The following is a 71,873-nucleotide window of genomic DNA, read 5'->3' on the forward strand; positions in this document are numbered from 1 at the left end:
TTATTTTTTAAATTACATCTGATTCGTTGATCTGGGCACGTGAATGGCTGGCATGCATTCACATTTCTCTCCTAGGTGCCTATTCGCACAGGAGTGCGATCATATATATATATATATATATATATATATATATATATATATATATATATATATATATATTATTAATTATTTAATTGACTTTTAGAAAATTTTTAATTAAAATATAATTACTGATTGAAATTTACAATATAACAGCAGTTATTAAATTATTTATCAAGGCATATTAAAATTTACTTGTTAATTTATCACATATTGGTTCAACAAATGCATGCATGTGCAAGTGCAGTGCAACGAGTATACATAAGAAAAAGAGATTATATTGTAAAACTTAATTACAAAAGTGGCGGAGCCATCTTGGACGTTTTTGCTACCAGTAATAATGGTAGCATCAATCCCATCTCCAATGAATATGATGTTCTTCATCGATTTCTTCATCTCCACATTTTCCTTATAAACACCCCTTTTCACGTATATCACAAATCTCTTGACGCCTCTACTTAGCTTCACCGCCGCAGACATAGCTTGATGAATGGTCTTAATTATATTGGCCCGACCCATCTTTAGCCACCTCGATGTTTGCTTTCGTGATGGTTGCAGCCGCCTTGGATTCAAGGAGCTTCCTATCGGACGCCGGAACCCATGCTGGAAATACCCCATCGCCGCCGCCGTCAGCCAGTAATCGCCGGCCTCCCTACTGCTCAGAATTAGCTGCCTTGTTTATGGCAAGCGAGTTCTTGAGGTGCTTGGAGAAGTGACTTAGAGTGTAATTGGAAATAATGCGTGCGAGTATTGTGATAACTGGAAATCATATCGGTGAACCTATTTTGGCAGGACTCATGGTTAGCAATGGCAGCGCTCAGCCGTGTTTGAACGTCGTTTGTGTGGGTGGCGGTCAATAACACGGCGTGGGCAATTCGAGCTTGAGCTAAAGTTGCTCTAAGGGCCGGGCATTTTTGCGAAAAATGATGAAATTAAATATCCAAAAAATAGGAATTTTTTCCATGAGAGTTTGTGTATGTATACTTACTAGGTTGCTGGGATGGATTGAATGGTGAATTGGAAGAGTCGGGCATAGGGGAAGGGATCGGATTCCATAGGGAGGGGTTTACGATTAATTAATTGGTTTGACTTTTAGTCTAGGCACACAATTTTGTGTATATAGTGGATTTTATGAGTATGAGATAGATATTTGTCGTGGAGCAAATTATTATGCGGATTCGGGTCCATCTTGCAAGTTAGACTCAGGTCACAAAGTACATAATTTAAATAGTGAATATTAACAATTGACCTATTAATAGGGCATTTGGTTGGAACGGAAAATTACATGATAAATGAATTGCAATTTCATGGGAAATGAATTACTGGAAATAAAGTTGAATTTAAATTCCAGTGTTTGGTATACCGGAATAGAATTACTAGGAATTTCAACTCAAATGTTTGGTATACATGAAAATTGAAAGGGAATAAGTAGTATAAAGTCCAAAATATCCATTGTTGTTGTGGTATTAATTTTATGTTTAAAAAATGGTAATTTTGTCTCATCACTAGCTTTTTTTCATCCCAAAATCCCGGGAATTAAAATCCCAGGTGGGTAAATGGGATTTTAATTCAATGAAAATTAGGAAATTGCAATTTCTTCCTGTTGGTTTTAGGGTTTTTGGGCCCAGGGGGGTCCAACACAACCTTAGTTGGTGGATTCACCTTTCAAAAATAGAAGGGAATAATGGTTCTCTTGAATATGTGTATTTATTCTTTTTGGCATGGACTGGCCCCCCTTTTTTATAGTTTCTGAGGAGCCCTTTTATAGTGGGTCTCTTTGGAATCCACCAAAGCATACATTTAAGGCCATAAATTGGCACATTAACTCTCTTTTAACTCTTAAGTCCGTTGGGCGGCCGTTACTGGGCCTCCGAACGGCTTTTTGCCTGTGCCTTCAAAGCTGCCTCTTAAATGCTTCAACGGTATCTTAACAATCATTATTGTGTGGACCATATTTTGTCTTTTGTAAAATAATGTACATTCAGTACAAATATAATGTACATTCAATACAAAAATAATGTATATTGTATTCAGGAGGTGTACATTATTTTTGTTTTGAGTGTACATTATATTGTATAATGTACATTCAGTAAAAAAATAATGTATATTTAGTATATTAAAAATGTACTTTTTATTATGGTTCACATAACGTTGTGTGAACCATGGTCCATACAATAATTTGCCGTATCTTAACACTCGCGCTGATCGAGTACTCGCACCGACCTCAGGGTCGAGGCGACTTCTTAGTTCGATCCATGTTCTTCTTGGGTATTCCCTCTTCTGGGTTTGGCCCCTTCTTCTCTTCGGGTCGCTCTTACTTTAGGGCTTCTCCTCTTCTTCCCAGGTTTGGGGCCCCGGGGTCCGTACCCCATCAACTAGTCCCTCACTTTTCAATATTGAGTCCTTTCTCCTACTCGAATGTTGAAAAGTAACCGCCTCATTACTGCAAATCACTGGGATCTCTCCCTAATATTCTCCCTTCAATGGCTGGATCACAACCGGATCTTGCGTGATTTCCCTAATTCGCCGGATCCGTTTTGACTCTTTCCTCTACCCCTTGGACTTATAAATAGCGCTTTTGCCTTTGGCATTTCTTCATCCTTCTTGCCAACATGGGTCGTTCTCCTATAAAAGGAATGAAGATAGATTTTGGGTCACCGTCTCGCCCTCCTCCTTCCAAGCGACCGAGGTTGGAAAAGGGAAAGAAAAAAGCTCATAGACCTTCCTCTCGAAGGCATAACTCAGGCTCCACCTCTTCTGACTCGCGGATGGTGACAGAGGCCCCGCCGCCGGTCGTGGATTCCTCTTCCCTGATTGATCCTTTGCCCCAAACCAAAGTCCGTGTCACGGCCAAGGACGGGACTTTCGTCGAAGTGGCAGTCCCAGAACAACTGGCCTTCAAAATGATCTTTACCATCCCCCTGGATGACCTCGACATGCCAGCCACTGATCTAATGTCGGATGCTGACTTTGCCCGCTATCTCGAGCTATATCCGGACGACGAAGCACCTGTGGTTCCGCCCCTAATGCCGGCCTTCTGGGACTCGGTCTGCCCATCTCCTGCTGGTTCATCGGATGAGATGACTTTCCTGGACGAGCCCTCCTCACCGGACAAGTGAGTCGCACTGCCAGAGGCTTCCTGGCGACTGGACATGATGTCGAGTGAGATTTAATTGATTATGTAGAATATTATTGTGATGTATTTCTATTCCTTTTTTAGTTTACGCTCCTTTTTTAATTTACCTTTAGTATTTACTATTGTTTGGGCGAAAAATCAAGTAAATATGATTTTGTTTTTAATTATAGTATAGATATAGATATAGATTATTTATTTATTTATTATTATTATTATAATTATTATTAAGTTAATTCCGTTTCCTTTTTCATTTTTCTTTGTTTTTTATTGTTTGGGAAGCAGTGTTTGGGCAAGAATGAAAGAAAGAATTTGTTTTAATAATAAGTATAAATATATTATTAGCTTAGTTATCATAATAATTATTAGTCAATTATATTAAAGGTGTGTTTGGAAACTCAAAAATTGTTTCCAGGAATCATTTTCTAGCTGTTCAGTGTTTGGTTTGAGAGGGGAATTTTATAGAAAATGACTTTCCTTTTTTTTTTTTGGAGGAAGTCATTTTCCGTTTGCAGCAGTGGAGAAGCCAATCACCCACCGCCGCCCACCACCACCCACCATACAGCCAAAATTTATGTTGCATGGAATTTAAAATAAAAATTGTTATATTATAAACAAAACAATAATTTTTTTTTTGTTTGGATATATAACAATTGAAATGTTTAAGTATACAATTTTACTCATTTTCTGTTTATTTTCTGAAAAATGAACCAAATACACAAAGACATTTTCTGAAAAATGACTCAATTCAAATACACACAAAGACAATTTTCCAAATATATAAATACATTTTTTGAAATATGAATCAAATACACAAAGACAATTTTCTGATGTGCAGCAAAACATTGAAAAGAAAAATGTTTTCTGAAAAATAAGTCATTTTTCAGAAATCATTTTCCTACTTTCCAAACGAACTTTAATATCTGTACAATTAATTTGTTAATTGCCATAATAATTATTGAAAAATTACCTTGTTTGATTATTGACAAATTTCCCAAAATTTTAACAAATTCGCCATTTTAACATTTTTCTTTAATCAAAACACCACAAATACTATTTGATAACTCATCAATTTGCTCTGAACTGCTAAAAACTAAAACAACACATATACATTTTGAGAAAAAATTAAGATTAATTCCCAAAGCCCCCTAATAAATAAAAAATACTATAATAATATGCAAATACTATAGTTTTGTTTTGACCAATATTATATATATATATATGGATGCACTCGGCTGCGAATAAGTGTCCAGGAAAGAATATGCGAACGAATCAGCGCGCGACACGTGTCCAGATCTAATAGCTTTTAAAAAATGCGGTGGCATTTTTATAAATAATTGAACATCGAAGTGCAAGTAAAGTCACTTACAAGTGCACCTACTTCACCTACAAGTACATGTAATTTTGTCTTGTTAGCATTCACTTCCCGCAAACATTCATGCACCCGGGTGTGCTTATAACTATATGTGCAACTATTTTTAACTATAGGTGCAACTATTTATAACTATAGGTGCACCTACTTTCACCTATAAGTGCATGTAATTTTGCCTTGTTAACATACATTGATCTGAGTTCAGCGGGTAGTAATACCCCTGAAAACCACCGCGAACATTCATGCACCTAGGTGAATGTTGGTGCAACTACTTATAATTATGTGTGCAACTACTTAGAAATATAGGTGCGACTACTTATAACTATAGGTGCACTTAGTATTGATGCTCAGTGTAAATTTTTACTTGCACCTATAATACATTTTACATGCACTTGTAATACATTTTACTTGCACTTCGATGTTCAATTATTTACGAAAATGCCACGGCACTTTTTTTAAAAAATAAGTGTTTCTCATCCATTAGATCTGGACACGTGGATGGACAAAATCCATTCTTATTTCGCTCCTGGACGAAGCATTCGCACCTAAGTGCGATTATATATATATATATATATATATATATATATATATATATATATATATATATATATATATTGATTTGTGATGATTATGAAGTCCCTAAACCATTGATATTTCATAACTCTCAAATGTACCAAATGGAGGGAAAAAATGTTCACCTTAATTCTGCTATATTATAATAGTTAAATAAATCAATATATATTATAATTGCAACGTGTAAAAAATAGTATTAATAACTGAATATTAGTATTACTCTTGCTCAAGTACCTTATTGCATGAAAACAGTTTGTGATTTCATGTTGCGTGTCATAAATGTATAATTGAGCAAACTTCGGCCGCCATCCTTATTTTGGTAGTAGACTTCCCAATAGGTGAAAATTTTGTTCGTGTAACCGAAAAACTGGTGGGGCACTACCATTGTTAATAGTCCTATCAATTTCTCCACCCATTAAAGTGAAGCAAAACATATTGTTGTAGGTCCTAATATTTTGCAAAAAAAATGCATACTTTTGTCATCGTTCTTAAAAAATAAATCAAATATAGCAACCGGAAGAGTGACTTTAGGAGGCAACTTTATTTTTCCATAAGTACAGCAAAGTGAATACTTTGATTTTGAAGTACCTAATCCAAATTTTCCTCTGTTTTGTTAGACTCAAGTTGTGAGGATAGGTCCTTATGTCCAGCAATTCAAATCAATAGGCATCCACCATGCAGGCCATTTATGATTTTTATAACAGTAAAGAAATGCCTTGCAAATATCATGTAAGGTATGTATGTCAAGATACTACCAAAGAGAATATAATAAAACCAATTCACTCTCTTTCACTTTCTTTGTCATTCCAAGAGTTGCTATTGAACTATCTGGCCATTCCAGATCTATGTATACTGCTTTTTAAGATCCTTAAATGTTGTTAAAAGTATGCATTAGTTAACTGTTAACCCGAATTTCAGTAAACTGCATCTCAAATACCTTAGTTAGATAACGGTTTTTTTATATATTTTTTTGTCTGACTTGAAGATAGACATAGATTTTGTATATTGATAATCTGGAATTCAACTTGTATGTTAGCTTAATGACTTAACCGGCAGATAAATTCTTTCTATATGTGCTACAATTTAAAACTGTTATCTGTGAGATTTTATACATTATATAAGAGGTGCAGTAGAAATTAGAGCACGGGATTACCTTTGTGTGATCCATATGTGAGCCAATTGTATACTCATAATTTTTCAACTGAAATGCAACAAATTGTACACTTCAGACTTCAATTGGCGATGGGCACAGAGTATACAATTGGGCTAATTGGACTCAAAGGAGTATAAAATTCCAGGTATGTATATTACTGGCAATGTACAATTTATTTAGCATATTATTGATTGATCATAGTTGGTGTCGATGTGTCACATATTTACAGAAAAAAGTGAAAAAAAAAAACACTACACAGATAAGAGAACAATAATGAAATTGACTTAAATGATTGAAATTAACACCACACAGATAAGAGAACACTAACATAAACACACATGTATTAGTTGAATTAAAGTATTCAAATTAGTTATGCATTTGGATTTTACCTCTATTTGGAGCAATGTGTTTCCTCTTGCAAATTGTGACCAAGCTTCTTTGTTAATTGTAGCATCCTCCCTTCCTTGACCAAATTATTTCTAGAATCCACCTTGACATCAGAGAATATTTCAAATTCTTTCTGAATAAACTCAAGTGCGCTTTGTAATTTTAAAATCTCTGAATTCATGGACTTCTGGAAAATCTTTATTGATATGAATTTGTGTCAAATTGTAGCTGCTGCACAACTTAATATCAAAAGTTGATAGGCAAACTATCTAATTTTCAACACCATGAAGCAATTCAGATGAGAACATTCAATTTTATTCTTAATCTGTGTATTTAGATTTGTTTTTTTTTAGCTACAAATTTCAGATTCATGGATTTCATGCAATTTATAAACAAAGGCGCATTACCATTCAAATTCAAATCCAATATCCCAGTTTAACTCAGTACCTAAGAATTACATCACCCCTTAGTTCTACATGAAGCATAATACCATTCTGTCTCACTTTCTATGAACACAATTCTAGTAGCAACCCAAAAATCTTCAAACTGCCATAACAAAAGACCAAATTTATCTTAGAAATTACAGTATTTTGCATTTTAATACAGTTTTGATGGTTGAATGGCTTTGCAGGTACTAAACTTCCCTAAGAAAAATGCAGAATCACTGAGATGGAAGTATACCATAGTATTTGTCTGCTTCCTACAGAGGTAAGTTATTATAAATGTTAAGATAATAGATAGTTCCTTTGTGTTTTAGACTAATAAAGTAATACCCTAGTTGCAAATCCAATATTAAATACGCTTTTTATCAGTTCATTTTCCAGGTTCTATACTTTTTGTAATGTATAAAACATTTATTTATCTAAGTTAGACAGAGGTTATACCTGTTGATTTTCTTGTGTTTCCAGTTGATAATCTCTTTTCCTTTTTGGTACCTCAATATTCTCAAGTAGCAGCCTTGAACAAATTAGATGAAGGGCACAGTATTGGGGATGCAAACAACATCTGTGTAACTGAGATACTTAACAATATTTCAAAATGGAAGGTACATGCTTATTAAATACATGGTATTTGCGGTTGAGTTCAAACAAAAGTTTTGATAGTGTATAATGAGAAACAGAATACTTACAAATTGTACTCCTTCTTCCAATGGTATGATTTTCAAATCTCTAGAATTATTTTCTTTATGCAAAAAAAGTTGAAATAGGATTCAGAGGTTACCAAATGTACAGATGTTTTGCAGCCGGCTCTTTTGGATATGAAAGTTTCGGCGGCCACTCATCATACAGACGTTTTCCCCGCTGTTTCCTTTCCGGCGAGTCTGGTATCACTGCTGCCCTGCTCTTTACTTTCCGTCGAGACTGGTATCACTGCTGCCCTGCTCTTTACTTTCCGTCGACTGGTATCACTGCTGCCCTGCATGACCTAGTGTTTGTATTGAAGACTGAAACTTTGATAGTCTTTGTATTGGAGAGAAAGTGTGTATATATATAGATATTTAGATAGAATTGCTTCCCTATTGTTAGTTAACGAAAGGGCAAAATCGATTGGTCTTCAATTAATGGCTTTGGAAAAGTAAATCCGGCTCTTCACCATAAATATTATATGGGAAAATGAAGAGTACCACCGGCTTAAACTTATAAATTAAATCTGATTGGCTTATAAAAAAATCTTGGGTCTAAAATAAATAGAAACAAAATATTTACTTTAAATTTTTTTGGTAACCGATGAGTTACACGTCCTTTTAAGCAAAGTGACATAAATATTTGATACTCCTCAAAACGACGTAGTATTGTTTAGGCGGGAATTTTTTGCTCCTATTATTTTATTTTAATATATATAGAGATATCAGGGTGAGCTGTACTACTTCAAACAAACTAGCAGCTAAATGAGCTAATCAATTAATATCAATGTTGAGTTGTGGAGTAGCCGATTTGCTGTTGAGCTGCACACCATGGTGCTCAGGACTATCAACCTCCAACATATATGAAGCAAATAAACTTACTAATATCATCATAAAACATCTTTGATAGATTGAATTTCATACTACAGTGAGCCGTACCACTACTAATTACTTTTCTCTATTGAGTCAATTAATTTTACATATTGAGATTGATCTCTTGTAAGACCGTCTCACAAATTTTAATTCGTTAGTCGAGTCGGATCTAATAAAAATATGTCATAATAAAATTTAAAATATAATCAATACTATAAACTTTATACATAATACTTTAATTTATATCATAAATGTAGTGTTTTATAGCAAAAATATAATAGACAATTTGTAAGATATAAATTAATAAAATAACCGAATTGCACATGTCGTTAATACTTTTAACGTTGTATATAATACTTTATAGCATAAATGTAATACTTTATAGCAAAACTATAATACACAATTTGTAGAAAATAAAGCAATAATATAACAAAATTGTATATATAATCAATATTTTAAGACATATATATATATATATATATATATATATATATATATATATATATATAATAGTTTATAGCATATATAAATGTAGTATTTATAGCAAAATTATAATAGATAATTTGTAAAAAATAAAGTAATAACATAATAGAAATACATATATGTGATATTGTTTTGTTTAAGTGGGATGTGGAAAGTGTAACACCATGTATTACGCCCTTTAAATTCGGATTAATTATTTAATTAGTTCCGTTAAAAAATTAGTTAAAAAGAATTTAATTCAGTCGTAATTTCCTAATTAATTGATATGGTCCACGGAGGATCGTGGACCCTTACCCTTAATGAAACCCCAGGCTCTAATGGAATTTTGTTCTTTGAGTACGTGGATTTAGGGATTAAGCAATTAAGTGAATCTGATGTCCGAAGTCACGCATACAAGGGAGAAATACGAAGAATTATACATTAGGCAGATGAAATGACTACTTTACCCTTTCATTTAAAGTCTAATTTACTGTAATTTGACGAAATGACCTCAATTGGAAAGAAATTGAAAGTCAAGAGACGTAAAGTGTCCAAATTAAAAGTCGAAGACTAATTTTGGAAAATCAATATAGTCGGAAGACCATTGCTAGAATTAACTCTAAACAAAAATTAGCTAATAAAATGTGTATACCAAATACCCTCATAAGAATAGAATGTATTGTTGAAAAGATTAGCTTAAAATGATATTTAAAGTGACAATTTTGTGGTATAATTTTTAATGTAGTTCACTTTTAATTTGGACCGAGTTAAAGTGAATTCGGGTTCTCCTAAGTGAGATGACCAATTTAATATATTATACGCAAAAAATTGATAGTGAATGAATGAAAAATTAATTTTCAAAGTGCACCCATTTGAATTGGGAAAAATGAAGTTGAGAAGATTTTGAAGTATCCTTTATCCCGGCCCACATTAGAAAATGGATGTGAGTTTACACTAGTATATATAGTATATACAATTCCTTTTTTTTTTTTTTTTTTTTTTTTTTGAAAGAACTTGAATTGTAGTTTAAGTGAATTTTAAAGATTTTTTATTAATGAATAACCATTGTAACTATCAATGTGTATAATTATAACACTAATCACAATATTTAATAGTGTAAAAAATAATATAAATATAATATATTTATATTTAAATTGATAGAAAGAGGCATTGGTATGTAATACTTTTGTTATTATATAGATATAGTTAAATATTATATTATATTTTTCTTTGCATGCAAAAATAATCTTATTTTAAAATTTTGTATTGATATCTGAGTTTTATTTATAATTTAATTTGGTGATATTATAAAGTTCTATTTGTTATCATAAATAGAAAATATATGTTCAGAAAACTCTTAGTTTTGTTTTGAAATGTTTTTCAAAATGTATAACTTTAGGTCAACATTTAAATACTAGGTCCATTTTGGTAAGTTCATAGCAAGTTTTTTTTTTTTTTTAGATAAGCATTGCAAGCTTTGTGCTTCAATAAGTTTTTAACTAATTTGTTAAAATTTTATTTCTTTTAGTTCTATTATTTATTCTTTGTTTTAAATTGATAGATCCAGAGATGATGTATCCTATTTAAATGTAGGTTAAAAATAATTTATAATTGTTGGCGTCAGTCAGATTGGTTGAGTTCAACCCCTGCTCAATTCGAAACGTGGCACTATAGCTTACCATAGAGCGAAATGGTTAAATGGTTATCACCAATTGATTTTACGTAAGATATGACAACCAGATAGCCAAAGAACTCGGTGATTAAAAATTCTTGACTTTCAGCAATTCCAGAATGGGCGTTGAGATCCATCAATAATCACATTCTATTTGAATGTGAGTCACCCAATAAAATTTTATTTGTTTAATCTCCAAAAATGTAAGTTTTTTTTTTTTTTTTTTTTGAAAAAACAAATGTAAGTTTTTTTTTTTTTAATGTTACTGGCTCTATTACATTGTAGTATCTGTTCATATACTTTCTCAACCTACAGAAACACAAAGAACAATAACGCCTCCTTCATATACTTTCTCAACCTACACAAAGAACAATAACGCCTCCTTCATATACTTTTTCAACCTACAGAAACACAAAGAACAATAACGCCTCCACTAAGACTCGAACTCACAACCTTCCAAATGGAAGTCCAACCCAGGTACCATTAAAACAAATGTAAGTTAATTCAATCATTTTTTAAATATTTTTTATGTTAATTTTTATTCAATTATGTTTTTATCGTAAATTAATTTGTTTTGAGATAATAATATTTATCGTATTTATAAATTTGTTTATACCATTTTTAATACAAATTATTTTAAATGAATGCAATAATATTTAAGTTTTTCATTAGAAGAATGCTAAAATCATAATAATTATATATTTTACTTTTCATATTTTCAAACTTTGAACATAAAAGGATAAATTTCTATATGATATTAATAATGTCAAAATTATTTTCAAAAGTTAGATGGTATAAAAAAAAATTACATACACCACTAATTCAATAGGTAAGTATCATATTTAGGGTTAAGGTTCAGCCTTTTGAAAGAAGTATCATATTCTTTACCAAACATGAAATTTAAATTATTAGTTAAAATAAATAAATAATTATATGTTAAAGTGAATTAGAAAATGTTGATGTTCTTAAACCGAACTGAAATCAGATTTGAACCAAATCCAAACCTAAATCGAACTCTTTTAAATCCAACTGAACTAAAATTTTTAAACTGACATCACTGCTGGAAATTTGCCATTTTCCGACCACCAAAAAGTGGTCGGAAATGGCCTTCATTAGGTCGGAAACACCTATTCCGACCTCTTTTCCGACCAATTTAGGTGTCCGGAAAAATCCCTCTCACTATTTCCGACAACCAGAGAGATTTGTCTGAAATAGCGACCACTTTTCTAAGTCTGTCGAAAAAAATGGCCAACTGATTGGGGTCCAGATTTTCCGACCACCGGTGGTCAGAAATTCGGCCACTGCAGTGGTCGGAAAACTGGACACAGTCAATAAAAAAAATTAAATTCATTTCACTACAGAGGATCCCTCTGTAATGAAATGAATATATATATATATATATATATATATATATATATATATATATATATATTGTTGCAAGCTGGTAAGATATTTGCTAAAAAAACATATACACTTCAAAAGAATCCATTCATGAATATACAGTTAAAAAAATTTAACACAAGTCAATCTAATCTAGAAAGAAAAGACAAAAATTATGATACTAATGCAAATTAAGGAATATATTCTGGATTATTATTAAGCTAAAATATTTAAAAACCCAACCAAGAAAAAGAAGTCCAAGACCAAGAGCGAAGAAACGGGCAAGAGGTTCTCCCAGCTCTGACTCACTTCGATCCATCAATGCAAAAATAATTGCATGGGCAATATCTTTATTGCATGAACCCACGAACACCAATCCCAATGAGACTGCAGTAAATGCAATGACATCAATAGATGAACAACAACAATACATGCACAGAATCACACCTCCTCATTCTGAGAACCTGCATATGCAAGTCGAAGACCCATTATTACACCAATTCTAATCGAAGCATCATCTCTGTCTATATACTCTATGAGGAGTGCTAATGCCTGTGATGCAAAACAATATGAGATCATAGTATATATTTATAAGAACAAAACAAGTCCAGTAATACGAAAATACATAAAGGACTTACAGGATCACACTCATTCTTGACAGAACATTTTACTACCCCAACTGCCAATAGAGCGACCGCAATTACATTATTGTCAGTACTGTGGAAGTACTTGTCAATTTGTGCAAGTCCATTATCGACATCCCATTGTAGGATCATACCCTAAAATGCAGGGAGAAGGCTTTGCCATGTTCTTTATTTTTAAAAAGCCAACTTGTTGAGGAGTCACCACTTGAGGCCTCTGATGGAACTGTCATCAGCTTATCCTGCAAGCCTAAAAATGGTAACCATTGTATCCATATATGCAAATAAAGGTGAGCATATACAGCTTAACTCATATTACCTGACCAAATTCATTTCACCACAGAGAATCCCTCTGTAGTGAAACGACCACCTCTAGTAGCTTTTTCTCCTCCAAAAGCACCACCTATCTCAGCTCCATTTGTTGGTATGTTCACATTAACAATACCACAATCACTTCCTAAAGGACTGCCATCAAAACAAAAATTGTCAACAGATGCAGGATCATAATTGAAAAAAGAAATCTAAAATAAGATCTAATATTGAAAAATATATGCAAAAAAAAAGGCATGCAATCTATTATTTTTGCCAAATATGTAAAAGATATATTTAATTTATAATCCCAATAATCAAATTAAATCATCTGTATCTAACACCACAACATATAATCTTTGAATTTCATTAAATGAGAAAATAAACTGTTGAAATACTAACCCAATCCACTTGAATATATATTCAGGTTTCTTGGTGAAGATTGAACTACTCAAACCCTGAGGCACAGAGTTGTTTATTTCAACAGCATCCTTAAATGTCTGCAAGAAGAGTGGGTACTCACAAGTGAGACATTAATTGAACAATGTTTGTCCATGTTACACAACACAACAATTTCTAATCAATGAAAACCATAAATTTGCATAAAAAAGTAGCTACCTTAAATTTCATAACATATAGAACTGGGCCAAAGAACTCTTCATTCACGACATTAGCACTTGGAGATATTTCTACTATTGTTGGCTGCACAAAGTTCCCTTCAGATGGTATAACTGAACCTCCTGTCAGGATCTTGCCTCCCTGAAAATTAAATCTATTAGTAAAATTTTATAGAAAAAACAAGAGTCAAAGAAACAGAGCATATAAGAAACCAATTGCTGCTATATGCCTGGTTGTCTTAAGATGTGATCTAGTTATTCCAAGACAATATCATTCATTCTTCAGAAAGACAAAAATAATGGTGGATAACCTTGAAGATAGGGGTGTGTGTGTAAACCACCCTTTAAGTTTTCAACATAAGATTATATTTGATGCTATTATAAAGCTCTGCTTAATGCTTATGAAAGAATAACAATCAGAAAGTTCAAAACCATCCGGCTCAATGCAAAGTTGGTAATTTAATACTATGTAATGAAAAATGTGAAAATTACATTACATACCTCCGATATAATTTTTTGAATTCCCTTCTCAAAGTTCTCCCTTGAAGCACGTGTATGCAGTAGTAAATAGAATGTAAGGTAATGATGTAAAATAGTAAAAATTGAAATAATCACAGTGCAGTGATGCTATGTCAAATTGGTTTCAGTAAACAAGCAGAACTTGTGGAAGTTGATTTTCTCATCAAACATATAAGAATGAGATGCAAAGTGATTACTCAAGGTAGTTAATTAATTTAAATGTTATGTGTGGAAAACCAGTAACATTTGAGTGTTTATATATCCATGGAAAACCTTTAACCATCTTTGCTTGTTTACTAAAAAAGAGAAGCAGAAAAGGTATTCCATGTCAAGCAAACTCTCATATTTTCTTTCTCTTTCAGTCTTCGTAGACACCAAAGGACTAATCAAGTGCAAACCATTCCTTAAGTATAAACTACAAACACAACTTAACTGGTAAAATAAATTTCACTCCAGAAAAGTAAATACAAAAAAGTAAATGTAACTATCAATACAAGTAGAAAGTCATACATACTGTATACTGTTTTCTGGATACACTATAGTAGATAACCTGCTTACCTGCCTGATGCCTGATAGATCTAAAAGAAGTCATTTTCCCCAATTCAAATTGAAGGCCAAGCTCGAATCAATTCAGGAGATTTGCTCTTGATAGTAATAACAATAAATTAGAAATAAAGAACCCTAAGTCCCTGAACTCTAACAATAGATGAGAAACTAACGAAGGCATAATAGCGTTTACCTTAGAAACGATCAATGCAGCAAGTTTTCTTTCATTGCATTCCTCTCCTCATACAAATTTTCTCTGCAGAACAATATGCCAACGAGTGTTTGAGACGGCGGAGATGAGCGGGGAAAAGGTTTATATCACAGCTACGTCGTTGATCAAGGAGAAGGTTCGCAGCTGCGTAGTCGATTGAGGAGAAGAGGTAGGGAGGATAAGGCGATCGAGGGCTTCAAATTCGTAGACGATCTAGGGCTTCAGCGGCGCAAAGGTGTCGAACTGTCGGGATGAATTGGGTTAAGAAAATATTAAATATATGCTCTGTATATATAATGGATATTTATATATTAGGTTGGATAATAACTAAAAAGAATAAGAGTCAAATAGGACATCGAACTGCACACAATACAATAATTAGGCCATTGAACCTAAAAAACCAACAATTAGGTTCCTAAACTAATCAATTTCAAACAATTCTTTTCATTTGAAGGTTTCCAACAGGTCATCTCCCAAATTAATTGTTTTTTTAAAAAATAAATTTTAAAAATTAATTATTAAAAAAAATAAAAAATAAAAATAAAAAACTGGAATCCAGCCGGAGACGACCGTCTCCGGCCGGAACTAGTTTTTTTTTTTTTTTTTTTTTTAAATTTAAATAATTAATTTTTAAAATTTAAAATTTAAAAAATAATTAATTTGAAAGGATGACCTGTTGACCTGTTGGAAACCTTCAAATTGGAAGAATTGTTTGAATTTGATTAGTTTAGGGACCTAATTGTTGGTTTTTAAAGTTCAGTGGCCTAATTGTTTTATTGTGTGCAGTTCGATGACCTATTTGACCCTTATTCCTAACTAAAATAGGTATAGGTATGTATTACTTATCTGTATATATAATGGATATTTATATATTAGGATTAGGATAATAGGATACGATGGATAATAACTAAAATAGGTATTGTATGGGGGTAATACCGATCACCAAGGTGGTCGGAAATATTTAGTTCAAAAAATTTAAATTGTCCAAAGAATTTTCCGACCATTTTTACTTAGTGGTCAGAAATTTCGATCACTTTCCGACCACTTTAACCTCCGTCGAAAAAATTAAAAAAAATCACCGTTTGCGACCAAATTTTTGGGTGGTCGGAAATGAGGTCGGAAAATGCTAATTTCCAGCAGTGCATATTAAAAAATAAAAAATAAAAAAATACCCGAAAAAAACCAAACCAAACCAAAATGCCACCCCTACTCTGTATCACTCTTAACGGCTGCCATTGCATTTCTTATCCCAGGTATCTATCTCTATACACATCTCTCTCTCATAGCTTTCAATTGTAATTTTACGCTAGTTTTAGTTCCTGAATGTTGATTGGATTCTCAATTAAAAATTATGGCCATTTCTGAAATAGGGTTTGGGTATAAAGGTTTTAGGACTGTTCTCAGATGTTGAAACATTATACTTTGAAGCAAGCCCGGAAAATTATACATATTTTTAACCCTGCTATGGTGCTGTAAAATCTGAACTATCTCGGTTATCTATTTCCAAGTGTGGTCACCTTCTTTTAACGAGGATGCAGTCAGATGAACTCATTGATGCAAATTGAAGTCTCAGTACTCATTGTTATTATTTTAACTACAAAACTAGACATCCGCTAAACAGGATTTCATTCAGTACGTTTGTTTCATAATTGTCTCTTGATTCACGGATAAGCATTTTTCATTAAGTGGTTTTAGTTTGCAATTTTGCATTGCGTTTAGATGGCAAAGATTAATATTAAGTATTTTAAGTTCGTTGTTATCGTTTTCAAAAAAAAAAAAAAAGTTCATTGTTATCCTTAGATGTCTTAGATGCACCACACCCATTGTCTTTGAAAGGAGAAAGACTAGTTATTTAAAGATAACGAAAGATATAGTTAAACAAGTGATGGAAATGTTCATGGATACTTTATAGGATAACTCAGCCATCTAGGACTTGGTAGAAATGTAGGAGATAGTTACTGATGAAGTAAGTTACGTGCTTTTTCCATGTTTTTATATCATGTTGAAAACTTATATATCAAGTAATTCTCTAGCGCATGTGATTTTGTGCTAGGAACCATAACTAGTAAGTGTAACTTGCATGTTATATGACAGAAAATAACTTCCATTATCTAATACAGCCCAATCTGTTGCTTTGTACATTTAGGTAGTTTTCTGTCAACCTTTATATTATTAGTTAACTTGTCTTAGCCTAATTTCTTGTTTTGTCTATTGAGGTGGTTTTACGTATATTAATGTTATTCTATATTAACAAAAATAAAATGTAATATGTAATGTTCTAAAGCATTCTGACAGTTTTTTACATCAACAGTATGTTGCATTTAGCTCTGGTAGTATCCATCTTATAAACTACAAACATCATGTAGTTTGATGATTGTGAGTCTTTGCCTAGGAAATTAAATTCTTGTTGGTTAATGTTTTTACAATTATAATCAAAGTTTCTATGTGTTTGAAAACATTTTATGTTTATTAATTGAGATTTTTTAACACTATTTTGTAATGTGCATGATGATTTGCAGGCGCAATTCTCATTGTTCTTGATTTTGAAGTTAGAATGAAGGATCTATAACATGTCTGTAACACTCTTTAGGGGGATACAATTCTATCCTCTTAGGCAATACAAATTCCCATATTTTTCTAGAAAACATGCCACTTTGTATTGTACTTTGGAAAGAACAGAAACCAATACTACAACACAAGAAAAGCAACAGACCAAGTTGAAAGGGTTGCCAAAAAATCAATCAAAACCACTTGATAACATTTTGAAAGATTATGAATCAATCATTGGTATAGAAACCCATGTGCAGCTTTCAACTCTTACAAAGGCTTTTTGTGGCTGCCCGTATACGTACGGGGCTCCCCCAAATACATACATTTGCCCCATTTGCATGGGTTTGCCTGGGGCATTGCCAGTTTTAAACTCAAAGGTTATAGAATCTGCCATTAAAGTTGGTCTTGCACTCAACTGTAAGCTTTCTCTGAGCTCAAAGTTTGATAGGAAGCAGTACTTTTATCCGGATCTTCCAAAGGGATACCAAATATCACAGTTTGATATACCTATTGCAAGTGGGGGTTATCTTGATCTAGATCTGCCGGTTGAGTTTGGTGGGGGACATAGGAGATTTGGCATTACAAGGGTTCACATGGAAGAAGATGCCGGCAAGCTGCTTCATACTGATGGTGGGAGTTATTCTCAGGAAAGTATTACATCTCTTCTCTACATCTACAAATCTTGTATTTCATAATATTTTTTTTCCTATTTGAGATTATGACTAAAGCATTTGACTAGATTTGTTGAGTTTTCTGTTTGTTGAAGTTTAAACTAATTGTGAAAATCACTTTCTTTTGCAACTCGATCATATTATGAGCATTTCAGTGTGTAACGTTTACTTTCATGTCACTAAGTACACTAGTAACTTTTTGCCGATATCTCACCTAGCAACCAACTAGTATTGTTCATTTATTTTATTGCGAATTCTATAGGAGCAGGATCTAATCTTTTTTTCTTTTTTAAGTTTTATAACAGGTTGACTTGAATAGAGCAGGGGTACCATTAATTGAAATTGTCTCTGAACCTGATATGAGAACTGGAATTGAAGCTGCAGAGTATGCTGCAGAGTTGCAACGATTGGTAAGATATTTGGGAGTGAGTAATGGAAATATGCAAGAAGGGTCACTTCGTTGTGATGTCAATATCTCTGTTCGTCCAATTGGACAATTAGAATTTGGTACAAAGGTAAACTATTTCTTTTGTTTAGTAATATATTTTTCCACAGTTCTAGTATTTCTGTAATTTACTTTAAATCCTTATTTAATATTATTCATTTCTCATGTTTCATGATTTATTGATTTAACTTATAAATATATTTACTTGATGTTTAAATTGATAGAATGCTACTTTGTTTAAATTGGAATTCCTTGGACAGGTGGAAATTAAGAATTTGAACTCATTCTCATCGGTAAGTAGGGCTATTGATTTTGAGATTTCAAGACAGGTGCTTCTTCATAGCCAAGGCCAGAATGATCAAATTGTACAAGAAACTCGTCTCTGGGAAGAAGGTTCTCAGGTTATACAGTGGTTAACTTTTGTCCTGCCACAACATGAAATTAATATGTTACGGTTTGCTTATTTGGTAATGCTTTTCGTACTTTCAGAAGACAATTACCATGAGAAAAAAGGAAGGGCTTGCTGACTACCGTTATTTCCCAGAGCCTGATCTTCCAGGAGTTACTATCACTCAAGATTATGTTGACAGTGTTTGCAATTCATTGCCTGAACTTCCAGAGATGAAACGGCGGAGGTACGAAAAAATGGGATTAAGCATGCAAGATGTTCTTTTTCTGACTAACGACTCCAATGTAAGTACTGTTCATGACTGCTTAGATTCTTGGTCTTTATATTGGCATAATGCTACGCATTAACTTGACCTTTTATGCTAGTTTGCATGCTAACTACTAACTAGAAGTTCTATAGAAGAGTGGCATAAAATTATCTGAATTTTGTTGTGTTTACTGTTAATGATACTCCCATTGGAATAGGAATAGTTATTTATGTGAAGTATTGTATTATTAGAATTAGATGAACATTATAATAGGAGTTATTATATTATTGGATTTAGAGAAACATTAAAATATGAATTATTATATTATTAGAGTTAGTGGAACATTGGAAATAGTTAGACTTTAAGAATACAATGTTATAAATAATAGGCCCCCATGTATTGTGGAAGCCGTGAACCAGAAGAACAATATAATCTTTTTATACTTTTCCTTACATTCTATCACTATATTCTCCTCCCCAATTCTTTATTAGCGCTAACACTTGCTCGAAGTAGTGCTTGTTTGGTACGGGATGTCGGGATCATATTAGTTAAATAAACATTTAATGCTTTATAGATTGGCATGCCTCTCTCCAACCCAGTCTTTCCACTCACCAACAAGCATGAAACAAAGAAATAAACTCCTTTAGATTTTTCTAGTACTCTTAAAAACAATTAATGTGATGTTTCGATACTCTGTAGTAGCATTATCTTTCAATAAACAAATGTTTCAGATTGCAGAGTTTTTCGATGCGACAATTGGTAGAGGTGCAGATGTAAAACTTGCTACTAATTGGATGATGGGTGACATAGCTGCATATTTGAAAAATGAAAAGTTATCCATCAATGAGATTAAACTTACTCCTCAAGAACTCAGTGAGCTCATTTCTGCAATCAAAGGGGAGACTATCAGTGGCAAGATTGGGAAAGAGGTACATATATAGTTGGCATGTGCTCTAACATTAAGAAAAATAGGTAGGTTATTTATTTATTTATTTATATCTATACTGGTGTGCAATTTCACCTTTAATTTTTTTTTTTAAATGATATAAAAGTACTATTTACAAATTTTAGCATACCATGATAACAGACATTTGCATTTTATACTATTTGACCTTTTAAATTTTTTAATGATAGAGAAGTTGCTTTCACAATTTTCGAATATCCTCATATCCATAATACCATACTAATTCCACTGCGAAGAAATATAAACCAGAGTTTCCAAGCTTGGTTAAAGTTTTGTTTGTTCATTGATTCCAACGTAACATCTGCAGATATTGTTTGAGATAATGGCCAAGGGTGGAATTGTCAAGGGGATGATAAAAGAAAAGGATTTGGTTCAGGCAAGTTATCTCATATCTAATGTTCTGAAGCTTGTGACCATTTGTCTTTGCTATCTGGTCATTAAATTTTTTTTTTTTTTTAAATTTAATGACTTTAGATGGGTTGAGTAATCAATCATGAAATGGTTCATAAGGGTCGCTAGATCTTATGGATTTGCATGTCCTCCAATGATATTAGCTCATGTCTAATTTTTTCTAGTTAGTCTCTTTCTAGCACCAGATATGTCGAGATGTGTTTGGAACAGTTTGAATGAAAGACGATTTTAGTGAATTCTAAAAACCAAGCATATCCCAACAACTATGAGACAAAAAAGAATGATGCATAATTCTCTTTTATTTTCAAAACATCAGATTGTAGATCCTCAAGAGATCGAGAAAATGGTAGATAAAGTGATTGCTGACAATCCAAAGCAACTAGAGCAATACCGTGGGGGTAAAACTAAACTTCAAGGCTATTTTGCTGGTCAGGTATGGTTATTTTGCAGTTGCTTTAATTTTTCATCTCTCAATCCTGCAAGGCTGTAATAAAGTTAATGCTTTTCTAAATTTCTATGAAAATGAAAAGGTGATGAAGGAATCGAAAGGCAAGGCAAATCCAAAGATGTTGAACAAGATCCTATTAGAAAAGTTAAATGCCAAAAGATGATGCTTTGTCCAGTAGCAGCCTTGAATAATTCCCATTGTATTGTTGTGAAGCAGCAAAACGGTGTTGGTTAGTTGCTTTATAGATTAGCTACTCTCTTCAGTTTTGAGATGGAAGGATTGTACAACTTACACTTTGCCTTTAGTTAAGGAGATAGCAAAGAGAGTCTAGGTTGATTATGCTTTTCTTTATTATCCGGGTACTCAAATGTGACCCACAACCCAAAGTAGCACAAAGAAATCCCTAAAACTATCAATCTCAAAGCAAGTCTAACACCTTAAGCAGAAGGGTCAAATACACCCACATCTATTCACGACTGTTCAATTAACACTTTGATCTAAAATATGATTTAATCTGAGAAATTAACTCTTTAAATTTCTTCACTTAGCATTTTTCCCAAGTTTTTTCCTTGTAGCAATTCCGCATAGTTAACATGGAATTTAATTAAAAATGAATTTGTTGATATGAAATTTATTAATGTTGACCTTTAAAACCAAGCAAACCTTATAAAGCGCATATAATTTCTTTCTTCATCTTCGTCTTCTCAAAACATCCTTTTGTATACTCTCCTTGTCGATGTCTATATTCATCTTCTTGGTGTGAAATGTCTTTTGTCTTCAACTTAATCAAAAGTGCGAAACAACTTGGAGTATGAGTTGTTGGGAGCATTTAAAGGGAAAGGCTTCTTTTAGCCTATCCATGTTGTCCCACATTGGAAGTTTAGCCTCTTATTTCCTTGCTTATATACTTCAAGGCTTTTAAACTAGTTTGAAGTGTTATGAGAAGGGAAAGGAGGTAAACCATGCGCGTGCCGCCGCCGCCACCCGTCCGGGCACGACGCGAGGTGGGGTCAACGTTTTGCTTCCAAAACCATTTTTCACCCTATTTTTGTGGATCATGTAATGACCTTGTCCGCACAACTCCATGAAGGAGTGTGCAGAGTTGGTCTACTGCTATTTTGTAGCTACAATTGGGTAGTGAGAGGTGGGATGATGCTACAATTTTGCTGCAGTGTAGTATAAATACCAGCTATCAGAATGGGGAAAAACGCAAGAAACAGTACTGAGATTACTGCTACTGCTTTCGAAATTCTGTCAACCTGCGTATTATATATTACCTGCGATTTCTTTCCAGTTCATTCTGTTGTGCCTGTCGAAAGCATGCGACTCAATCTCTGGTCGTAAATGTTTTTAAGGTAGTGTGTTACACACGATACCGAACCTTTGGTTTGCCCTTTTTCGTTCCAAACCTTACATCCACAGTGCAGAAAAAACCCAACAGTTAAAAACATTTAGATACCAAATCGAGTCACAAATGTCAGGAATACCAAACACTGTGTCTGCCATTACTCCTATTCAACCACTCACTGGTGGTTTAAACTACAAGAGGTGGGCTGCAAAATTAATCATGCTTCTGGAATCAAAGGATGTGGACTATGTCCTTTTTGCAGACCCTGCGAAATTTAATGTGCCTGCTACACAGCTTGCACTGCAAACCACGACTTCATCTGCTGAGATAGACCCGAAGTCTACAGATGCTTCAAAGGATCTAAAGTCACCATCAGCACAGGATACATCAGCAGCCGAGGCAGCTCGCATCAAATACGAGAAAGATAACAAGACTGCCCGGACAACCATTCTCCAACGTGTAAGTGACCCGTTGTTTGATATGTTTTCTGAATACAAATCTGCAAAGGCAATTTGGGATTTAATGATTGAGAAATATGGGGCTGATGATGTGGGGAGACGCAAATACGATGTGGGTCGTTGGTTACACTTTAAAATGGTGGACACCAAACCTGTAATCGAACAGGTACACGAGTTTGAAAATTTAGTTGGTGACATGAAAGCTGAAGGTGGCATAGTTAATGAAGTAGTCCTATGTGACTCTCTGATTGACAAACTGCCCGACTCCTGGGTGGGCTTCAAGAATAAAATAAAACATGATCGAAGGAGCTACACACTGCAACAACTAATTAATAGCGTGAATATCGAGGAAGAAAACCGCTTGGTTCAAAGGTCTGTAACTCTTACTGACAATGTTAAAGCTAATATTGTTGAAACTAACTCTGGCTTTGAGAAATCAAAACCTGGTGACAATTCTAGAAACCAAAAGAAGAATTTTAAGAATAACAATTCCACTCGCGGCAAAGGGGGAAAAATTCTGGAAAAAAAAAGGAACAATAATGGTGAATGCTATGTATGTGGAAAACGAGGCCACCGTGCTGCCCAATGCTATCATCGCAAAGGGTCTACGAGTCAGAATGGACAGAAACCAAACAACGAGAGGCCGAAGAACCAGGCTAATCTGACGGAGAACACAGAAGATGCTGATTTAGTAGTTGCTGTAGTAACTGAAGCCAACATGGTGGAAAATCCAGACGAATGGGTTGTGGACACTGGAGCTTCACGGCATTTTTGCAACAACAAAGCTTCATTCAAAACCTTTGAGCCTATCACTGGTGGAGAACAAGTCTTCATGGGAAACTCCAGCGTTTCCGAGGTAAGTGGTAGAGGAAAAGTAGAATTACTGCTTTGTTCTGGAAAACATTTACTGTTGCAAAATGTGTTTTATGTCCCTTCCTTTCGAAGAAACCTGATTTCCGGAGGCCTTCTAAATAAGGCTGGAATTAAGATGGTTTTTGAGTTTGACCGTCTGGTTATGACTCGTTGTGAGAAGTTCATTGGGAAGGGATATCTACGTGGAGGTCTTTTTGTACTAGATGTCTCTATAGTTAACAATCACTCTGATGTATCTGGATCTTCTGTGACTGCTCATGATAATAAGAATGCCTCTTTTGTTTATACTGTTATATCAGTTAATGTTTGGCATGCTAGATTAGGACATGTTGGTGCAAAATGTTTAAATAGACTGAAAAACGTGAATATGCGACCAAACCTGTCTAATGATACATGTGAACAATGTGAAACATGCGCTGAGGCAAAATTTGCTAGAACATCTTTTTTAACTGTAAAGCATCGTACTTCATCATTGCTAGAATTGGTTCACATTGATTTAGCAAACTTTAAAACCACTGAAAGTCGAGGTGGTAAGCGTTACTATATAACATTTATTGATGACTTTTCTCGTTATACAAAATTATACTTGTTGAGAACAAAAAGTGAAGCCGAACAAAAGTTTGTTGTTTTTAAAAATGAAGTAGAAAATCAGTTGGAAAAAAGGATTAAAAGGCTTAGATCCGATAGAGGAGGAGGAGGAGAGTATGAATCAACCTTTTTGAAAGATCTGTGTGAATCTTCTGGCATTATACACGAAGTGACTGCACCCTACACACCCCAACAAAACGGCATAGCAGAAAGGAAAAATAGAACTCTCAAAGAGATGATTAACGCCATGCTAATCAGTTCATGTGCTTCTGATTCGTTGTGGGGGGAAGCTGTTCTAACAGCTAACCACATTCTAAACCGAGTCTTACACAAAGGGTTTGAAAATGGTTGATGATGAGTCTGAGTATTAACATTATTTATTTGCAGGTTGCTCTGTTCGCCAATACTGAATTTAATACAATTACCTTATACAATTATTAAACAATAGTTTTTAAAATTTAAAATTTAAACAAATATTATTTGACAAACCATAAGTATGTAATAATATTTAACTGTTACAAAATCTAAACAATTTTAAAATAAATTGTACATCATATTTAAAATTTTCTGAAAATAAGAAAAAAAATACTTTTAAGAAGGAAAAAATTTTAGTACCATTACTCACTGTGTTAGATAGGGTACCCATTGAACTACCCACATGTCGAATTAAATGCCTCTTATTTAGTATTGTTGTATTTTTACATGTCAAAATAGACATAGAAGTGCCAAACGACTATAAATTTTCATTTCCTGAAAAAATATTGAAAAACAACTATTAGCCCACAACCTTAATTTTATTCTTTGGTATTTAATCAAAATAGAATAGTAATGTCGTGTTTTAACAAAAAAAAATGACTAACTAAATAATATTTTTTACCAGTCATTACAATGTGTGAAGGAATCTCAAATTATACAGCTTGTGTTGACATGTCATTAGATTGAAGATCAATGTGATTCTCTTTATCCAAAGAGTTATGCAAATTGATTGACTGACATTGAATACATTGATTTTCAATCTAAAATAATAAAATATTAAAACGATTAAATGTAAATAGAATTCTAACAATATTGGTACCTATACCTAAATCTATAAATTTTAATAAAAAAAAACATTTAATCAACAAAAATAATATATATATATATATATATATATATATATATATATATATATATATATATATATATATATATATATATATATATATATATATAAGGATAAAACAAATCAAGCTGAAATGTCTAGAACGCCGCTGTCTTCGCATCGCTGTCTTCTTCTTCTTCTTCGTTCATTTCCGATATCTGGATTTTATTTCTCTGCCGATCTCTTCTCATCGCTGTCTACTCCTTCGTTGATGTTTCGACTGCGACTCTAACCATCGATACTATGTTTCGATTGAGAGGAATTGTTATTCCGTTCTTGAATCTGGCAACGTAGATTATTTGAAACCCTAATCTACGAAGCCAGATATCCAACTCTTGTGGTTTGAAAATCTATTCTCCATATATCTTCCTTCGAATTCTTTTCGATCTATATTACTCTTACCATTTTTGTTTTAGAGTAAATCAAGCCTAATGTTGAAACCCTAACCTACGACAGTAGATCAGCTAATCTACGACTCCAGATGTACAGATCTTCGACTAAAGGTATGTTTTTTGTTCATTGTTCATCTAAGTCTCTGTTCGGTTAAAAATTTTTCTAGGTTAGAACATTATAGCTATATTTGATGGTTTGTGTACTAATTTTGCCAGGAAATTAACTAAAAATTTTGTTAATCTAAAACCTAGTTTTAGTTGTAATTGTTCCGGTGTTGGTAGTTGTAATTGTTCACCTAATATGTATTTTGTTCTAGATTTTGTTTGTTTAGTTTCGTACTAAAATAGAGACTTTTGCACACAATAACACTTTAATTGTTAATTCAAATTTTAATCTGTACGAAATTTGGGTTTTACAACTTTTTTTTTTATATATAAAATTGTTGTGTTTTTGTGCAGGCCAAGGTTTTAGATAGTTTAGCACAATAGTAGAAGCCTTAAAAAGCAAGCCAGGTTTACAAAATTACCATAAAGAACAAAAACATACAACCTGACCCCATTAGGAAGCATATCATAGAAAGACTTAGTAGCATTACATTTTGTCCAACTTAACAACTAAAGTCTCAAAGTCTTTTATAAATAAAAGACTGTCTGGCCTAAGAATTACATCACCAAAAGGATCCTGTAAATAAAACAAATAAATTGAATTCTTATTCAATTTATAAATAAGAAAACAGGATATGTGTGCAAGTATATAAACCTCATGCTCATGATCTGTGATGTTGATTTCAGAGTCATTGTTCCCACAATGCTTAATTTACAACAGCAGCACCTTCACATATATAGAAATTCAAAATTCAAAATTCAAAATCTGTTAGTGAGAAAAAAAAAACATTTAGAATTGTTACCTAATCCAAATTTTCCTCTGTTTTGTTAGACTCAAGTTGTGAGGATAGGTCCTTATGTCCAGCAATTCAAATCAATAGGCATCCACCATGCAGGCCATTTATGATTTTTATAACAGTAAAGAAATGCCTTGCAAATATCATGTAAGGTATGTATGTCAAGATACTACCAAAGAGAATATAATAAAACCAATTCACTCTCTTTCACTTTCTTTGCCATTCCAAGAGTTACTATTGAACTGTCTGGCCATTCCAGATCTATGTATACTGCTTTTTAAGATCCTTAAATGTTGTTAAAAGTATGCATTAGTTAACTGTTAACCCGAATTTCAGTAAACTGCATCTCAAATACCTTAGTTAGATAACAGTTTTTTTATATATTTTTTTGTCTGACTTGAAGATAGACATAGATTTTGTATATTGATAATCTGGAATTCAACTTGTATGTTAGCTTAATGACTTAACTGGTAGATAAATTCTTTCTATATGTGCTACAATTTAAAACTGTTATCTGTGAGATTTTATACATTATATAAGAGGTGCAGTAGAAATTAGAGCACGGGATTACCTTTGTGTGATCCATATGTGAGCCAATTGTATACTCATAATTTTTCAACTGAAATGCAACAAATTGTACACTTCAGACTTCAATTGGCGATGGGCACAGAGTATACAATTGGGCTAATTGGACTCAAAGGAGTATAAAATTCCAGGTATGTATATTACTGGCAATGTACAATTTATTTAGCATATTATTGATTGATCATAGTTGGTGTCGATGTGTCACATATTTACAGAAAAAAGTGAAAAAAAAAACACTACACAGATAAGAGAACAATAATGAAATTGACTTAAATGATTGAAATTAACACCACACAGATAAGAGAACACTAACATAAACACACATGTATTAGTTGAATTAAAGTATTCAAATTAGTTATGCATTTGGATTTTACCTCTATTTGGAGCAATGTGTTTCCTCTTGCAAATTGTGACCAAGCTTCTTTGTTAATTGTAGCATCCTCCCTTCCTTGACCAAATTATTTCTAGAATCCACCTTGACATCAGAGAATATTTCAAATTCTTTCTGAATAAACTCAAGTGCGCTTTGTAATTTTAAAATCTCTGAATTCATGGACTTCTGGAAAATCTTTATTGATATGAATTTGTGTCAAATTGTAGCTGCTGCACAACTTAATATCAAAAGTTGATAGGCAAACTATCTAATTTTCAACACCATGAAGCAATTCAGATGAGAACATTCAATTTTATTCTTAATCTGTGTATTTAGATTTGTTTTTTTTTAGCTACAAATTTCAGATTCATGGATTTCATGCAATTTATAAACAAAGGCGCATTACCATTCAAATTCAAATCCAATATCCCAGTTTAACTCAGTACCTAAGAATTACATCACCCCTTAGTTCTACATGAAGCATAATACCATTCTGTCTCACTTTCTATGAACACAATTCTAGTAGCAACCCAAAAATCTTCAAACTGCCATAACAAAAGACCAAATTTATCTTAGAAATTACAGTATTTTGCATTTTAATACAGTTTTGATGGTTGAATGGCTTTGCAGGTACTAAACTTCCCTAAGAAAAATGCAGAATCACTGAGATGGAAGTATACCATAGTATTTGTCTGCTTCCTACAGAGGTAAGTTATTATAAATGTTTAAGATAATAGATAGTTCCTTTGTGTTTTAGACTAATAAAGTAATACCCTAGTTGCAAATCCAATATTAAATACGCTTTTTATCAGTTCATTTTCCAGGTTCTATACTTTTTGTAATGTATAAAACATTTATTTATCTAAGTTAGACAGAGGTTATACCTGTTGATTTTCTTGTGTTTCCAGTTGATAATCTCTTTTCCTTTTTGGTACCTCAATATTCTCAAGTAGCAGCCTTGAACAAATTAGATGAAGGGCACAGTATTGGGGATGCAAACAACATCTGTGTAACTGAGATACTTAACAATATTTCAAAATGGAAGGTACATGCTTATTAAATACATGGTATTTGCGGTTGAGTTCAAACAAAAGTTTTGATAGTGTATAATGAGAAACAGAATACTTACAAATTGTACTCCTTCTTCCAATGGTATGATTTTCAAATCTCTAGAATTATTTTCTTTATGCAAAAAAAGTTGAAATAGGATTCAGAGGTTACCAAATGTACAGATGTTTTGCAGCCGGCTCTTTTGGATATGAAAGTTTCGGCGGCCACTCATCATACAGACGTTTTCCCCGCTGTTTCCTTTCCGGCGAGTCTGGTATCACTGCTGCCCTGCTCTTTACTTTCCGTCGAGACTGGTATCACTGCTGCCCTGCTCTTTACTTTCCGTCGACTGGTATCACTGCTGCCCTGCATGACCTAGTGTTTGTATTGAAGACTGAAACTTTGATAGTCTTTGTATTGGAGAGAAAGTGTGTATATATATAGATATTTAGATAGAATTGCTTCCCTATTGTTAGTTAACGAAAGGGCAAAATGGATTGGTCTTCAATTAATGGCTTTGGAAAAGTAAATCCGGCTCTTCACCATAAATATTATATGGGAAAATGAAGAGTACCACCGGCTTAAACTTATAAATTAAATCTGATTGGCTTATAAAAAAATCTTGGATCTAAAATAAATAGAAACAAAATATTTACTTTAAATTTTTTTGGTAACCGATGAGTTACACGTAGGGCTGTGCATCGGACGGGTTCGGGCGGATCGGTTTAGAAAACCGTTCATCCGCTCGGATTTCGGATTGGGAAAAACTACCCCAATCCGTTCGAATTAAGAGGGAAATCCTATGATTTCCCATGTTCGGATACGGTCGGGTGGGGTCGGATTTCGGTTTGAACTCGGATTAATATAAAACATACCAAAAAAAAAAACTGTAACAATGTTCAAACTTAATAACCATAATCTAAATTACCAAAGCTATCAGCTATGTAGGCATTTAGATTTTAGATACATAATTACATATTGCAGTTTCCAACTTGTGTTCAAAATTCAAAAAGCAAAAATGAAGTCCACAAAATGAGTTTTGTCTACAATACTCAAACAACACTAAACTACTAACTACTAACTACTAACTACTAAAGTACTCAACAAGTCAGCAGTCAGCAACTCAGCAAGTCAGCAAGTCAGCAGTCACCAATCAGCCTTCAGCAATCAGCATTCATCCATTCCTCATCTTCCTGCTCAATTACAAAACCAGTAAAGACTTTAAACTTTAAAGCCAATAAAGACAAAGAGAAGTAGGGAACTAATAATACTTAATAAGAAAGGCTCAGATTGCTTTTTTTCATATCATTTTAGAGTTGGGGGCAAATTGCTTCATGAGTTTTGTCTCAGAACAACATACCAAACACCCAAACTCTTTTTAATTCAGACAAATGGTGGAAGCATCATCATAGCCATAAGTCCATAACTAAATAGAAATGAGAATATGAGAGGAAGGGAAGTGATATACCAGAATTCCAGAATACCAGAGATGTAACTGAGTAAGGGCAGCAACATTTATAAAAAAGTTACCAAGCCACTTAGCAATTAGCAGTTCTGGAATCTTACCTGATTTGCCTCAAAGAGTCCACACATTTATCAATCAAACTAAACAGAAAGTCAGAAAGCAATGTTATATAAAAGTATTACAGCAATTGTTGGGAGTGTTCCAACAGTACTTGGTAAAGAACCAGCAGCTCCAGTGGACAATTCTGCACAAAAAGGAAAAACAAAAAAGAGTTTAGAAAAGGTAAGTAACAATTAACAATTTATAAAGTAGAAACCTACAAAAGATATAAAATAAAAACAGTACCCTTCTCTAATCTTTCAACATCATCCAAGTTTTCCTCCACAGAGATTGGATGATTGGGTGCCCTCAACCAATCTTGTGCACATACTAGGGATTCAACAATTTTAGGAGTTAATGAACTCCTAAAGGGATCTAATACCCTACCACTAGTACTGAATGCACTCTCAGAGGCAACAGTTGAAATGGGAACAGCCAGCACATCCCTTGCCATTCTAGAGAGTATAGGAAATCTATCACTGTTAACCTTCCACCATCTTCGAACATCAAAGTCCACATTTTCTTCATCTTCCACTATTTTTTCACTTAGATAAATCTGGAGTTCAGTTTCTTTACTGCTTCCACCAGCCTCCATTCTCTGTTTTTTAAGCTGGCTTTTCATTCTACCCTGAGGTTTTCCAACTGAAGTTTGAGAATGGACTGGTTCAGATTGGGTAGATTGCACAGTAGGGGATGCAGACTGCACACTGTAGGTGGCTGTATAATCATTAAATAGGACAACCATAGAAGATTGAACCTGCCAAGCACCTTGTGCTCAGATGGCATGTAGTGACCTCTCCCATGTGGGAAGTCATGAGATTGAGCCTCAGTGGAGGCGTTGTTGACTCTTTGTGCTTATTAGGTTGAGAAAGTATATTTGAACAGATACTACAATGTAATAGAGTCAGTAGCATTCAAAAAAATAGAAGATTGAACCTTTTCAAAGCATGATTTTCCTTTTTCATCACCATACAACTGAGCAAATTGGACAGGCATGTACTCAATCTTATCCCTAGGATCCAGAATATTGGCATAGAATATCAAGAAGTTCATTTTTTCAGGATCTCCCCAATATTTTTCAAATTTTTGTTTCATATGGGACCCCATATCCTATAAAACAGACATAACACAGAAAAAATTAAGAGATGCATACAAACACATTCAGATAAATGATACCAGTTTACAGTTTACCTTTTCAGAGGTTGAAACAGAGTTAACCATGTCATCCAGCATGCAACCTAAGTCAGAAATCTCAGAAAAGAAAGTATTTGAAGTGACATATAGAGAACCAGATATTCTCACAGTCATCTCATAGAAGCCTTTCAGGAAATGGACTAAGCTTTGCACAGAAAGCCAATCCATAAAGTTTGGAATAGAATCAGGTAAGTCAGCATTCAATGAGGCATCATTCTCATAAGCTTCAAAGGCCCTCTGGTATTGAAGGGCAGTGTTAAGCATCATGTATGTGCTGTTCCATCTTGTTGGAACATCAAGTTGTAATGCACATTTGGCTTCCACCCCATTAAGCACAGCAATCTCTCTAAACTTCTTATGTCTGGCAGGAGAACTCCTCACCCATCTCACAACATCTCTAACTTTCTTAACAGAAGGACCTGCATATCTCAACCCATCCTGGACCACTAAGTTCAACACATGGGCTATGCACCTCATGTGCATATATTGAACCCTAACAGAAGACCCACCCCAAGACAGAAGTTTGTTCTTGAAAAACCCCAAAGCTGTGTCATTTGAAGAGGCATTATCAACAGTAACAGTGAACACATTTCTAATCCCCCAATCAAGAAGACAAACTCTCAAGGGCTTTGGCTACATACTCTCCCTTATGAGAAGAAATTGGGACAAAGGAAATGATCTTTTTGTTTAGCTTCCACTGATCATCAATGAAATGTGCAGTAATGCACATGTAATTGATCCTTTGGACAGAGGTCCATGTATCAGTGGTCAAGCTGACCCTTTGGGTGCTCACCTTAAACAACTTTTTTAGGGTTATTCTCTCATCTAGGTAAATCTGATAAATGTCTCTAGAAATGGTCCACCTAGAAGGGATTTGAAACCTAGGACAAGCAACTAAAATGAATTTCCTAAAGCTATTTCCCTCAACAATCCTAAAGGGAAGTTCATCAACAATGATCATCTCACACAATGCCCTCCTAATAGCCTCTTGGTTGAAAACCCAAGTCCCCAAAACCCCCTCAGAAGCTTCTGTTCCAGAGGCATTAAAGGTGAGAAGAGACTGCCTTGTGTCCTTACAATGAGGATTTTTTAGGCAGGCCTTCATATGGTTTCTCAAAGAGGAAGTGCCATGCTTTTTACTTTCACATTTATAGATTTTGGCACAATAAAGGCATTTTCCCTCAACTACTGGTCCCTCAATTTCACCTTCAGCAGGTGGAGCACGGATCTTTTCAAAATGATCCCATACTATAGATCTAGACTCCACCTCTTTCCTCTTCTTTGTAGGAACAACAGGAGGAGAAGGCATAGGATTTGTCTGAGGATTTCTCTCAGTACCTTGAGCTTCTACTCCATGCTCCTCATCAGTTGAGGTTGGAGGGTGTCCAGTTGCACTGATGCTTTCCATCTATAAAGATGGGCATCAGTATCCAAATAAAGCAGACAACCAATCATACTAAAGCTTCCACCATACAGTACTCATACATAGAAGTATTACATATTTACATATTACTTATTTACTTTCAGTTAATTTCACATGTCATCATGTATGCAGAATTGCACATAAACAATTTAAGGGTCCCATATCCATAAACTTAATACAATTTACAATTTACAATTTACAAAGAAATCCATATTCAGGCATTCAAGCTAAGTGGATGTATGCCACTTCATAATGCTCATCATATATATGGATTTCACACAAAGGGGCTAGGGCTTCCACCAGATTAGGGACAATTACCCCTTTAAGCCTTTAACTCAGTTAGTGAGTTACACACATACAGATTAAGCTTCCACCAACAATCTTAAATTAGAGACAAGTGAGTAAGTAATCTGGAACTTCTCAACAGATCACAGTCCTCACAGTCCATACAAATCACAGAATCACAATCAGAATAACCCTAATCAAACAATCAAAGTAGCAATCTTAAATTAGAGACAAGTGAGTAAGTAATCTGGAACTTCTCAACAGATCACAGTCCTCAAAGTCCATACAAATCACAGAATCACAATCAGAATAACCCTAATCAAACAATCAAAGTATCAATCTTAAATTAGAGACAAGTGAGTAAGTAATCTGGAACTTCTCAACAGATCACAGTCCTCACAGTCCATACAAATCACAGAATCACAATCAGAATAACCCTAATCAAACAATCAAAGTATCAATCTTAAATTAGAGACAAGTGAGTAAGTAATCTGGAACTTCTCAACAGATCACAGTCCTCACAGTCCATACAAATCACAGAATCACAATCAGAATAACCCTAATCAAACAATAAAAGTATCAATCTTAAATTAGAGACAAGTGAGTAAGTAATCTGGAACTTCTCAACAGATCACAGTCCTCACAGTCCATACAAATCAAAAAATCACAATCAGAATAACCCTAATCAAACAATCAAACTAACAATCTTAAAAACTAGGGTTTAGAGAATAGAGATTACTTCGTTTCTCTAAAATAAACCCCCGAGAACAAAGGGCTTCGATTCCTAGCCAGCGAACTGCAATCCACCGGAGTATCGCTCCCACCGGAGACTCGCTTGGGGCTTGAGGGCTACCGGAAACGAATGGGGCTTGACTCTTGAGAGCTTCCACCGGAGAATAATAGCTTCCACACTACAGACACTCACACTCTCAGGCTCTCAGCGTCTCAGAGACTCAAAGAGACTGTCTGAGAGAAGAGACTTTGAGAGAACTAGGGTAGAGACTAGAGAGAAGAGAGAACTGAGAGAGTTCTCTGGAAGAAGGGAATGAAGAGCTGCGCAAATGAGACTAGGGTTTGCGATTTCTCCGCTTCGTCTTCTATTTATACTTAGGCTACACGACGTCGTATTACATAGGGTTATACGTAGGCTTAGAAATGTTCGGGTTATCGGACGGGTTCGGGTGGAAAATATAACCCCCTCCCCGCCCCAACTAATGCGGCGTCGTTTTCGGCCTCGGATCGGTTTTGGCTATTCGGGTTCGGTTCCCGATCCATTCCAGTATGACGGGTTCGGGTCGGTCGGGTTGGGCAGGTTGGACGGGTTATGCACAGCCCTAGTTACACGTCCTTTTAAGCAAAATGACATAAATATTTGATACTCCTCAAAACGACGTAGTATTGTTTAGGCGGGAATTTTTTGCTCCTATTATTTTGCTTTAATATATATAGAGATATCAGGGTGAGCTGTACTACTTCAAACAAACTAGCAGCTAAATGAGCTAATCAATTAATATCAATGTTGAGTTGTGGAGTAGCCGATTTGCTGTTGAGCTGCACACCATGGTACTCAGGACTATCAACCTCCAACATATATGAAGCAAATAAACTTACTAATATCATCATAAAACATCTTTGATAGATTGAATTTCATACTACAGTGAGCTGTACCACTACTAATTACTTTTCTCTATTGAGTCAATTAATTTTACATATTGAGATTGATCTCTTGTAAGACCGTCTCACAAATTTTAATTCGTTAGTCGAGTCGGATCTAATAAAAATATGTCATAATAAAATTTAAAATATAATCAATACTATAAACTTTATACATAATACTTTAATTTATATCATAAATGTAGTGTTTTATAGCAAAAATATAATAGACAATTTGTAAGATATAAATTAATAAAATAACCGAATTGCACATGTCGTTAATACTTTTAACGTTGTATATAATACTTTATAGCAAAACTATAATACACAATTTGTAGAAAATAAAGCAATAATATAACAAAATTGTATATATAATCAATATTTTAAGACACACACACACACACACACACACACACACACACACACACACACACACACACACATATATATATATATATATATATATATATATATATATATAATATATAATAGTTTATAGCATATATAAATGTAGTATTTATAGCAAAATTATAATAGATAATTTGCAAAAAATAAAGTAATAACATAATAGAAATACATATATGTGATATTGTTTTGTTTAAGTGCGATGTGGAAAGTGTAACACCATGTATTACGCCCTTTAAATTCGGATTAATTATTTAATTAGTTCCGTTAAAAAATTAGTTAAAAAGAATTTAATTCAGTCGTAATTTCCTAATTAATTGATATGGTCCACGGAGGATCGTGGACCCTTACCCTTAATGAAACCCCAAGCTCTAATTGAATTTTGTTCTTTGAGTACGTGGATTTAGGGATTAAGCAATTAAGTGAATCTGATGTCCGAAGTCACGCATACAAGGGAGAAATACGAAGAATTATACATTAGGCAGATGAAATGACTACTTTACCCTTTCATTTAAAGTCTAATTTACTGTAATTTGACGAAATGACCTCAATTGGAAAGAAATTGAAAGTCAAGAGACGTAAAGTGTCCAAATTAAAAGTCGAAGACTAATTTTGGAAAAGAGAAAATTTCAATTTTGGTCATATGACTATAGAGGCTTTGTTAATTTTAGCACCTGACTTTCAAAAGTGTCAATTTAGTACCTTGAGTATGTAATTTTTGTCAATTTTGGTCACTCCGACCAAATTACCGGTCAAATTTCGCCGAAAAAAAAAACGATTTTACCAAAATTCAAAAGACAATTTTGCCCCTCAAATTATAGACTAAATGAAGGATTAAGTTTTTTCGGCAAAATTTGATCGGCAATTTAACCTGAGTGACCAAAATTGATAAAAATTGCATAGTCAAGGTACTAAATTGACACTTTTGAAAGTCAGGTGCTGAAATAAACAAAGCCCCTATAGTCATATGACCAAAATTGAAATTTCTTCTTTTGGAAAATCAATATAGTCGGAAGACCATTGCTAGAATTAACTCTAAACAAAAATTAGCTAATAAAATGTGTATACCAAATACCCTCATAAGAATAGAATGTATTGTTGAAAAGATTAGCTTAAAATGATATTTAAAGTGACAATTTTGTGGTATAATTTTTAATGTAGTTCACTTTTAATTTGGACCGAGTTAAAGTGAATTCGGGTTCTCCTAAGTGAGATGACCAATTTAATATATTATACGCAAAAAATTGATAGTGAATGAATGAAAAATTAATTTTCAAAGTGCACCCATTTGAATTGGGAAAAATGAAGTTGAGAAGATTTTGAAGTATCCTTTATCCCGGCCCACATTAGAAAATGGATGTGAGTTTACACTAGTATATATAGTATATACAATTCCTTTTTTTTTTTTTTTTTTTTTTTTGAAAGAACTTGAATTGTAGTTTAAGTGAATTTTAAAGATTTTTTATTAATGAATAACCATTGTAACTATCAATGTGTATAATTATAACACTAATCACAATATTTAATAGTGTAAAAAATAATATAAATATAATATATTTATATTTAAATTGATAGAAAGAGGCATTGGTATGTAATACTTTTGTTATTATATAGATATTGTTAAATATTATATTATATTTTTCTTTGCATGCAAAAATAATCTTATTTTAAAATTTTGTATTCATATCTGAGTTTTATTTATAATTTACTTTGGTGATATTATAAAGTTCTATTTGTTATCATAAATAGAAAATATATGTTCAGAAAACTCTTAGTTTTGTTTTGAAATGTTTTTCAAAATGTATAACTTTAGGTCAACATTTAAATACTAGGTCCATTTTGGTAAGTTCATAGCAAGTTTTTTTTTTTTTTTTTTTTTTTTTTTTTTTTTTTTTTAGATAAGCATTGCAAGCTTTGTGCTTCAATAAGTTTTTAACTAATTTGTTAAAATTTTATTTCTTTTAGTTCTATTATTTATTCTTTGTTTTAAATTGATAGATCCATAGATGATGTATCCTATTTAAATGTAGGTTAAAAATAATTTATAATTGTTGGCGTCAGTCAGATTGGTTGAGTTCAACCCCTGCTCAATTCGAAACGTGGCACTATAGCTTACCATAGAGCGAAGTGGTTAAATGGTTATCACCAATTGATTTTACGTAAGATATGACAACCAGATAGCCAAAGAACTCGGTGATTAAAAATTCTTGACTTTCAGCAATTCCAGAATGGGCGTTGAGATCCATCAATAATCACATTCTATTTTAATGTGAGTCACCCAATAAAATTTTATTTGTTTAATCTCCACAAAAGTAAGTTTTTTTTTTTTTTTTGAAAAAACAAATGTAAGTTTTTTTTTTAATGTTACTGGCTCTATTACATTGTAGTATCTGTTCATATACTTTCTCAACCTACAGAAACACAAAGAACAATAACGCCTCCTTCATATACTTTCTCAACCTACACAAAGAACAATAACGCCTCCTTCATATACTTTTTCAACCTACAGAAACACAAAGAACAATAACACCTCCACTAAGACTCAAAACTCACAACCTTCCACATGGAAGTCCAACCCAGGTACCATTAAAACAAATGTAAGTTAATTCAATCATTTTTTAAATATTTTTTATGTTAATTTTTATTCAATTATGTTTTTATCGTAAATTAATTTGTTTTGAGATAATAATATTTATGGTATTTATAAATTTGTTTATACCATTTTTAATACAAATTATTTTAAATGAATGCAATAATATTTAAGTTTTTCATTAGAAGAATGCTAAAATCATAATAATTATATATTTTACTTTTCATATTTTCAAACTTTGAACATAAAAGGATAAATTTCTATATGATATTAATAATGTCAAAATTATTTTCAAAAGTTAGATGGTATAAAAAAAAAAATTACATACACCACTAATTCAATAGGTAAGTATCATATTTAGGGTTGAGGTTCAGCCTTTTGAAAGAAGTATCATATTCTTTACCAAACATGAACTTTAAATTATTAGTTAAAATAAATAAATAATTATATGTTAAAGTGAATTAGAAAATGTTGATGTTCTTAAACCGAACTGAAATCATATTTGAACCAAATCCAAACCTGAATCGAACTCTTTTAAATCCAATTGAACTAAAATTTTTAAACTGACATATTAAAAAATAAAAAATAAAAAAATACCCGAAAAAAACCAAACCAAACCAAAATGCCACCCCTACTCTGTATCACTCTTAACGGCTGCCATTGCATTTCTTATCCCAGGTATCTATCTCTATACACATCTCTCTCTCATAGCTTTCAATTGTAATTTTACGCTAGTTTTAATTCCTGAATGTTGATTGGATTCTCAATTAAAAATTATGGCCATTTCTGAAATAGGGTTTGGGTATAAAGGTTTTAGGACTGTTCTCAGATGTTGAAACTTTATACTTTGAAGCAAGCCCGGAAAATTATACATATTTTTAACCCTGCTATGGTGCTGTAAAATCTGAACTATCTCGGTTATCTGTTTCCAAGTGTGGTCACCTTCTTTTAACGAGGATGCAGTCAGATGAACTCATTGATGCAAATTGAAGTCTCAGTACTCATTGTTATTATTTTAACTACAAAACTAGACATCCGCTAAACAGGATTTCATTCAGTACGTTTGTTTCATAATTGTCTCTTGATTCACGGATAAGCATTTTTCATTAAGTGGTTTTAGTTTGCAATTTTGCATTGCGTTTAGATGGCAAAGATTAATATTAAGTATTTTAAGTTCGTTGTTATCGTTTTCAAAAAAAAAAAAAAAGTTCATTGTTATCCTTAGATGTCTTAGATGCACCACACCCATTGTCTTTGAAAGGAGAAAGACTAGTTATTTAAAGATAACGAAAGATATAGTTAAACAAGTGATGGAAATGTTCATGGATACTTTATAGGATAACTCAGCCATCTAGGACTTGGTAGAAATGTAGGAGATAGTTACTGATGAAGTAAGTTACGTGCTTTTTCCATGTTTTTATATCATGTTGAAAACTTATATATCAAGTAATTCTCTAGCGCATGTGATTTTGTGCTAGGAACCATAACTAGTAAGTGTAACTTGCATGTTATATGACAGAAAATAACTTCCATTATCTAATACAGCCCAATCTGTTGCTTTGTACATTTAGGTAGTTTTCTGTCAACCTTTATATTATTAGTTAACTTGTCTTAGCCTAATTTCTTGTTTTGTCTAATGAGGTGGTTTTACGTATATTAATGTTATTCTATATTAACAAAAATAAAATGTAATATGTAATGTTCTAAAGCATTCTGACAGTTTTTTACATCAACAGTATGTTGCATTTAGCTCTGGTAGTATCCATCTTATAAACTACAAACATCATGTAGTTTGATGATTGTGAGTCTTTGCCTAGGAAATTAAATTCTTGTTGGTTAATGTTTTTACAATTATAATCAAAGTTTCTATGTGTTTGAAAACATTTTATGTTTATTAATTGAGATTTTTTAACACTATTTTGTAATGTGCATGATGATTTGCAGGCGCAATTCTCATTGTTCTTGATTTTGAAGTTAGAGTGAAGGATCTATAACATGTCTGTAACACTCTTTAGGGGGATACAATTCTATCCTCTTAGGCAATACAAATTCCCATTTTTTTCTAGAAAACATGCCACTTTGTATTGTACTTTGGAAAGAACAGAAACCAATACTACAACACAAGAAAAGCAACAGACCAAGTTGAAAGGGTTGCCAAAAAATCAATCAAAACCACTTGATAACATTTTGAAAGATTATGAATCAATCATTGGTATAGAAACCCATGTGCAGCTTTCAACTCTTACAAAGGTTTTTTGTGGCTGCCCGTATACGTACGGGGCTCCCCCAAATACATACATTTGCCCCATTTGCATGGGTTTGCCTGGGGCATTGCCAGTTTTAAACTCAAAGGTTATAGAATCTGCCATTAAAGTTGGTCTTGCACTCAACTGTAAGCTTTCTCTGAGCTCAAAGTTTGATAGGAAGCAGTACTTTTATCCGGATCTTCCAAAGGGATACCAAATATCACAGTTTGATATACCTATTGCAAGTGGGGGTTATCTTGATCTAGATCTGCCGGTTGAGTTTGGTGGGGGACATAGGAGATTTGGCATTACAAGGGTTCACATGGAAGAAGATGCCGGCAAGCTGCTTCATACTGATGGTGGGAGTTATTCTCAGGAAAGTATTACATCTCTTCTCTACATCTACAAATCTTGTATTTCATAATATTTTTTTTCCTATTTGAGATTATGACTAAAGCATTTGACTAGATTTGTTGAGTTTTCTGTTTGTTGAAGTTTAAACTAATTGTGAAAATCACTTTCTTTTGCAACTCGATCATATTATGAGCATTTCAGTGTGTAACGTTTACTTTCATGTCACTAAGTACACTAGTAACTTTTTGCCGATATCTCACCTAGCAACCAACTAGTATTGTTCATTTATTTTATTGCGAATTCTATAGGAGCAGGATCTAATCTTTTTTTCTTTTTTAAGTTTTATAACAGGTTGACTTGAATAGAGCAGGGGTACCATTACTTGAAATTGTCTCTGAACCTGATATGAGAACTGGAATTGAAGCTGCAGAGTATGCTGCAGAGTTGCAACGATTGGTAAGATATTTGGGAGTGAGTAATGGAAATATGCAAGAAGGGTCACTTCGTTGTGATGTCAATATCTCTGTTCGTCCAATTGGACAATTAGAATTTGGTACAAAGGTAAACTATTTCTTTTGTTTAGTAATATATTTTTCCACAGTTCTAGTATTTCTGTAATTTACTTTAAATCCTTATTTAATATTATTCATTTCTCATGTTTCATGATTTATTGATTTAACTTATAAATATATTTACTTGATGTTTAAATTGATAGAATGCTACTTTGTTTAAATTGGAATTCCTTGGACAGGTGGAAGTTAAGAATTTGAACTCATTCTCATCGGTAAGCAGGGCTATTGATTTTGAGATTTCAAGACAGGTGCTTCTTCATAGCCAAGGCCAGAATGATCAAATTGTACAAGAAACTCGTCTCTGGGAAGAAGGTTCTCAGGTTATACAGTGGTTAACTTTTGTCCTGCCACAACATGAAATTAATATGTTACGGTTTGCTTATTTGGTAATGTTTTTCGTACTTTCAGAAGACAATTACCATGAGAAAAAAGGAAGGGCTTGCTGACTACCGTTATTTCCCAGAGCCTGATCTTCCAGGAGTTACTATCACTCAAGATTATGTTGACAGTGTTTGCAATTCATTGCCTGAACTTCCAGAGATGAAACGGCGGAGGTACGAAAAAATGGGATTAAGCATGCAAGATGTTCTTTTTCTGACTAACGACTCCAATGTAAGTACTGTTCATGACTGCTTAGATTCTTGGTCTTTATATTGGCATAATGCTACGCATTAACTTGACCTTTTATGCTAGTTTGCATGCTAACTACTAACTAGAAGTTCTATAGAAGAGTGGCATAAAATTATCTGAATTTTGTTGTGTTTACTGTTAATGATACTCCCATTGGAATAGGAATAGTTATTTATGTGAAGTATTGTATTATTAGAATTAGATGAACATTATAATAGGAGTTATTATATTATTGGATTTAGAGAAACATTAAAATATGAATTATTATATTATTAGAGTTAGTGGAACATTGGAAATAGTTAGACTTTAAGAATACAATGTTATAAATAATAGGCCCCCATGTATTGTGGAAGCCGTGAACCAGAAGAACAATATAATCTTTTTATACTTTTCCTTACATTCTATCACTATATTCTCCTCCCCAATTCTTTATTAGCGCTAACACTTGCTCGAAGTAGTGCTTGTTTGGCATGCCTCTCTCCAACCCAGTCTTTCTACTCACCAACAAGCATGAAACAAAGAAATAAACTCCTTTAGATTTTTCTAGTACTCTTAAAAACAATTAATGTGATGTTTCGATACTCTGTAGTAGCATTATCTTTCAATAAACAAATGTTTCAGATTGCAGAGTTTTTCGATGCGACAATTGGTAGAGGTGCAGATGTAAAACTTGCTACTAATTGGATGATGGGTGACATAGCTGCATATTTGAAAAATGAAAAGTTATCCATCAATGAGATTAAACTTACTCCTCAAGAACTCAGTGAGCTCATTTCTGCAATCAAAGAGGAGACTATCAGTGGAAAGATTGGGAAAGAGGTACATATATAGTTGGCATGTGCTCTAACTTTGAATACTGAATGCATGTTTCTGGAAGCTGCTTAAGAAAAATAGGTAGGTTATTTATTTATTTATTTATATCTATACTGGTGTGCAATTTCACCTTTAATTTTTTTTTTAAATGATATAAAAGTACTATTTACAAATTTTAGCATACCATGATAATTGCATTTTATACTATTTGACCTTTTAAATTTTTTAATGATAGAGAAGTTGCTTTCACAATTTTCGAATATCCTCATATCCATAATACCATACTAATTCCACTGCGAAGAAATATAAACCAGAGTTTCCAAGCTTGGTTAAAGTTTTGTTTGTTCATTGATTCCAACATAACATCTGCAGATATTGTTTGAGATAATGGCCAAGGGTGGAACTGTCAAGGGGATGATAAAAGAAAAGGATTTGGTTCAGGCAAGTTATCTCATATCTAATGTTCTGAAGCTTGTGACCATTTGTCTTTGCTATCTGGTCATTAAATTTTTTTTTTTTTTTTAAATTTAATGACTTTAGATGGGTTGTAATCAATCATGAAATGGTTCATAAGGGTCGTTAGATCTTATGGATTTGCATGTCCTCCAATGATATTAGCTCATGTCTAATTTTTTCTAGTTAGTCTCTTTCTAGCACCAGATATGTCGAGATGTGTTTGGAACAGTTTGAATGAAAGACGATTTTAGTGAATTCTAAAAACCAAGCATATCCCAACAACTATGAGACAAAAAAGAATGATGCATAATTCTCTTTTATTTTCAAAACATCAGATTGTAGATCCTCAAGAGATCGAGAAAATGGTAGATAAAGTGATTGCTGACAATCCAAAGCAACTAGAGCAATACCGTGGGGGTAAAACTAAACTTCAAGGCTATTTTGCTGGTCAGGTATGGTTATTTTGCAGTTGCTTTAATTTTTCATCTCTCAATCCTGCAAGGCTGTAATAAAGTTAATGCTTTTCTAAATTTGTATGAAAATGAAAAGGTGATGAAGGAATCGAAAGGCAAGGCAAATCCAAAGATGTTGAACAAGATCCTATTAGAAAAGTTAAATGCCAAAAGATGATGCTTTGTCCAGTAGCAGCCTTGAATAATTCCCATTGTATTGTTGTGAAGCAGCAAAACGGTGTTGGTTAGTTGCTTTATAGATTAGCTACTCTCTTCAGTCTTGAGATGGAAGGATTGTACAACTTACACTTTGCCTTTAGTTAAGGAGATAGCAAAGAGAGTCTAGGTTGATTATGCTTTTCTTTATTATCCGGGTACTCAAATGTGACCCACAACCCAAAGTAGCACAAAGAAATCCCTAAAACTATCAATCTCAAAGCAAGTCTAACACCTTAAGCAGAAGGGTCAAATACACCCACATCTATTCACGACTGTTCAATTAACACTTTGATCTAAAATATGATTTAATCTGAGAAATTAACTCTTTAAATTTCTTCACTTAGCATTTTTCCCAAGTTTTTTCCTTGTAGCCATTCCGCATAGTTAACATGGAATTTAATTAAAAATGAATTTGTTGATATGAAATTTATTAATGTTGACCTTTAAAAGCAAGCAAACATTACAAAGCGCATATAATTTCTTTCTTCATCTTCGTCTTCTCAAAACATCCTTTTGTATACTCTCCTTGTCGATGTCTATATTCATCTTCTTGGTGTGAAATGTCTTTTGTCTTCAACTTAATCAAAAGTGCGAAACAACTTGGAGTATGAGTTGTTGGGAGCATTTAAAGGGAAAGGCTTCTTTTAGCCTATCCATGTTGTCCCACATTGGAAGTTTAGCCTCTTATTTCCTTGCTTATATACTCCAAGGCTTTTAAACTAGTTTGAAGTGTTATGAGAAGGGAAAGGAGGTAAACTATGCGCGTGCCGCCGCCGCCACCCGTCCGGGCATGACGCGAGGTGGGGTCAACGTTTTGCTTCCAAAACCATTTTTCACCCTATTTTTGTGGATCATGTAATGACCTTGTCCGCACAACTCCATGAAGGAGTGTGCAGAGTTGGTTTACTGCTATTTTGTAGAACTACAAATGTGGGTAGTGAGAGGTGGGATGATGCTACAATTTTGCTGCAGTGTAGTATAAATACCAACTATCAGAATGGGGAAAAACGCAAGAAACAGTACTGAGATTACTGCTACTGCTTTCGAAATTCTGTCAACCTGCGTATTATATATTACCTGCGATTTCTTTCCAGTTCATTCTGTTGTGCCTGTCGAAAGCATGCGACTCAATCCCTGGTCGTAAATGTTTTTAAGGTATTGTGTTACACACGATACCGAACTTTTGGTTTGCCCTTTTTCGTTCCAAACCTTACATCCACAGTGCAGAAAAAACCCAACAGTTAAAAACATTTAGATATACCAAATCGAGTCACAAATGTCAGGAATACCAAACACTGTGTCTGACATTACTCCTATTCAACCACTCACTGGTGGTTTAAACTACAAGAGGTGGGCTGCAAAATTAATCATGCTTCTGGAATCAAAGGATGTGGACTATGTCCATTTTGCAGACCCTGCGAAATTTAATGTGCCTGCTACACAGCTTGCACTGCAAACCACGACTTCATCTGCTGAGACAGACCCGAAGTCTACAGATGCTTCCAAGGATCTAAAGTCACCATCAGCACAGGATACATCAGCAGCCGAGGCAGCTCGCATCAAATATGAGAAAGATAACAAGACTGCCCGGACAACCATTCTCCAACGTGTAAGTGACCCGTTGTTTGATATGTTTTCTGAATACAAATCTGCAAAGGCAATTTGGGATTTAATGATTGAGAAATATGGGGCTGATGATGTGGGGAGACGCAAATACGATGTGGGTCGTTGGTTACACTTTAAAATGGTGGACACCAAACCTGTAATCGAACAGGTACACGAGTTTGAAAATTTAGTTGGTGACATGAAAGCTGAAGGTGGCATAGTTAATGAAGTAGTCCTATGTGACTCTCTGATTGACAAACTGCCCGACTCCTGGGTGGGCTTCAAGAATAAAATAAAACATGATCGAAGGAGCTACACACTGCAACAACTAATTAATAGCGTGAATATCGAGGAAGAAAACCGCTTGGTTCAAAGGTCTGTAACTCTTACTGACAATGTTAAAGCTAATATTGTTGAAACTAACTCTGGCTTTGAGAAATCAAAACCTGGTGACAATTCTAGAAACCAAAAGAAGAATTTTAAGAATAACAATTCCACTCGCGGCAAATGGGGAAAAATTCTGAAAAAAAAGGAACAATAATGGTGAATGCTATGTATGTGGAAAACGAGGCCACCGTGCTGCCCAATGCTATCATCGCAAAGGATCTACGAGTCAGAATGGACAGAAACCAAACAACGAGAGGCCGAAGAACCAGGCTAATCTGACGGAGAACACAGAAGATGCTGATTTAGTAGCTGCTGTAGTAACTGAAGCCAACATGGTGGAAAATCCAGACGAATGGGTTGTGGACACTGGAGCTTCACGACATTTTTGCAACAACAAAGCTTCATTCAAAACCTTTGAGCCTATCACTGGTGGAGAACAAGTCTTCATGGGAAACTCCAGCGTTTCCGAGGTAAGTGGTAGAGGAAAAGTAGAATTACTGCTTTGTTCTGGAAAACATTTACTGTTGCAAAATGTGTTTTATGTCCCTTCCTTTCGAAGAAACCTGATTTCCGGAGGCCTTCTAAATAAGGCTGGAATTAAGATGGTTTTTGAGTTTGACCGTCTGGTTATGACTCGTTGTGAGAAGTTCATTGGGAAGGGATATCTACGTGGAGGTCTTTTTGTACTAGATGTCTCTATAGTTAACAATCACTCTGATGTATCTGGATCTTCTGTGACTGCTCATGATAATAAGAATGCCTCTTTTGTTTATACCCACATGTCGAATTAAATGCCTCTTATTTAGTATTGTTGTATTTTTACATGTCAAAATAGAAATAGAAGTGCCAAACGACTATAAATTTTCATTTCCTGAAAAAATATTGAAAAACAACTATTAGCCCACAACCTTAATTTTATTCTTTGGTATTTAATCAAAATAGAATAGTAATGTCGTGTTTTAACAAAAAAAAAATGACTAACTAAATAATATTTTTTACCAGTCATTACAATGTGTGAAGGAATCTCAAATTATACAGCTTGTGTTGACATGTCATTAGATTGAAGATCAATGTGATTCTCTTTATCCAAACAGTTATGCAAATTGATTGACTGACATTGAATACATTGATTTTCAATCTAAAATAATAAAATATTAAAACGATTAAATGTAAATAGAATTCTAACAATATTGGTACCTATACCTAAATCTATAAATTTTAATAAAAAAAAACATTTAATCAACAAAAATAATATATATATATATATATATATATATATATATATATATATATATATATATATATATATATATATATATATATATAAGGATAAAAAAAATCAAGCTGAAATGTCTAGAACGCCGCTGTCTTCGCATCGCTGTCTTCTTCTTCTTCTTCGTTCATTTCCGATATCTGGATTTTATTTCTCTGCCGATCTCTTCTCATCGCTGTCTACTCCTTCGTTGATGTTTCGACTGCGACTCTAACCATCGATACTATGTTTCGATTGAGAGGAATTGTTATTCCGTTCTTGAATCTGGCAACGTAGATTATTTGAAACCCTAATCTACGAAGCCAGATATCCAACTCTTGTGGTTTGAAAATCTATTCTCCATATATCTTCCTTCGAATTCTTTTCGATCTATATTACTCTTACCATTTTTGTTTTAGAGTAAATCAAGCCTAATGTTGAAACCCTAACCTACGACAGTAGATCAGCTAATCTACGACTCCAGATGTACAGATCTTCGACTAAAGGTATGTTTTTTGTTCATTGTTCATCTAAGTCTCTGTTCGGTTAAAAATTTTTCTAGGTTAGAACATTATAGCTATATTTGATGGTTTGTGTACTAATTTTGCCAGGAAATTAACTAAAAATTTTGTTAATCTAAAACCTAGTTTTAGTTGTAATTGTTCCGGTGTTGGTAGTTGTAATTGTTCACCTAATATGTATTTTGTTCTAGATTTTGTTTGTTTAGTTTCGTACTAAAATAGAGACTTTTGCACACAATAACACTTTAATTGTTAATTCAAATTTTAATCTGTACGAAATTTGGGTTTTACAACTTTTTTTTTTATATATAAAATTGTTGTGTTTTTGTGCAGGCCAAGGTTTTAGATAGTTTAGCACAATAGTAGAAGCCTTAAAAAGCAAGCCAGGTTTACAAAATTACCATAAAGAACAAAAACATACAACCTGACCCCATTAGGAAGCATATCATAGAAAGACTTAGTAGCATTACATTTTGTCCAACTTAACAACTAAAGTCTCAAAGTCTTTTATAAATAAAAGACTGTCTGGCCTAAGAATTACATCACCAAAAGGATCCTGTAAATAAAACAAATAAATTGAATTCTTATTCAATTTATAAATAAGAAAACAGGATATGTGTGCAAGTATATAAACCTCATGCTCATGATCTGTGATGTTGATTTCAGAGTCATTGTTCCCACAATGCTTAATTTACAACAGCAGCACCTTCACATATATAGAAATTCAAAATTCAAAATTCAAAATCTGTTAGTGAGAAAAAAAAAACATTTAGAATTGTTACCTAATCCAAATTTTCCTCTGTTTTGTTAGACTCAAGTTGTGAGGATAGGTCCTTATGTCCAGCAATTCAAATCAATAGGCATCCACCATGCAGGCCATTTATGATTTTTATAACAGTAAAGAAATGCCTTGCAAATATCATGTAAGGTATGTATGTCAAGATACTACCAAAGAGAATATAATAAAACCAATTCACTCTCTTTCACTTTCTTTGCCATTCCAAGAGTTGCTATTGGACTGTCTGGCCATTCCAGATCTATGTATACTGCTTTTTAAGATCCTTAAATGTTGTTAAAAGTATGCATTAGTTAACTGTTAACCCGAATTTCAGTAAACTGCATCTCAAATACCTTAGTTAGATAACAGTTTTTTTATATATTTTTTTGTCTGACTTGAAGATAGACATAGATTTTGTTTATACCATTTTTAATACAAATTATTTTAAATGAATGCAATAATATTTAAGTTTTTCATTAGAAGAATGCTAAAATCATAATAATTATATATTTTACTTTTCATATTTTCAAACTTTGAACATAAAAGGATAAATTTCTATATGATATTAATAATGTCAAAATTATTTTCAAAAGTTAGATGGTATAAAAAAAATTACATACACCACTAATTCAATAGGTAAGTATCATATTTAGGGTTGAGGTTCAGCCTTTTGAAAGAAGTATCATATTCTTTACCAAACATGAAATTTAAATTATTAGTTAAAATAAATAAATAATTATATGTTAAAGTGAATTAGAAAATGTTGATGTTCTTAAACCGAACTGAAATCAGATTTGAACCAAATCCAAACCTGAATCGAACTCTTTTAAATCCAATTGAACTAAAATTTTTAAACTGACATATTAAAAAATAAAAAATAAAAAAATACTCGAAAAACACCAAACCAAACCAAAATGCCACCCCTACTCTGTATCACTCTTAACGGCTGCCATTGCATTTCTTATCCCAGGTATCTATCTCTATACACATCTCTCTCTCATAGCTTTCAATTGTAATTTTACGCTAGTTTTAGTTCCTGAATGTTGATTGGATTCTCAATTAAAAATTATGGCCATTTCTGAAATAGGGTTTGGGTATAAAGGTTTTAGGACTGTTCTCAGATGTTGAAACTTTATACTTTGAAGCAAGCCCGGAAAATTATACATATTTTTAACCCTGCTATGGTGCTGTAAAATCTGAACTATCTCGGTTATCTGTTTCCAAGTGTGGTCACCTTCTTTTAACGGGGATGCAGTTAGATGAACTCATTGATGCAAATTGAAGTCTCAGTACTCATTGTTATTATTTTAACTACAAAACTAGACATCCTCTAAACAGGATTTCATTCAGTACGTTTGTTTCATAATTGTCTCTTGATTCACGGATAAGCATTTTTCATTAAGTGGTTTTAGTTTGCAACTAGTATTGCACCCGTGCGATGCACGGACTAAATATCTATTTCACATATAGAAATTGAGTTTTTTTGGTTGTTTATATTTATTTTATTTAATAATTGTTTACTATGCTAAATAAATTAAATTATATGAAGTATTAACTGTAATACAGTTTTATAGTTATAAAAATTAATAAATAAACAAGTTTTAATATTGATGGGGTGAGAACCCCGTGGGCTCGGGGCCCAAGAAGAAAGTGGATAAAGCCCAGACGAAGAAGAGAAGCCCAAGAAGAAAGTGGAGCAAACCCAAAAGAGATACGGGTCAAACCGAGGAGTCGGCTCGGTCCAGGAGTCGGCGGCGAGTGTGGAATCGGCACGGGTATAGGGTCGGCCTAAAACTAGCCGTTAGCCCATTTACTACCCTATTACTACCCCACCATTCCTAACCTCCCACTTATTATCCCATTATTATTATTATTATTCATAACCCCCGAATTATCACCCATCACTACCCTACTAAATGTCCAACGGACACTTTTTGGATGGGCTAACTATAAAAGGAGGAGAAGACAAGAAGAAGAGGAGGCATTCATCCATTCACTCATACATATATGGGAGGACTCTCCCAAGCATTCTTCCTACACACTTGAAGACTACATAACACTCTCCCACAACTACTCGGCCAAGAAGGCCTCATTCCACAATATACAAGGAAGACTCCACCACTCATTCATACACATGGGAGGACTCTTCCCCACCATTCCATCACTCTTCTTGCTATATTATTAGAAACACAACACTTTGTGTAGGGAATAGCCCTACAAGTATGTATAAAGACACCTACAAAATACATAGTGGAGTTGGCTTGGCACCGCCCAAAAAGGCCCGTGGTTTTCCTTTCGGTTTCCACGTCAAAATCACCGAGTCCATATTATTTTAGCAAGCTTTATTGAAAGGTGTATCCTCCAGCTAAAGGTTGTGTTGGACCTCCTTGGGCCCGAAAACCCAAAAACCATCACTGGCGCCGTCTGTGGGGATCGAAACAAAAGGTCGCGTTACCTCTTTTTCTGAGCAATTTCGGAGAGCGTCCGGTCACTACGGACGGAAGATTGAGAAGGTTCACGGAGAACCGTGGACCAAGAAGAGAACTAGAGCAGAATCAAGCAAATAAAACTACGTGTTGAGGTCTACAAGAGGTAACCTTTAAATTAGATGTAATATTTAGATAAAGCACTCGGTAGTTGTTGGCAAAAAGTGGTCGGTCCCTCATACTGAGGGACTCGGCCGGGGGAATTAAGAAGTCGGGACGCCGAAGAAATGGTTCCCCCATCACGACTTAACGGTAGACACCGTGGTCACAATCGTTTTCTCTATGTTACTCTTAATTATGCGAAAGGCTTTGTTTATATTGAGAGAAGACAAGCAACATGCTGATTAAGTGAAGTTCGTATAAGAACTCGGCAGTACATACTCCAATCAACCACCCCCAGTTCCAAGGGATGAAAATTCCCAGTTGATATCAAAAGCAACCGAGGAGGAAAAAGGAAATTCTATACACAATTGTCATATTCCTACACTTTTGGCCGATAGCTGAGATGATTGGAGAAAGCAATTTGTAGAATTCAATCTTTTCCATGATAACCTCCGGCTGCATGCTTCTCAGTCGGATGAAGCCTCCACCAGTAGCGGTCGGGAAACACGTGACGCCAACGACGATAAAGCCAGAAGAGGTAAAACCATAATCCTGTACACTACACCGTGGCGGTTGAGAATCATAATACACCGACTTGACTAAGTCGCTTATGAGGAACGACTCAGTTACCCGACTCGGATTCACACTAAAGCAGGCTCGCTCGCTCAGAAGCAACAAGCGGTCAAAATCACCACCGTATTCGATCAATAGGACGGTTCCGACTGATAGATGCCTCTGCATTTAGTAATCCGCCTGAAGGATGCTTTCACTGTCCGAGCTCTCGCTAATGCTGGAGCGAATACTTCTCTCCAGAATGCCGCCGGTTGTGCACTCGATCATCCGAGCATATTTCTAGAAAGGAAGATGTTCTGCCTTTTTCGAGCGCATGTGGGATTAGCTTGAAAGAACACGTGGCACACGTAAGGGGATTAGCAAGTTCCAGAACCCGGAGTTAAAAATTGCAAATCTTCCTCTTCATGATCACGCTATGTTCGCGTAAATAAGGGGAATGACCAGACTGCTCCCGTCACCGACTGCATGTGACCGACCACTCCCGCAATGCTATTTCATCATATTCCAGCCAAAGCGTGCTCCTCTCTACCTCACGCATGGCCATGCTCCCAGAGTACCCCAAGTGTAAAGCCGGGTGAGCCAGGAAGGTCGACCACGTGAGAAAGGAGGACCCGCAGACCTGTAGGCAGCTCAAGAAGTTCTCAGTTTACTCAGCGATCAATGGTACGCCCGAGTTCATTCTCTGTTCATATCCGATAAGTATCTGGGCTCCTGGAGTCGAGTACCTTCTCTCAAGCAAAAGAATAGTTAGTCAGCCGCAGAATATGTACTCAGCTAAGAGACTTGCTAATCGGACGTACACGAGGGCGTGGTTGAATTATTTCATAACATAGGCACATTCCGGAAAGATTTGCTTGCGTGTCAAAGCAGTAAGTGAAGCTGGAGCGAGAGATCAAGGGAGTCTGGTGCATGCTTAATGATCTTAGGCATAGGTTCACTGATTAGCTGCAAGAGTTATACGAAATTGGAGTCTGCATGCGATTACAAATATGGTGTGACCTACGGTGCAAAGTCGGAGAAAGTTAGCTCTGTTATTTGTGGTCTCACAAATATATATTTGAAGAGAAGGCAGTCTCCCGATCAATCAAGTGGCCGGCAAGAAGATAAGATGGTATGGATATGGCATTTAGGAGGGAACGTATATATGGCATCTGCATAACGAAGAGGAAAATGGTATTGCATGTGGCTAATACTCGTCAGTAAACGTGCTTAGAGCGATTGCGCAAGACAAAAACACATTTTGAGTGCGTTTTCGCAAGAACAAATAGGTTGGATACAAGGTAAAGGATGGAATATCTCCCCGAGGCCGGTGCGGTGGCTGATCCTGTGGTCGAGTCTTGCTCCCACAATCGAAGGCAACGCGTAGATCCTGTGGTCGAGTCTTGCTCCCACGGTCGAAGGCAACGCGTGGATCCTGTGGTCGAGTCTTGCTCCCGGAGTCGAAGGCAACGTGTGGATCCTGTGGTTGAGTCTTGCTCCCACGGTCCGAGGCAACGCGTGAATGGATGCGCATGACACCGATGATGAAAATCTCAAAACTGGAGCTATTTTATGAACAAGAGCTCGAATCACAACACATCAGACAACTTACTCAGGGCTATGCGCAATCCGGGCATACGTTAGATTCAATGCTGTGGAGATTTAAAAAGTCAATTGCGTAAGAGTGGCAAATGCCATAGAAGGAAATAAGGAGGCCAGGGTTCGACTCCTCTAGCATCAATATTTTTTCAAAGTCTGACCGAGTATTATCTATAGGAGTTCGGCATGGCGAGGAAAGTATTATCTCTTATGCGAATTTGGAGGATGGATCCTTCTGCATGCGACAAGCTTAGTTTTCAGTCACCTATGCCGCACAACCCGAGGAAAATATTTCCAAAATTTACTTGCTCGTGGAGTTTCTCATCTACAAGGAGTTGTACGAAGGGAAGAAAAAGTAAAGCTACAACCGAGAATCACCCGACTAAAGGACGCGAGTCAGTAAAGAAAGAACCAATTAAGAGTCCAAGCTCTTAAAAGTTTACTAGAAAAGAAAAATCATAGTCAGGACTCGGCGAGAGAAAAAGAAAGGAAACAAGGGCCCTGACCCTTAGTCGTTTCCGTGAAAAAGCCAAAAGGAGTCGCCTCGACTGAGGGACTCGGCGAGTATATATAGAAACAACGGGGCACTGACCCTAAACCGTTTCTGAGAAAGAAAAAGCCTAAAGGGTCGCCTCGACTAAGGGACTCGGCGAGAAAGAGATAGGAAACAAGGGCCCAGACCCTTAGTCGTTTCCGTGAAAAAGCCAACAGGAGTCGCCTCGACTGAGGGACTCGGCGAGTATATATAGAAACAACGGGGCACTGACCCTAAACCGTTTCTGAGAAAGAAAACCCTAAAGGGTCGCCTCGACTGAGGGACTCGGCGAGAGAAAAAGATAGGAAACAAGGGCACTGACCCTTAGACGTTTCCGAGAAAAAGCCTACAGGAGTCGCCTCGACTGAGGGACTCGGCGAGTATATATAGAAACAACGGGGCACTGACCCTAAACCATTTCTGAGAAAAGAAAAGCCTAAGGAGTCGCCTCGACTGAGGGACTCGGCGAGAAAAGGTAGGAAACAAGGGCGCTGCCCCTTAGACGTTTCCGAGCGGAAGCCTAAAGGGTTGCCTCGACTGAGGGACTCGGCAAGAAAAGAGAAAAGAAACAAGGGTTCCGACCCTTAGACGTTTCTAGAGAAAAGGGAAAAGAAGTCGGGGCACTGTCCCTTAGACATTTCTTAGAAGAAAAAGAAGCTACCACCGAAGAGTCGCCTCGACTGAGGGACTCGGCGAATAAAGAAGGAATCAGGAGTCCGAACCCTTAAAAGTTTATTAGAGAAAGAAAAAGTTACAGTCAAGATTCACTTCGACGGCTAAAGATAGAAGGGGCTCGAAGCCGGAGGGTCACATCCACTGAAGCAGTCGGTCATATGGCAAACGAAGAGAAGTCCTGAGGATGGAGTCGTGTGAAATCTTGAATATAGAGAATGGCAGGTAATCTGGGCGTTACAAGGGTCATTCAAGGTGTCGATTCGGTAATTGAAGGAAACGGACGGTTACTACTTTTCCAAACCCAGGCTAGTGGACCGGGTATGGAAAAGTGAGGGACTAGTTGATGGGGTGAGAACCCCGTGGGCTCGGGGCCCAAGAAGAAAGTAGATAAAGCCCAGACGAAGAAGAGAAGCCCAAGAAGAAAGTGGAGCAAACCCAAAAGAGATACGGGTCAAACCGAGGAGTCGGCTCGGTCCAGGAGTCGGTGGCGAGTGTGGAATCGGCACGGGTATAGGGTCGGCCTAAAACTAGCCGTTAGCCCATTTACTACCCTATTACTACCCCACATTTCCTAACCTCCCACTTATTATCCCATTATTATTATTATTATTATTCATAACCCCCTAATTATCACCCATCACTACCCTACTAAATGTCCAACGGACACTTTTGGGATGGGCTAACTATAAAAGGAGGAGAAGACAAGAAGAAGATGAGGCATTCATCCATTCACTCATACATATATGGGAGGACTCTCCCAAGCATTCTTCCTACACACTTGAAGACTACATAACACTCTCCCACAACTACTCGGCCAAGAAGGCCTCATTCCACAATATACAATGAAGACTCCACCACTCATTCATACACATGGGAGGACTCTTCCACACCATTCCATCACTCTTCTTGCTATATTATTAGAAACACAACACTTTGTGTAGAGAATAGCCCTACAAGTATGTATAAAGACACCTACAAAATACATAGTGGAGTTGGTTTGGCACCGCCCAAAAAGGCCCGTGGTTTTCCTTTAAGTTTCCACGTCAAAATCACCGAGTCCATATTATTTTAGCAATCTTTATTGAAAGGTGTATCCTCCAGCTAAAGGTTGTGTTGGACCTCCTTGGGCCCGAAAACCCAAAAACCATCAAATATGTTATTACAAATAATTTTTTTTGAACTCTATAGTATATGTTCCATGTTTTATCTATCTATTGCAGCTTAAAGAGTCAATTTTTCACTACTGAAAATTGATTTTATGACATTCCCTCTAGGAGAATCACAAAAGTGTCTTATGATCATAAGATACTTAGCTTTTTACAGACAATCTAATTGTTAAAAATAGGTAAAAAAGAATCTAAATCTAAAAACATAATAAGCCTCAATGAAAGTTATATCCTTGATTTATGTCCCTCTTTTTGTATCCCAATAAATGTGTACATTTGTAACACCCCAGATTTTCAAGACATTTAAAACTTATAAAATAAAGGTATTATCTCATTAAATCCCAAAACATAATACAAGTGTACGGGGTGCTATGCCACACCTGAGCTGGAGAACCCAGGTGCACAGGCTAACTAACTAATATCCTCAATAATGTAAATGCATAATATGGCACGCAGGCCGAAGGGGGACTAACTACTTCTACGTTTCGAGTACTAGCGCTCTCCAGTGACTTATTCTTCTGTGCCTGAAAGCCAAATATATCTGTTCAGCGAGAGATGCTGGTAACCCACTCCAACGCGTTGAAATACAATACATATAGAGATATATATAGATATACGAAAACCATTTTGAGCATGAAGATATATCCTACGAACTCTAGCTTTAAAACCGGGAATGACTCGACAGATAAGGTCAGACACAAGCAACAGTTATAACGAGCATATGCAGTTCACAACAGATAAGGCAGATAAGGCAAAGCATAATCAATGATCATAACCCAACATGAACAATCCCCAATATAAATCCCATAGTCACATCCCCCAAGACGCTCATAATCACAACTCGTCCATGTCACAACACATAACGCACGTTGTTGGCGCCACAGGACCACTCGCATGCCCATACATGCGGGTCAGCGCATATAGCTCTGACACGGCCCCACAGCACCATGCCCCGTATCGCAACACGGGGAGGTCGATCGCAACCGACCGATGAACCGCAGCTCATCAAAATGTTTGATCGCAACCAAACAGTGGACCGCAGCCCAAGAGAGTGTGTCATCTGGCTGTAGCCAGGAATTCCCATCTGACTACAGCCAGCCTCTGAACCGCAGCTCAGGAAAGATGTCACCTGATTGCAGCCAGGAATTCCCATCTGACTACAACCAGCTTCTGGACCGCAGCCCAGGATACCGTCATCCGACTGCAACCAGGAATTCCCATCTGACTGTAGCCGGCTTCTGAACCGCAGCTCAGGATAACCAATCCGATCGCAACCGAATTGGGGCAACACGCACACATAACACATAGCAAGCACATGCAACCCACATTACTCATTGGGAAGGGGGATAAAGCGTATAACAACCTTATGCGTGATCCATCACGTACTAAGAATAGTCCTAAGGGGTTCATACTTCTTCCACCTAGGTCAACGGGATACCAATTCAACTAGCATGCAATATAATAGACTCATAAACCTACGAACGGTACCCGAAATATCAAACTAGACATAGGCACGACAAACGGGGTCTGTTGGGACACCACAGGGATCGGGGAAACACCAAACGGGGAAGCCGGGGTCCCGAGGTGGGAAAATTCCAGCGGGTAGCCGGTGGGTGGGGGTCCACCCGCCGGGCAGAGGGTGGCCGGTGCCCGGCGGGCAGCTGCCCGCTGCCGGAGCTACCCGAATTGCCGCGGGTAGGTGGTGGGTCCCCTACCCCCCCACCTACCCCCCACTGACTCTTTTCACCACTTTTCGTCCCGGGAACCATTGTGGAACCCGAAACCATGCTTAGACACTTTTCAATGTAATCAACGACAACACATAGACAATTAACGGATCAAATACGATAAACGAACGGCACATAACCTATCATGCTTTTCTAATCATAATCAACACCCAAACATGCGATTTCCCCACCCGATAATCCAAGAATAATATCATACGATACAACCTAGGGTTCTAATCACTTTTATATCAACAAGAATACAATTCGTCTTCTAATTGCAAGATCCGGTAGGAACAACACATAATCATCAAGGATACCAATTAATCATCAAAAACATCATAATCATCAAGAACAACACATAATCATCAAAATCCCAATTAATCATCAAGAACATCATAATTATCAAGAAACTCCCAATATCAAGATTATCAAGATTCCTCACGGAATCATTTATATCGACATCAATAATAATCATCATCAATCGCCATTTACAATAATATGGGGGAAACCCTAAGGGGAAATCTTAGCTATGAAAATAGGTTTTGTTGAGACATGGGTTACCTCTTAGCCTTAATTAATTCCTTGGCTATGAAGGATCTTTCTTTAAGCTTTCTTGCTTTCTTGATTTCTTCTAAGGGAATTCTTGGAGCTCTCCTGGGGCGATGGGGCGTTTAGGCGTGTGGGAGGGGGTTCTAGGTGCTCCCTAAGTTCCCTATTTATAGATCCAAGGGTTTATTTAGAGTTTATTCCTATTGGGTTTAGGGGTTGGGTTTATATAATTGGGCCTATGGCCTATGGTGGCCTTTTTCCTAATTAACCATTATAGTTTATTCTTTCTCCTGGGTTATTAATTAATTAATTAATTAATCAGTTGGTTTTGGGATCCGTAACACGGGGTGTTACACTCTCCCCCCCTTAACAGGAAGCTTCGTCCCCGAAGCTTGGCCCTGGTGACAAAAAGAAAGGAAAGTTTTCCCTTAGTTACCTGGAGTAAACAGCTCGGGGTACCGCTCCTTCATTGTGTCCTTAAGTTCCCATGTGGCTTCCTCGGTCCCATGGTTGGTCCAGAGAACCTTCACCATTTCCACGACTCGGTTCCGGGTATTTCTTGTTTTGGTATCCAGGATTCTTACGGGTTTCTCTTCGTATACTAGTGACTCGTCGAGGTCCACGGTCTCGTGTTGGAGTACGTGGCTTGGATCGTGTATGTATTTCTTTAGCTGAGATACGTGGAACACGTTGTGTACTCGTTCTAGCTCGACGGGTAAGGCGAGACGGTAGGCCAAGTCTCCGATTCTCTCCACGATTTCGTACGGGCCGATGAACCGGGGGCTGAGTTTTCCTTTTCTCCCGAATCTCATTACCCCTCGTGTGGGCGAGATCCTTAGCCAGATCTTGTCCCCGAGGCTGAATTCGGCTTGCTTCCTTTTTAGGTCGGCGTACGACTTCTGGCGGTCTTGGGCGGCCTTCATCCTTTCCTGGATGTGTTTGACCTTAGCTATGGTGTCTTGTAGGTATTGGGGGCCCAGTGTTACCGGGTTGACCATATCTTCCCAGCATAATGGGGTTCTACATCTCTGACCATACAGTGCTTCATATGGTGCCATGCGAATGCTCGCGTGGTAGCTGTTGTTGTACGAGAACTCGATGAGGTCTAGGTGTTCTTCCCACGTCCCTCGGAAGTCGAGCGCGCAGGCTCTTAGCATGTCTTCGAGGGTTTGGATGGTTCTTTCGGTTTGGCCGTCTGTGGTGGGGTGAAAGGCTGTGCTTAGCTTTAGTTGCGTCCCCAACGCCGCTTGTAGTGATTTCCAGAATTGCGAGAGGAACCTGGAATCTCGGTCGGACACAATGTTCCGGGGAACTCCGTGGTATTTCACTACCCGGTTTACGTAAGCTTGGGCTAGTTGCGTCATCGTCCATGTTTCTTTCATGGCAATGAACCGCGCTGTCTTGGTGAGTCGATCCACTATGACCCAGATTTTATCCTTACCGGTTTTCGTTGGGGGTAGTCCTCCGACGAAGTCCATGGATATGGAATCCCATTTTCCTTGTGGTATTTCAAGGGTTGTACGAGTCCCTTGGGTTTGCATCGTTCGGCTTTTACCTTTTGGCAATTCAGGCACTTGGCCACAAAGTCTGCGACTTCCTTTTTCATATTCGGCCACCAAAATGATTTCTTTATGTCTTGGTATAATTTGTCACCGCCTGGGTGGACGGAGTAAGGGGAGTTGTGTCCTTCCCCCAAGATCTGCTGTTTCAAGTGGGGGTGCGTTGAGGGTACACACCACCTCCCTTTGTAGCGGAGGCTGCCGTCTGGGTGTGCTTCGAAGGGGCCCTCTTTCCCTCGAGTCAGGTCGCGGCGGATTTTATCTAGTTCCGGGTCCTGTTGTTGTCCTGATTTGATTTCCTCGAAGAGGGTGGGCACGGCCTGTGTGTTGAGTAGATAGGCATTGGGGCGAGTTTGTCCCTGCTCTATTATTTCCAAGTGTAGCCTTTGGAAGTCCCTGTACAGATGGTCCGGTAGGACCCACGTGGTGTTAAGGGAATGATTTGTCTTTCGGCTTAGGGCATCCGCCACCACGTTGGCTTTTCCCTCGTGGTATTGAATGTCTAGGTCGTAGTCCTTTATGAGTTCCAGCCATCTTCGTTGTCTCATGTTTAAGTCCTTTTGAGTGAAAATGTACTTCAGGCTCTTATGGTCGGTGTAGATCTTGCATTGTACTCCATACAGGTAGTGCCTCCAAATTTTCAGTGCGAATACGATGGCGGCTAGCTCGAGGTCATGGGTGGGGTAATTTTCTTCGTGGGTTTTGAGTTGCCTGGATGCGTAAGCTATTACCTTGCCATTTTGCATTAGTACGCATCCTAACCCCTTCTTGGATGCGTCGCTGTAGACTTCAAATCCTTCCGATCCGGAGGGTATGGCTAGCACGGGTGCAGTGGTTAGTTTATCCTTTAATGCTTGGAAGGCTGAGTTGCAGCCGTTGTCCCAACGGAAGGGGGTTTCCTTTTTCATGAGCTTAATGAGGGGTTGGGCTATCTTGGTGAAGTCGGGTACGAATCTCCTGTAGTAGCCCGCTAGACCTAAGAAGCTTCGGACTTCCGAGAGTGAGTTCGGCGTGGTCCATTCTTTAACGGCGCGAACCTTAGCGGGGTCCACCCTAATCCCTTCCTTGGTTATCACGTGGCCCAAGAAGGCTACGATGTCTTGCCAGAATTCGCACTTGGAGAATTTAGCGTAGAGTTGGTTCTCCCTAAGGGTTTGCAGAGATATGCGTAGGTGCTTCTCATGTTCTTCTTTATTTCGGGAGTAGACTAGGATGTCGTCAATGAACACGATGACGAAGTTATCCAGGTGGGGTCGGAATACTCGATTCATGAGGTCCATGAATATGGCAGGCGCGTTAGTGAGGCCGAAAGGCATTACGGTAAACTCGTAGTGGCCGTAGCGTGTCCGGAAGGCCGTTTTCTGGATGTCCGGTTTGGCCACTTGGATCTGGTGATACCCGGATCTTAGGTCGATCTTCGAGAATACCCCCGCCCCTTTGAGTTGGTCAAATAAGTCATCTATACGGGGAAGGGGGTACCTGTTCTTTATAGTAACTTGGTTGAGTTCCCGGTAGTCGATGCACAGGCGCATGCTCCCATCCTTTTTCTTAACGAATAGTACCGGTGCTCCCCATGGGGAGGTGCTGGGCCGGATGTAACCCTTGTCTAGCAGTTCTTGGAGTTGTGTTTTCAGTTCCTTCATTTCCTTTGGTGCTAGCCGGTAGGGTGGTTTAGAGATCGGGGCGGCGCCCGGCATGAGGTCTATGGTGAACTCGACCTCTCTGGTCGGGGGTGCCCCGGGAATCTCGTCTGGGAAGACGTCGGTGAACTCGTTCACCACTGGGATGGCTTGTGGTTCGGGCGTTTTGGCGTTGAGGTCTTCGACTGAGCATAAGAAGGCCTCGTTTCCTTGGCGAGAATAGGACGACTTTCTTCGGGTTTCCTTTTATACCCCAGTTGCATCCCTGGAGGCGGGTCCGCTACCTGTTGTAGCTGACATGCCTTGGCATAGGCCTCTCCGAGGGTCTTCGGTTCTTGGGCGGCCAAGGACCTCCGATGTTCGGGCTTAAGGCCCGTTAGGAACTTCCTGACTTTGATCCCTTCGGTGGGTACTATCTCGGGGGCGAGGCGAGCCAGTCGGCAGAATCGTCGGTAGTATTCTGAGACCGGGGCCGTCCCCTGTCTTAGATTGAGAAATTCCTCGCACATGGCGGCCTTCAGGTGGTTGGGGTAGAACTGTTCTCGTAACCGCGTCTTTAAGTCCTCCCAGTTGAATTCGGGGTCTTGCTCGTACTTAGGCCCCTCGCGGGCCCACCAGTCGTCGGCCTCGTGCTTGAAATAGAAGGAGGCTATCCTGACCCGGTGGCGTTCGGGGCATTGGGTCGTCCTGAACACCTTGTCGAATGTCTCAATCCATTCCTCGAGGGTTGTGGGGTCTTCGTCTCCCAAGAGGGTGGGTGGTCGATGTGCCGAGACTTGGTGGTGGATTCCCAAGTTCTCGTCTGTCGGCAGAGGTTGGGGTACGATAGTACTTAGTGCTTGGGCAATTTGGGTCAGGCGTTGTAGGGCCTGAGTCAAGATTTCTTGAGAGGGGTGTCCCGGTGTTCCTGACTGTTTCTTCTTAGGTGCCATTCCTGGCGATTAAAGGTTGATGTTATTTTGTGTTTTAATCTTGATATAATAAGTGGGGAAGGGGTTCCTAATATTAGAGAGGGATAAAGTGAGGGGAGGTTATGTGTAGGTTTCACAATCTCACCGCGCGTCCTAAGATTCCTGAGTCCTATGTTCCTAAATACTTAGAGCTCAAGCTTAATATCCTAAAGTTCGGTCTTAAGAGTCTTTTCTTAGGGTCAAACTTAGGCTCTGATACCAACTGTAACACCCCAGATTTTCAAGACATTTAAAACTTATAAAATAAAGGTATTATCTCATTAAATCCCAAAACATAATACAAGTGTACGGGGTGCTATGCCACACCTGAGCTGGAGAACCCAGGTGCACAGGCTAACTAACTAATATCCTCAATAATGTAAATGCATAATATGGCACGCAGGCCGAAGGGGGACTAACTACTTCTACGTTCCGAGTACTAGCGCTCTCCAGTGACTTATTCTTCTGTGCCTGAAAGCCAAATATATCTGTTCAGCGAGAGATGCTGGTAACCCACTCCAACGCGTTGAAATACAATACATATAGAGATATATATAGATATACGAAAACCATTTTGAGCATGAAGATATATCCTACGAACTCTAGCTTTAAAACCGGGAATGACTCGACAGATAAGGTCAGACACAAGCAACAGTTATAACGGGCATATGCAGTTCACAACAGATAAGGCAGATAAGGCAAAGCATAATCAATGATCATAACCCAACATGAACAATCCCCAATATAAATCTCATAGTCACATCCCCCAAGACGCTCATAATCACAACTCGTCCATGTCACAACACATAACGCACGTTGTTGGCGCCACAGGACCACTCGCATGCCCATACATGCGGGTCAGCGCATATAGCTCTGACACGGCCCCACAGCACCATGCCCCGTATCGCAACACGGGGAGGTCGATCGCAACCGACCGATGAACCGTAGCTCATCATAATGTTTGATCGCAACCAAACAGTGGACTGCATCCCAAGAGAGTGTGTCATCTGACTGTAGCCAGGAATTCCCATCTGACTACAGCCAGCCTCTGAACCGCAGCTCAGGAAAGATGTCACCTGATTGCAGCCAGGAATTCCCATCTGACTACAACCAGCTTCTGGACCGCAGCCCAGGATACCGTCATCCGACTGCAGCCAGGAATTCCCATCTGACTGTAGCCGGCTTCTGAACCGCAGCTCAGGATAACCAATCCGATCGCAACCGAATTGGGGCAACACGCACACATAACACATAGCAAGCACATGCAACCCACATTACACATTGGGAAGGGGGATAAAGCATATAACAACCTTATGCGTGATCCATCACGTACTAAGAATAGTCCTAAGGGGTTCATACTTCTTCCACCTAGGTCAACGGGATACCAATTCAACTAGCATGCAATATAATAGACTCATAAACCTACGAACGGTACCCGAAATATCAAACTAGACATAGGCACGACAAACGGGGTCCGTTGGGACACCACAGGGATCGGGGAAACACCAAACGGGGAAGCCGGGGTCCCGAGGTGGGAAAATTCCAGCGGGTAGCCGGTGGGTGGGGGTCCACCCGCCGGCTGCCCGCCGGGCAGCGGGTGGCCGGTGCCCGGCGGGCAGCTGCCCGCCCGCCGGCTGCCCGCTGCCGGAGCTGCCCGAATTGCAGCGGGTAGGTGGTGGGTTCCCTACCCCCCCACCTACCCCCCACTGACTCTTTTCACCACTTTTCGTCCCGGGAACCATTGTGGAACCCGAAACCATGCTTAGACACTTTTCAATGTAATCAACGACAACACATAGACAATTAACGGATCAAATACGATAAACGAACGGCACATAACCTATCATGCTTTTCTAATCATAATCAACACCCAAACATGCGATTTCCCCACCCGATAATCCAAGAATAATATCATACGATACAACCTAGGGTTCTAATCACTTTTATATCAACAAGAATACAATTCGTCTTCTAATTGCAAGATTCGGTAAGAACAACACATAATCATCAAGGATACCAATTAATCATCAAAAACATCATAATCATCAAGAACAACACATAATCATCAAAATCCCAATTAATCATCAAGAACATCATAATTATCAAGAAACTCCCAATATCAAGATTATCAAGATTCCTCACGGAATCATTTATATCGACATCAATAATAATCATCATCAATCGCCATTTACAATAATATGGGGGAAACCCTAAGGGGAAATCATAGCTATGAAAATAGGTTTTGTTGAGACATGGGTTACCTCTTAGCCTTAATTAATTCCTTGGCTATGAAGGATCTTTCTTTAAGCTTTCTTGCTTTCTTGATTTCTTCTAAGGGAATTCTTGGAGCTCTCCTGGGGCGATGGGGCGTTTTGGCGTGTGGGAGGGGGTTCTAGGTGCTCCCTAGTTCCCTATTTATAGATCCAAGGGTTTATTTAGAGTTTATTCCTAATGGGTTTAGGGGTTGGGTTTATATAATTGGGCCTATGGCCTATGGTGGCCTTTTTCCTAATTAACCATTATAGTTTATTCTTTCTCCTGGTTTATTAATTAATTAATTAATTAATCAGTTGGTTTTGGGATCCGTAACACGGGGTGTTACAACATTTTACTTTAAATATTGTACATTCCAATGTTATTAGACAAAACTACCCTTACACCGTTATAACACCGTTAGTTTTTAATTCTAACTTTAATAACACATGATTATTACCATACACCTATATCTATCATATCCTTTTCCTATTTTTAATTATCATTTTATTAAAATCATTATATATTAATTTAATACTTAATTATATTTTAATTAAATTTCTATGAATGATAAATTATATATGTGTGTGTACAAAATACATATATTATTTGTATATATATAATTCAAATTATAATTTTTAATTATTTGTATTTATCAATGTTTTAATATTGGGCATAAATTTTCGGACATCGAGCGTACACAATGCTAGTACAAATATAAAACCCAATTATAGTAAAACTAAAAAAAATATTTATTATAAAAGTCACAAGCTCAACCTAAACAACCCAATTAATAAAAATTTAAATTATATATATATATATATATATATATATATATATATATATATATATATATATGCATTCCTAACCATTGGCCCATTTCTAGTAGGAATTCAAAAACACATTCATAGGCCCATTATTTATATAAATATATATTTAAACAATTAAATTTCCATACATAGTCCAGATAAGTCCTATTTATCTAGCCCATCACTCGACCTACGGCCCACATATAAAACCCAAAAAACCTAGATTCAGACATTATTATCTTCTTTCCTCTCTTCTTGCTTCAGCCGTTTCTCTCTAAACTTTTACTACGCATTCAGGAAACTTCTCCACAGATTGGTTTCTCAATCTGTAATCTTTCTCCTTGTCTCTGAAACGTTATTTTCACCATTCCCTTTGTAGTACCTCTGAGCTTCAATTTAATCGGTTCACAACTCGCGACCGTTGCACGAAAGAAAACCCTAACTTTGTCTTCATCAAACTCAGGTATATCAAACACCACTCAACAAAACGATCGGTTGAAAACTTTGGAGTTTAGAGAACCGATCTGGAAGAAAGCAAACAACACTATACATCCAACAAAAATTACAACATTTGTAAGATAATAGTTCGATTTTTTCGATTTTCACTCATTATTGTATTTCCTGTTTATAAGCATGTGTATTGTTTGTTTTTAGGAATAATGTACACATGCTATAATTTTTAGATGTAGAAATCTGTTAGTATATCAAAACATAGTTAGCTCTAAATGATTTTTTAATCTCTGCTGTGTCTAATATTTTTGTTAATATGTGTCCATTTTATTTTTTATTTTATACGCATGTATATTCTGGAAAAAAAAGTTAGGGTTTATTATTATTATCCTGTATAGATTTAACCTGTCATGCATGTAATTTATATTTCAGATTTTATTTTGGGTTTATTTGGATCCACATGCCTTTAATACTTTTGCACATAAATTAAGATAATATTTTTGTGTTATGCTTTTGTACTGTTTTTATTTGTTTTTATCAGTAAAAGTTTAAGTATACTATAATAATAGAACATAAAATAGATTAAAACATAGATTACGTGTTGGTTCTCATAATAATTCATCTAAAAAAATAGCTCAATAATTTTGGGTATGGTTTTGGTGGGAATAACAGGTTTTGTAATCCCCTTATCATTTTTATCCAACTTGACAAAGAAGTCTCGGGATGAAAAGATTGAATTTAGATAGCAGATATGACTTAAAAACACCCATTTGTGCTTAATTTTCTACTTATATGGGTAACTAATTTACTTTTATTTTACAGTTTATAATATGGTGGGCATGTATCATGCAAGGTGCTGTTGAATTGGCTATTGCATATAACCAGGTAAGATGTGTGTTTCTCTGTAATTGATGAAAATATGTTGTCTGATGCATATGATGGGCATATAAATATATAATAGTTTTAAAGAATTATCAGTGAGTTTGTTTGTTTTTATGTACATATATATTCTCCAAAATGGGAATTAATACATAATTCTTAACAATCTATTCAACACTTTAGAATTCAAAAATTATATAATTTGTGTTTTGACTATATAAATCTAATTTTTTGCATAATAAAACATAAACTGATTATTCAACTTGACAATAGAAATTAAGGAATATATCAAATATGCAACCACATTACTATGATTTGAATACTTTGCTCATTTTAGAAGCTAGAATAGTCTTTGGCTAACAATATTTTACCATGCAGATTAACTTCATCAGCTTACGGGATAGGGATTAGACGGAAAAGGAGATGTACCACCGATTGGGGAAAGAGACAAAAGAGCAAAACGATTAAAATAAATAAAAGATGAAACTATGCATTGCACAAGTAAGAACTGTGTATATTTCTTAGTTTAATAGCTACATAGCAAGTGTTCCATGTACCTTCACCTGCCTTTGATTGTTTTCTAGCTCATCCCTATGGTCCTTTGATTGTTTTCTAGCTCATCCCTATGGTTATTGAGCACTTCAGCTGCTTCATTCTTGAATGTTATGATTTGACATATATTGAACTTTTTGCTTGAATACTAATGAACGCGTGTGTCCTAACTGTTATAAACATGTTGAGTGTAATGGAGTCTTTAACCATCATTACAAAAGGGAACATAATTACTTTTTAGTTTACAACTTTTTTTTTTTTTGCTTTGAAAATTGGATTTATTTGGAAGTCGAAGAGTGTACCCTTAGTTGTCTTTTTTTTCTTCTTCTTCTTCTTCTTTATATATGTACACTCAGGAAACTAACAATTTAGTTTCTTGCAAATGATGACAATTGAGTCTGATGCATATTTAGAAACATCTCTATACATTTGTTTTCATACACATTGTAAAATACGGAGTATGTTATATGACTCTCTTCTCACCTATTTCATACTATTTGGAGTGGGTTTGATCCTTTGGTTTGTCTCATGTGGGCTTCTAGCTTTCTCTTGGGCATTATCTACTTGCCATTTTTTGAACTGTTAGATTGAATTTCTTGTACTGTATTAAAAATGCAGGCAAAGGATCAAGTTGAGTTTGATGAGCAGGGATAAAAGTCTAGCAATATTCTATATTAATTTTAAAAACATGAATGTTTCTTGTATTACTTACCTCTCCATCATGAAACATACAGTTTCAACTTTTTATAGATTTCCTTGATCTTCATTTAGCAGCTTCGTACGTGCTTATCAAACTCACCTTCATATCTTTCTTGGTGTAATCGGAGTGTATTTCCGAACCAAGAATGAATTGGTCGAACATAGTGATTGAACTTGTATTGGTTTTTTTTATGTGCACAATGGTTTGTAACATGTATATATATAGAAGCAATGTATGAGGCGTGCAACATAAGCCATCAATAAACCCATTTACACGTTCTGACATCGGGTAGATTAAGATGAAAAGACTGACATGACAGCAAAATAATATTAAATTTGTTGGGAATAGGTTAAAGATACATTTACACATTATCTACAAAGAAAAAGACAGTCAAGGTAATCAATATAAAGATTTAATTCTATCAGAAGTCAATAAAGCTTGCTAAAATTCTGCAACTAAAATTCATCCATCAAAGTACACCGTTTTGTTTAGGCGGGAAAATGGAGCCATTTGATTGGTCCAAATCTAGTGGCTTTTATATATATATAGATTTTGCATTGCGTTTAGATGGCAAAGATTAATATTAAGTATTTTAAGTTCGTTGTTATCGTTTTCAAAAAAAAAAAAGTTCATTGTTATCCTTAGATGTCTTAGATGCACCACACCCATTGTCTTTGAAAGGAGAAAGACTAGTTATTTAAAGATAACGAAAGATATAGTTAAACAAGTGATGGAAATGTTCATGGATACTTTATAGGATAACTCAGCCATCTAGGACTTGGTAGAAATGTAGGAGATAGTTACTGATGAAGTAAGTTACGTGCTTTTTCCATGTTTTTATATCATGTTGAAAACTTATATATCAAGTAATTCTCTAGCGCATGTGATTTTGTGCTAGGAACCATAACTAGTAAGTGTAACTTGCATGTTATATGACAGAAAATAACTTCCATTATCTAATACAGCCCAATCTGTTGCTTTGTACATTTAGGTAGTTTTCTGTCAACCTTTATATTATTAGTTAACTTGTCTTAGCCTAATTTCTTGTTTTGTCTATTGAGGTGGTTTTACGTATATTAATGTTATTCTATATTAACAAAAATAAAATGTAATATGTAATGTTCTAAAGCATTCTGACAGTTTTTTACATCAACAGTATGTTGCATTTAGCTCTGGTAGTATCCATCTTATAAACTACAAACATCATGTAGTTTGATGATTGTGAGTCTTTGCCTAGGAAATTGAATTCTTGTTGGTTAATGTTTTTACAATTATAATCAAAGTTTCTATGTGTTTGAAAACATTTTATGTTTATTAATTGAGATTTTTTAACACTATTTTGTAATGTGCATGATGATTTGCAGGCGCAATTCTCATTGTTCTTGATTTTGAAGTTAGAGTGAAGGATCTATAACATGTCTGTAACACTCTTTAGGGGGATACAATTCTATCCTCTTAGGCAATACAAATTCCCATATTTTTCTAGAAAACATGCCACTTTGTATTGTACTTTGGAAAGAACAGAAACCAATACTACAACACAAGAAAAGCAACAGACCAAGTTGAAAGGGTTGCCAAAAAATCAATCAAAACCACTTGATAACATTTTGAAAGATTATGAATCAATCATTGGTATAGAAACCCATGTGCAGCTTTCAACTCTTACAAAGGCTTTTTGTGGCTGCCCGTATACGTACGGGGCTCCCCCAAATACATACATTTGCCCCATTTGCATGGGTTTGCCTGGGGCATTGCCAGTTTTAAACTCAAAGGTTATAGAATCTGCCATTAAAGTTGGTCTTGCACTCAACTGTAAGCTTTCTCTGAGCTCAAAGTTTGATAGGAAGCAGTACTTTTATCCGGATCTTCCAAAGGGATACCAAATATCACAGTTTGATATACCTATTGCAAGTGGGGGTTATCTTGATCTAGATCTGCCGGTTGAGTTTGGTGGGGGACATAGGAGATTTGGCATTACAAGGGTTCACATGGAAGAAGATGCCGGCAAGCTGCTTCATACTGATGGTGGGAGTTATTCTCAGGAAAGTATTACATCTCTTCTCTACATCTACAAATCTTGTATTTCATAATATTTTTTTTCCTATTTGAGATTATGACTAAAGCATTTGACTAGATTTGTTGAGTTTTCTGTTTGTTGAAGTTTAAACTAATTGTGAAAATCACTTTCTTTTGCAACTCGATCATATTATGAGCATTTCAGTGTGTAACGTTTACTTTCATGTCACTAAGTACACTAGTAACTTTTTGCCGATATCTCACCTAGCAACCAACTAGTATTGTTCATTTATTTTATTGCGAATTCTATAGGAGCAGGATCTAATCTTTTTTTCTTTTTTAAGTTTTATAACAGGTTGACTTGAATAGAGCAGGGGTACCATTACTTGAAATTGTCTCTGAACCTGATATGAGAACTGGAATTGAAGCTGCAGAGTATGCTGCAGAGTTGCAACGATTGGTAAGATATTTGGGAGTGAGTAATGGAAATATGCAAGAAGGGTCACTTCGTTGTGATGTCAATATCTCTGTTCGTCCAATTGGACAATTAGAATTTGGTACAAAGGTAAACTATTTCTTTTGTTTAGTAATATATTTTTCCACAGTTCTAGTATTTCTGTAATTTACTTTAAATCCTTATTTAATATTATTCATTTCTCATGTTTCATGATTTATTGATTTAACTTATAAATATATTTACGTGATGTTTAAATTGATAGAATGCTACTTTGTTTAAATTGGAATTCCTTGGACAGGTGGAAATTAAGAATTTGAACTCATTCTCATCGGTAAGTAGGGCTATTGATTTTGAGATTTCAAGACAGGTGCTTCTTCATAGCCAAGGCCAGAATGATCAAATTGTACAAGAAACTCGTCTCTGGGAAGAAGGTTCTCAGGTTATACAGTGGTTAACTTTTGTCCTGCCACAACATGAAATTAATATGTTACGGTTTGCTTATTTGGTAATGCTTTTCGTACTTTCAGAAGACAATTACCATGAGAAAAAAGGAAGGGCTTGCTGACTACCGTTATTTCCCAGAGCCTGATCTTCCAGGAGTTACTATCACTCAAGATTATGTTGACAGTGTTTGCAATTCATTGCCTGAACTTCCAGAGATGAAACGGCGGAGGTACGAAAAAATGGGATTAAGCATGCAAGATGTTCTTTTTCTGACTAACGACTCCAATGTAAGTACTGTTCATGACTGCTTAGATTCATGGTCTTTATATTGGCATAATGCTACGCATTAACTTGACCTTTTATGCTAGTTTGCATGCTAACTACTAACTAGAAGTTCTATAGAAGAGTGGCATAAAATTATCTGAATTTTGTTGTGTTTACTGTTAATGATACTCCCATTGGAATAGGAATAGTTATTTATGTGAAGTATTGTATTATTAGAATTAGATGAACATTATAATAGGAGTTATTATATTATTGGATTTAGAGAAACATTAAAATATGAATTATTATATTATTAGAGTTAGTGGAACATTGGAAATAGTTAGACTTTAAGAATACAATGTTATAAATAATAGGCCCCCATGTATTGTGGAAGCCGTGAACCAGAAGAACAATATAATCTTTTTATACTTTTCCTTACATTCTATCACTATATTCTCCTCCCCAATTCTTTATTAGCGCTAACACTTGCTCAAAGTAGTGCGTGTTTGGTACGGGATGTCGGGATCATATTAGTTAAATAAACATTTAATGCTTTATAGATTGGCATGCCTCTCTCCAACCCAGTCTTTCCACTCACCAACAAGCATGAAACAAAGAAATAAACTCCTTTAGATTTTTCTAGTACTCTTAAAAACAATTAATGTGATGTTTCGATACTCTGTAGTAGCATTATCTTTCAATAAACAAATGTTTCAGATTGCAGAGTTTTTCGATGCGACAATTGGTAGAGGTGCAGATGTAAAACTTGCTACTAATTGGATGATGGGTGACATAGCTGCATATTTGAAAAATGAAAAGTTATCCATCAATGAGATTAAACTTACTCCTCAAGAACTCAGTGAGCTCATTTCTGCAATCAAAGGGGAGACTATCAGTGGAAAGATTGGGAAAGAGGTACATATATAGTTGGCATGTGCTCTAACATTAAGAAAAATAGGTAGGTTATTTATTTATTTATTTATATATATACTGGTGTGCAATTTCACCTTTAATTTTTTTTAAATGATATAAAAGTACTATTTACAAATTTTAGCATACCATGATAACAGACATTTGCATTTTATACTATTTGACCTTTTAAATTTTTTAATGATAGAGAAGTTGCTTTCACAATTTTCGGATATCCTCATATCCATAATACCATACTAATTCCACTGAGAAGAAATATATACCAGAGTTTCCAAG

General features: G+C 35.9%; 5 protein-coding genes and 2 long non-coding RNA genes across 11 annotated transcripts in view; 5 read left to right on the forward strand and 2 right to left on the reverse strand.

Moving 5' to 3' along the window:
• The first annotated feature begins 6,114 nt into the window (after nt 1–6,114).
• Nucleotides 6,115–8,295, forward strand: LOC109173476. 3 transcript variants are annotated; one of them, XR_002052920.1, is made up of 4 exons: nt 6,115–6,454; nt 7,328–7,404; nt 7,605–7,741; nt 7,929–8,295. It is a non-coding gene; the product is annotated as an uncharacterized LOC109173476 (long non-coding RNA). The 3 variants fall into 3 exon arrangements; XR_002052919.1 differs by having other exon boundaries at nt 7,650–7,741; XR_002052921.1 differs by having other exon boundaries at nt 7,650–7,741; nt 7,940–8,295.
• A 4,339-nt stretch (nt 8,296–12,634) lies between these two features.
• Nucleotides 12,635–12,990, reverse strand: LOC109173589 (26S proteasome non-ATPase regulatory subunit 2 homolog A-like). The gene is made up of 2 exons (XM_019322836.1): nt 12,845–12,990; nt 12,635–12,758 (listed from the first exon to the last, which is right to left on the reverse strand). The coding sequence occupies exons 1-2, from the start codon at nt 12,980–12,982 to the stop codon at nt 12,648–12,650; spliced, it is 249 nt and encodes an 82-aa protein (XP_019178381.1). The 5' UTR covers nt 12,983–12,990; the 3' UTR covers nt 12,635–12,647.
• A 12-nt stretch (nt 12,991–13,002) lies between these two features.
• Nucleotides 13,003–14,884, reverse strand: LOC109173542 (aldehyde dehydrogenase family 7 member A1-like). Its single transcript, XM_019322782.1, has 6 exons — nt 14,807–14,884; nt 14,275–14,400; nt 13,775–13,915; nt 13,559–13,656; nt 13,167–13,312; nt 13,003–13,089 (listed from the first exon to the last, which is right to left on the reverse strand). The coding sequence occupies exons 1-5, from the start codon at nt 14,882–14,884 to the stop codon at nt 13,177–13,179; spliced, it is 579 nt and encodes a 192-aa protein (XP_019178327.1). The 3' UTR covers nt 13,003–13,089; nt 13,167–13,176.
• Nucleotides 14,885–17,589: 2,705 nt separating this feature from the next.
• LOC109173861 (glutamyl-tRNA(Gln) amidotransferase subunit B, chloroplastic/mitochondrial-like) lies at nt 17,590–21,452 on the forward strand. Its single transcript, XM_019323196.1, has 8 exons — nt 17,590–18,246; nt 18,576–18,785; nt 18,976–19,116; nt 19,205–19,408; nt 20,103–20,300; nt 20,643–20,711; nt 21,063–21,179; nt 21,277–21,452. Exons 1-8 carry the CDS (start codon nt 17,620–17,622, stop codon nt 21,355–21,357), a joined length of 1,647 nt encoding a protein of 548 aa, XP_019178741.1. The 5' UTR covers nt 17,590–17,619; the 3' UTR covers nt 21,358–21,452.
• Nucleotides 21,453–26,112: 4,660 nt separating this feature from the next.
• LOC109173862 lies at nt 26,113–29,387 on the forward strand. 3 transcript variants are annotated; one of them, XR_002052971.1, is made up of 4 exons: nt 26,113–27,612; nt 28,485–28,561; nt 28,763–28,899; nt 29,087–29,387. It is a non-coding gene; the product is annotated as an uncharacterized LOC109173862 (long non-coding RNA). The 3 variants fall into 3 exon arrangements; XR_002052970.1 differs by having other exon boundaries at nt 28,808–28,899; XR_002052972.1 differs by having other exon boundaries at nt 28,808–28,899; nt 29,098–29,387.
• Nucleotides 29,388–39,940: 10,553 nt separating this feature from the next.
• LOC109173743 (glutamyl-tRNA(Gln) amidotransferase subunit B, chloroplastic/mitochondrial-like) lies at nt 39,941–43,830 on the forward strand. The gene is made up of 8 exons (XM_019323034.1): nt 39,941–40,640; nt 40,970–41,179; nt 41,370–41,510; nt 41,599–41,802; nt 42,442–42,639; nt 43,006–43,074; nt 43,425–43,541; nt 43,639–43,830. Exons 1-8 carry the CDS (start codon nt 40,014–40,016, stop codon nt 43,717–43,719), a joined length of 1,647 nt encoding a protein of 548 aa, XP_019178579.1. The 5' UTR covers nt 39,941–40,013; the 3' UTR covers nt 43,720–43,830.
• Nucleotides 43,831–68,828: 24,998 nt separating this feature from the next.
• Nucleotides 68,829–71,873, forward strand: part of LOC109173742 (glutamyl-tRNA(Gln) amidotransferase subunit B, chloroplastic/mitochondrial-like) — a 3,916-nt gene continuing 871 nt past the window's right edge. Inside the window, exons 1-5 of the mRNA XM_019323033.1 lie at nt 68,829–69,528; nt 69,858–70,067; nt 70,258–70,398; nt 70,487–70,690; nt 71,385–71,582. Coding sequence (XP_019178578.1) covers nt 68,902–69,528; nt 69,858–70,067; nt 70,258–70,398; nt 70,487–70,690; nt 71,385–71,582 — 1,380 coding nt within the window. The 5' untranslated portion in view covers nt 68,829–68,901. The remainder of the gene's footprint in view (nt 69,529–69,857; nt 70,068–70,257; nt 70,399–70,486; nt 70,691–71,384; nt 71,583–71,873) is intronic.

Source organism: Ipomoea nil, unplaced genomic scaffold (assembly GCF_001879475.1).
Source record: "Ipomoea nil cultivar Tokyo-kokei standard unplaced genomic scaffold, Asagao_1.1 scaffold0482, whole genome shotgun sequence".
Taxonomy (NCBI): Eukaryota; Viridiplantae; Streptophyta; class Magnoliopsida; order Solanales; family Convolvulaceae; genus Ipomoea; species Ipomoea nil.

Excerpts from the sequence above, each read along its gene's own strand:
- LOC109173589 (XM_019322836.1), bottom strand. The coding sequence starts at position 12,982 with ATGATCCTACAATGGGATGTCGATAATGGACTTGCACAAATTGACAAG. Across the intron at positions 12,759-12,844 it reads TCAAGAATGAGTGTGATCCT|GCATTAGCACTCCTCATAGA; the intron begins GTAAGTCCTTTA and ends TTTGCATCACAG.
- LOC109173542 (XM_019322782.1), bottom strand. The coding sequence starts at position 14,884 with ATGACTTCTTTTAGATCTATCAGGCATCAGGCAGGTAAGCAGGTTATC. Across the intron at positions 14,401-14,806 it reads TATCCAGAAAACAGTATACA|CATCACTGCACTGTGATTAT; the intron begins GTATGTATGACT and ends AATTTGACATAG. Across the intron at positions 13,313-13,558 it reads TATATATTCAAGTGGATTGG|TCCTTTAGGAAGTGATTGTG; the intron begins GTTAGTATTTCA and ends TTTTGATGGCAG.
- LOC109173861 (XM_019323196.1), top strand. The coding sequence starts at position 17,620 with ATGTCTGTAACACTCTTTAGGGGGATACAATTCTATCCTCTTAGGCAA. Across the intron at positions 20,712-21,062 it reads AAGAAAAGGATTTGGTTCAG|ATTGTAGATCCTCAAGAGAT; the intron begins GCAAGTTATCTC and ends TCAAAACATCAG. Across the intron at positions 21,180-21,276 it reads AAGGCTATTTTGCTGGTCAG|GTGATGAAGGAATCGAAAGG; the intron begins GTATGGTTATTT and ends GAAAATGAAAAG.
- LOC109173743 (XM_019323034.1), top strand. The coding sequence starts at position 40,014 with ATGTCTGTAACACTCTTTAGGGGGATACAATTCTATCCTCTTAGGCAA. Across the intron at positions 40,641-40,969 it reads ATGGTGGGAGTTATTCTCAG|GTTGACTTGAATAGAGCAGG; the intron begins GAAAGTATTACA and ends GTTTTATAACAG. Across the intron at positions 41,180-41,369 it reads AATTAGAATTTGGTACAAAG|GTGGAAGTTAAGAATTTGAA; the intron begins GTAAACTATTTC and ends TTCCTTGGACAG.